We start from the raw sequence: 72089 nt of genomic DNA on the forward strand, positions 1-72089 counted from the left end.
TTTTTCAGAATGAGAGGGAATTCTATTTTTAAAGAAAAAACAAACTTGATATTTTTATGAGCTTCACTTACCCCCACTACCTGCCTGTAACATTAGTCAGTGTCTAAATGTCAAGGAGAAGCAATTAGCAAAATTGTTTCTGCACTCTTTATTTTCAGGTTTATTTTTCTACCTCCAAAGTGTTTTTCGGTATAAAGTGATAGGTCCATCAAACGATCTTTGGGTTTGTTATGTCACATGTGTTGTAAACTTCAAAATATTACCTCTGTTTAACTCAGCAGAGTTTAACCCTTTGTGGTTTAGATGAAAAGAGAATAATATCATTTATTTCATTATGTTTTGAATGTCTGCCATGTACCAAGAGCACTGTGCTAATGCAGGTAAGATTCTTTGATTTCACAGAACTTACAGTTTGTGAATACATATCTCAACAAATACCAATGCTATGCATTGCTGTCCATTGGACAATCGAAGAAGTAAAGAAGACTGTTGGTTCTCAGTCCCCGCCCCCAACACCAATTCCTTTATGCTATGCACCCACCTTACTGTCCCACACCTTCCTGTTTTGAATATTTATACTTGTATATTACATACTAGCAGATTTCAGAAAATGGAGGAGAAATAGTTCTAAAAATAGTTCAGTTCCACCATAAATAACATGTCATTGAAGTGAACACAGGTTAAACATAAAAAGCAGAGTAACACTCAATCAAGAAGGAAACAAAACGACAGCCTGGAGATTATTTCTTGAATGAATTATAACCGGCCATTTGAAGAAGCCTCGAAAGACAGAGTAGTATCTGAGTATCATTCAATTTGATGTGGCTTTAGGGAAATAGAAAAGGAATAAATTTGCTGGTCTCGTCTAATCTGTCCCCGCCTCTTTAAGAGCTCAGATGGAATGGTAGGAATATTTAAATATATACGGGAAAGTATTTCTGAGAAACACATAGGAGGTGATAGTCTGGACAATTTGAAAACTATTCAGTGATTTTTTTTTTTAATGACTCTTCAAAAATGTCTTAAGACACTTAGGGTTTTTTTGTTAAAATGCTAATTCTGATTTAGAAAGTCTGGGGCAGGGCCTGGCGACTTGCATTGCTTATAAATTCTAAGACAATGCTCAGCTGCTGGTCCAGCACATGGGCTTACCTAAAGTAATGCACATACTCCAAAATCGTGAATGAGCATTAGAGAGCTGTCTTGATTAGAATCTGAGACCAAACTGAAGAAGGGTACTTTGAATTGAAAGTCTAAAGTTTTTAATATTGACATATAATCAGTTGCTTTCCCATTAACTTTAATTCAATAAATATTTTTTGAGGTTCTTCTAAATGCCAGGAATTTTTCTAAATGCTAAAGGAATTCTGCTAGGCATGATCATGAAGGTATTCTAGAATCAGTTGCCACTCACGGTAAATTCTGTGTCTAACTCTTCTTTTATTGCACGTTACCCCCTGTCTCAGAGTTATAAACAAATATACAAAACTGAGATACAGCTGCGTGTGACAGCACATGCCTGTAGGCTGAGGCAGGAGTGTTAGGTCTGGTGGAGGGTAAACAGATGGCTAAAAGTGGAGAGCAGGAACCTAATTGTAGCTCGGAACCAAATTGTGGCGAGGAACTATTCCCTAGAGGGAACACACATAGTGAAAAGTTCCTAGTTCTTTAACTGACCTAGAACTCATTACCATCTAATTAACATGGCATGGGTGGAGCTTCATGAAGAATTCTGGGAAGACGCATGGGCAGAGAGGGAAACTGTTATACAACCACCCTTTTATGTAACAGGTTATACAACCTGTTATGTAACCTCCAACTTGTCACTCACTCCAAAAGGTGGGAAACAACCAATTCTGCCAGGAGAAAGGCAGGACGTACTAGTGAGTCTATAAAAGGCAGAGTGTGCTCAGACTTCTGGATCTTTCTCCACTTGTGGAGACTGACCTGTTCCACTCTCTTTGGAATGTATCTTCACTTTGTATAGCCTCTTTCTTTACTTTCACTCTTTCTCCTATGTGATCAACTGTTTGTATAAAATTGCTCTGTATTTGTGATCACTTGGTTATTGGCTCAACGCCTTACCAGTACTCATTCTTGACACTGGGAATCGGGAGACTAGGGAACATCCAGACAGATAAACCTCACAAGGATCACTTGAGCCCTGAAGTTTGAGGCTGTAGTACGCTATGATGGGGCCTGTGAATGGTAACTACACTCCAGCTTGGGCCACATGGTAAGACTCCATCTCTTTAAAAAAAAAAAGAAAAGAAAAGAAAATTAAGTTAGCTTGGAACTTGCCAAGAAATTCAAAACAAGGTGTGCAAACAGGTACTATCTTTCATGTAGAATTTCTATGAATTCATTGGGAAAATGTCATAGATCTGATTGAAAAATATTATGAAGAAGAAAGATAAGTCAGTTCTTCCCAAATCCTCCTTTGTTTTGGATAAGCTTCAGTCTTTATGTATAAATGTCTTACTGTTCTGTTTGTGATTATCAAATCTGGTTAATGAGGAAAATTGTAGTGTTGCCTTGTGTACTGGGATTTTTTCCCCTGTAAAATAGTATTATGAAGTTTTCCCCTAGAGAAAAGAGAGACACAAATCATAGTATGTAAGTGTCAGCATGGCAAAATGTTTTAGGATTCATCATGAGAGGTGAGTTTGTCTTAGTGAGTAGGCTGTGGCCAGAGAAATAGCTCAGCTCAAATGGTTGCTGTCCCTTAGCGGGTTCAAGCAGGTGAGTTGCACACCTTCAGATGCTCTCCCCTTTGTCCCCCGCCTCACCCCGCTCCCTTTTCACACACATTCCTCCAACAAGCTCTTCAGAGGAAAGAAGCCTGGAGGCTTGCGGAATTCCTGTGTGCAGCACTCAGATGATAAGGTCACTTCAAACCTGATGACTGTCCTCAAGGAACAAGCCAAGCAACCAAGACAATGGGGGCAGGAACTGAGACCCAGAGTGACTCTGCTGAGGTTGTTTATTATGAACTCCCTTATTTATTTCCTCAACACATTAGCGCCAGGGGATCTGCCTCAATAAAGGAAAAAGGAAAAGATTCTGTGGGTAATTAATTCTGGCAGTTGCTGCATGGTATGATTTCCACCCCTCTTGGAGATTCATAAACATATCGCTGCATTAAAGGCTCAGGGAAGCCTGTGTGAAAGGAAGCAAACTTTGATTAACCCAACATGTGCCACATTGATTTGAATATTTGTAACCCCTCCTCACCCTGTGAATAATATCTGGAACTTGTTCTGGAGGACACACTCTACTAGCCTAGCCTGACCAGCTTGGGAAAGTTTTCCTAAGAATAGCATTAATAGAAAAATAAGTAGAGCTCTGTGTGTGTGTGTGCATACACACACATGTAAGAGAGAGAGTTTCAGATATTTGATTACTTCACATTGGAGGACATGAATCCAGCACTTCCTGATTTCTAGTGTTTTCGAACACTTACGTCTGTGTTTTGCTTAACTTTGAGACTGATACACCCTGACTAATGTAGTCATTATAGTATAACTAAAATAAAGACTAGGAAATTAATAGCATTGTCAAGACAAAAGAAAATGCTTCTCAAATAACAAACATAAATAGAAAAAACTTTTAAAATTATTTTCTGTGAATTTTCACTTTTTGAAACATACTGTACAGTTCATCAATACCATTGCCCCGGGTCATTTATGATTAAATCACGACATTGTACTTCAAATGGAACCCAAAGACAAATTTGATTTTTTTTTCTAGATGTGTCTTTTAAAATCATTGAAATAGTTTTGCATAATGGTTGCATTTAGGTATTAGTAAGCTGGCACATTAATGAATGCATTGAATTTTTTTTATTTTCAAGAAATGAAACATAATTATGATGAATTCAATGTTTATAGTAATTTAAAAGGTCCCTAATAGCACAGCGTGACCATTTAGTATACTTAATTCATAGGAACTTATATTTCTGGATTTCTTTAGAAATGTAGAAATTGCCTTTAGATTTGGCATCATGTTATGACATATTTATGGAGGATATGTGTGTATGTGTGTGTGTGTAAGAGAGAGAGAGAGAGACAGAGAGAGACAGAGAGAGAGGATAATATTTGAATACTTAATGAAATAATATTTGAGTCCCTGAATCCAGGTATTCATGCGGGAGCGGAATAAGTAACTAAGAGTATCTCTCAAGTAAATAACTATGTATTTGACCCACAGTCATCTCTCAATTAATGTTTTCTTGTGTCATTGTTTTTAAATTTTCAGTTTTATTCAGACCCAGTTAGCTCTCCAAGTGATGATAACTAACAATTCTTTCTGGGAACCATTCCAACAGAATCAGGTTTATGTTATTCTCATATTGATGACCCAGTTCGTAGACATGATTCTGATCTTGTAGAGAACCAAAACTCTAAAACATAAAAATAAAAAATCTAGACATCTGGTAACTAAAAGCAATCCAATTACCTAGTTGTCAGGACTGATTTTCTCTTTTCTCAGCAGCCTATTTTGTAGGTCTGTTTTCAGGAGAGAACAGTGTGCCTCTTGCGGTACATGACATACTCAATCTGGGAAAGTAACACCCTATTCAAAATATATTAAAAGACTTGGATTTTCCTTTATTACAGCCTGTAGAATGCTACACCTCGTTACATCTGCTGTTGAAACCCCAAAGGTTAAGGCGAGCTCAGTGGAAAACCTGCAGCCTTCTCAAAGAATCATTCCCCAGATACTGGCAGAAACCATCTCAAGTATCTTCCTCAGTGATGTCTTGCTCCTTTGGGATTCATTCCAACAACCTGTTCAAAAGAAGAGGTTTAGCGTGTACAGTGCACGGGAATACTGTGCACTACGCATTAGAATATTATAGCCCTGTGGTTTTCTTTGTTTCCTTTTTTTAAATGTTGGTTTTACAGTATTCTGTTTCTTGTGACATTCTTTGCCTAATAAGACACTCGTTGTTTAATGCAAAGCTTACAGTACCTTCTAATTAATTTCTAAAGAATAATTTTATGGAAATTGAATAACTCGTCTACTTAAAGATGCTTGTGCCACAACAAAATGGTAGCTTCAAAATCTTCAACACATATAATATACATATATATGAAAATGTCCTTTCCTTTATTGGAAATGACACTAGTCTACATTCAAACTTCAGTTGAAGAAACAAAGCTATTTTTTTGCATGTTTCCTACTGATATACATTTAGTCTTAAAATAAAAACAGCTGCACCACAATTTTAGTTATGTTCTCACAAAAGCACACCTGTTATTGCCTCCAACAGTATAATTTATTGTTACATATCAGTCAGTTACTTGTATTCTGGGTTGTTAAGTGGGACATCCCAGTTATACCTGCAGGGTAGTATATTTGCATGTCCTCCAGAGGTGACAGTGGTAGTATCGGCTCTTTGCTCCTAGGCTGTGCCCATGAAAACAAGCTAGAGACAGGAACAGCCAGAACCCAGAGGTGACAGCCTTACATATATGAGGGGAAGAGCTATGGATTTAAAGTGCATAATGTAAAGCGCATAATTGTTGGCTTCAGGCACCATTGGAAATAAATTTCCCAAATAGTGATCAAAAGTGAGTGTAATTGAGGGGTGGGGAAAAACATTAGTGGGCAGTGGGACATCATGACCATTGGTGCCTTATTCTTTTTCTGTGTACATTTATGATTATACTGTGAAGGTTTTTTAAAATATCATTTATGAGAATTCAATTCTCTCTCTCTCTCTCTCTCTCTCTCTCTCTCTCTCTCTCTCTGTAAATCTGTGGGTTGTGGGAATGGGTTGATGTGAACCTGTGTCTAGGAAAAGAATATAAAGAAAAGTCAAAAAATGAACGTTCTTCCATCTATATTACACATGACAGAGTCTCACTTTGTTGCCTGGGCTAGAGTGAGTTCCATGGCATCAGCCTAGCTCACAGCAACCTCAATCTCCTGGGCTCAAGGGATCCTACTGCCTTAGCCTCCTGAGTAGCTGGGACTACAGGCATGTGCCACCATGCCTGGCTAATTTTTTGTATATATATTTTTAGTTGGTCAATTCATTTTTTTCTATTTTTAGTAGAGACGGGGTCTTGCTCAGTCTGGTTTTGAACTCCTGACCTTGAGCAATCCGCCCGCCTCAGCTTCCAGAGTGCTAGGATTACAGGCGTGAGCCACTGCGCCTGGCAACACTTATATGTTTTAATGGAAGAGAAAAGGACATTGCAAATTTTTGCCTGCTAATTCACAGTTTGTCTAGTAATACTATGGTCAAAGCCTCAAAAATTGTTACCAGGATGAATATTACTTGTGGCAAAGCAAAATGCAAGAACCCCATACACTCCATTGTCTATGACATGAATATATATTGCCCAATAATATTATAGGCAAAATTAGTATTCCAAATTCTGTTTAAATGGATTTTGGTAAACCTGTGTATAAAGAAATTGGTTTACAAGCTATGTTTCAAAACATGGTTTATTTGGTGAACTTCAGAATAAATGTCCTTAATGCTCAAGGTTGCTTCTGACTTCCTTTCAAGAATCAATACCAAGAAAGGTGTTTGGTAGACGGAGGTCATGAACTCCCCAGGAAGCTTCTGAAGGATGTGAAAGAGGATAAATTGCTTCCCTTTCCTGCTGGCTCCAATGTGCTCCTGTGCCTCAGCTCTGGAAATGCATATGGAAACAATTGCTCCTGGACCACTTCCTCTCCTCTGTAGGTGGGCTGGGCCTCTCCAGTTTGCATTGTAAGCCCTGCTACTCAGCACAGAGGTCAGGGGTTAGCTCAGCCAGACCTGAAAGGACAATGCCCCAACCCTAGCCCTTGCTATGCAAAGGAAAAAAGCATTTCTGAGTTCCATTCATTTAATATATCATCTGATCCAACACCTCATTTTTCAAACAAGAAACTAGCAAAATTAGAAATATTAGCTCAAGGTGAAACTGTTAGCTAGGTAATGAAATGGACAGGATTAAAACTTGGCTGTCCTTACTCCAGTTCTGAGCTGCTTGTTTTTAAGTCCCTCCATGTCTGCATCAGAAGTGGCCTTGCAGTCCCCTGGGAACATAGACCCCCAGATTTAGAGGAGTGAGTCATGAAAGATTTCCATCCAATTCAGTCCATCGGGGGTCTTTTTGAAAGAATATGAAAGGAGGCAGACTGAGTATTTTATTTGAATTAAAAAATGATGACACACTTAGCTCTTATACCCATGCGCCTTGGTAAAAGTTTCTCAACGCAGCACAGAGTTTCGTAGAGCTGTAAGTGACATTATTTTAAAATACATGAAAGATACAACAGGTATAAAGTCTTCTCCCTTTTATTCTTACCTTGTATGCTTTCCAAACAAAAGTCTGATGTTAAAGAAGGCAATGCTTCTATTCACTAGAAGGAAGCACCATTGTTTCCTCTTTAAGTTCCAGTATAACATAATAGACAAATCTGGAAAAAAAGTCTTCAATAAAAAGAATTAAAAATGGTATTTTAGCCATCGAAGAACCCATCAAGCACTTCCCAAATTATGTGTTCCTGTTGATTTTGATTATATATTTTGCTTGTTTGTAGAATTGCAGGAATACCTACATAATTATTTGGAATTCTTCCACATTTGTCGATTAATTCGATCATTTATTTATCTCAATAGGGACTCAGATATTTATTTTATACTTTGGGTTATAATCTAATACTGCTTTCTTATTTTGTTGTTTGAATTGTTCCAGCTTTGGTCACTGGAAACTCTTTCAGTTGGCTCCTGTGTCCCTTTGACATATCCCTATCATTGTAATTATTTATATAATTATTATCATTGTGATTACATTCAGTCATTACATGCTAACCCAGACTCATCTAGGATATTCTCTGCCCCAGCCATGGAATCATCCATTTCTCTTTTGTTGGAAAATAGTATTAAAAACCAAGATCTGGGAACTAGTTGTGTTTGTTACTACTGGGGTGTTCCTTCTAGGCCTTCTCAGGTGGCAGAAAAAGCAAATACTAACCTGTGTACATGCATACTAACCTGTGTACATGCACGTACCTGTATATATTTTTGTATGTATCCACCTATATCTATATCAAAGTAAATATGAGTTCATACCTAATGGGGTTCAGGACATACTGCCCCAGAATATGACACCTTGCCATTTGAGAAAACAGTAGAAGCAGGTCGGAGAAACTCTTATACTTCCCTTCATCATTTTCCTTTGAAGCAGTTCATAAGACCCTCATTGGAGAGGTGCCCTCCCTTTACCAGAAGAAAAGAAACACCCTTATCACTAAAGATACAAGAGCACAGAGGATCTGAACAAACAGGCCTTGCTAAGTTCCTCCCAGTTTATTACCATTAGATCCTACCCCCTCTGTCCAATCATACTTCTCCACAACTGTCTACTTCTCCATCAAACCTAGCATTAATAAATGCACAGGTTTGCCTGTTTCTTTGAATCTGAAGTCTTCCATGTCACTTAGAACTTTCATTAAATAAACTGTATGCTTTTCTCTTGTTAATTTGTCTTTTCTCTTGTTAATCTGTCTATAGGTGCTCAGCCATGAACTTACAATGGGAAGAAAAAATATTTCATTTCCCCTGCATATTAATGCCTTCAATTCTAATCCATTATTGCATGGATCATTTTAGCCTTCTCTTCTTGAATGTCTGTAACTTCCTACCCCAACTGTGAGGCTCCTAGCTTCCACCATTTGACATACATTTACTTAATTGTTCATTTTCAATATACATGTACAGTTCTTTCTGAAATGTCAATTCATACTTCCAAAGGTGGAAAAAACTTTGTCAGTTAGAGTACAGTGCTTATGTACAGTTCCATTTGTCTATAGTTTTACAGTTTCAACCCATTTTCCTAGTTACTTAGGATGTCACCTTTTTACCCACCTCCCTTCAATGAGGTTATTTCATACATTTGTAACACAGATTCTTTTGTCACAGTCTGCATTCTGTCCTGGGACTCTCTGACTTCCTAAATGATTTTTTTAAATTTGCATATTTTAAGATTAATTCATGCTATAAAGTTATGTGGGTTTTGATGAATGCATAGTGTCATGTATCCACCATTATAGTATCATACAGAATAGTGTCTCCATTTAAAAAAAATCCCCTGTGCTTTTCCTAGTCATCAGTCTGAATTCAGGACATTCAGTCAGTCTGAATGTCCAAGCCATTCATGGTTATCCTATTCCCCTGCATCAATGTTCACATGAAAGTAACCCCAGCCTAGTCAAGGCAGTGTAGATAGAAGTATAGTATTAATAGATCACTTGAGGGAAGTGTTTTCTTCCTTCCCAAAAGAGAGGACAACATGAAAAAAAATTTCTTTTGATCACTTCCCTTTCTTCTGCTTTGGACATTTTCATTTAAGAATATGAAACCTAGAACTTTGTCAGCCACCTTACAACCATGAAGTGACAAGTCTGAAGACAAATTTCAACATACTGAGAATTGTGAAATAGAAGAATGAAATGAAATTGGGTCCTTGATGGCATTAGTGAGCCATAGAACCGATTCTGGAAAGCTTCCCTCTAGATGTTTTGCTTTAGGGAAAATTAAGCATCTATTATTGAGCCAGTGCTTTTCAATCTTTACACATATGGCTACATATAAAGTCATATTTGTATGGTGTACTGGAGCAAACGGGTCAGAATCCGCTCAGACAGAAACGAGTTGCTCAGGGACTTCTACTGCCTCCCTCCTGACCACTATAATGGTGCCTAGGTTAGCCACCTGCAACTCATGCAACACTGTTGCACATTGTGAAGAAGTTCTGGTTCCAGACACATCATATAAATGGAGACTGAACATATCCTAATTAGGATACATGCTAAGTACAGATTTAAACCCATGAAAAACATTTCTTGTCATAGACACCAACTAACCAACCTATCAAAAAAGGTCTAATAAAAATCGGCTCATATTTGCACTACTCTGAGCCTAAACTTGAGCAGGTTTTGGAAACTTCTTGGTCTGCTGGAATATCCCTGGGATAGTTGGGTCAGAAAGGGATAAGATATCTTATCTTGTACTTACATTGTGTTTTCAATTTAATTGCTTTGGTGTATTATGATAGGCTAACATATTTAGAGTAAAATAACTTTATAGTAAAATAAAAAACAAAACTAAGGGTGCATCTGAGTTGCACCCTTCTAAGGGTGCATCGCTATTTGAACAGCTGGATCCAATTCTTAATACGGAAATCACATTGAGCCAATGCAAGTAAAAACATAGCTAAAAACAGGTCTAGTAACAAAAATCTCCATGAATGCAAGGAAATCTCACTGTGCTCTCATGACCATCTTTGCAATGCACTAAGGAGCCCCAGAGTTGCTCCATTGCAGAGTTTCCTAATGATGAACCAAGAAGACAGTCTTGTGTTTACGATGGGTAATTTTGAAAGGGCTTACAAGGTCTTGTGTTCCAAATAAGGATTGTGATCCCTAAAGAGGGAACATTCTAAGTGTTTCTTATTCATAATTAAATAGGTTTTCTGGCAGCAGACAATGAAATTCACAGGATTTATATTGACTCCTTCTGTTTGGGTATAAATTGTAGACTCTGGATATCTCTGAATCACATTCTAACCCTCAGATTTTTATTTATTGTTACAAGGGCTGCTGAAGCATAAATTTCTTGGAAATCAAGTACTTTCTTTTGTAAAAAAATGAGGCATACTTCTGGGCTTGTTCATTGTAACAATTTCAATTTATTTAAAGTATATTTCTATATATTATAAATATATGCATACATATACACATTAATTATGCATATACTTAGTATTCATTTTTAACACATAATTTCCATGTATATTTTAGTATAAATACACATTTATATTAAATTTATTAATAATATTTTATTTATCTATTATCACATTTATTTGCTTATTCAGTGAAATTATTTAACTTGCGGCACCGTCATGTGAAAAAGCATCTGTCATTAGGTAAATCTTATGGTTTGGTTGTGACTAAGATTAACATGAACTTTTTCTTCCTTTATTTATTTTTTTGCAAATATGGGATCATGAGCAATGTTTGCAAAGTATTAAACTGCTTAAAACTTTAAATTGGCACTTTTCTTGGTCTTAGTCATTTTTGGCACAGTATGTCCCGTTTTTAATGTATGGATGGGGCAAAGGCCCATAGAAACAAGCAGCCTGCAGTCATGTTCACTGGAAGCACAGCTGCAGTACACCCTTAGAACTGCCGAGGGTGCAAAGCTTTATCTTTTGTGGTTTTCTGACCAGCACCAGTTTTTGTGTATAGCTATTGACTAATTCCCAGAGCAGTTCACAATATGGACTGGTTTTGTGGTGCAATAAAAGTGCTATTTTCTAGCCTTGGATTAAGGGTGGATCTAATAGGGGCAATCATGGGCAGGTTCTCCTAGACTCCCTGCAAAAGATGACAGCTCAGGGATATGGAACCCTTGATTGTGAGCACTGGTCCTGTTAGAATTCAGAAAAGCAATTCAAATACTTTCTGGACTTTTTTTTCCCCCTAAGAGATAGAGTTCATTTCAAACTCTAATGGGAAAATGAGAGATGAAAATAAATGATGTTAAAAAGTAATATGACAATCATTATAGTTCAAAGCATCGAAGTCCACATTCCAGAAGACAGTTGCTCAATTACCTGTTGAAATAGACCTCTCTCAGGTGACTTTACCCAGAGGGAATAAGTATTATATAATTGTTTTACAGAAATACATGATTATATCTGATGATTCCCCCCTGCCCAAAGGACCTCATTTCATACAAAGCCTAGCACTTTTCGATTGAGTTTGGAAGCTAATGTACCTAATCCTCCCTTCCTAAGGCAAGGATTTAAGGAGCCTGAAAAGAAACTGTCAGTGAAATATGACAGAAGAATACAAGGTTCAAACAAACAAAGAGTAGGATGTTTTAAGAGGGTCGTCAAGTGCATTATTAATATGTTAGTGTAAAAAAGGAGTAAAAAGTGCCCACAGGATTGGGTAATTAGGAGGCAATTGTTTATATATTTGAGAGCAGGAAACTGGACAGCACAATTTAAAAGGAAAAACCATAAGTAGACACTACTTTTTTGAGAATTTGGAGAAGACAAGCAAGACAATGTGGTGTATTGACGAGGAACGTATCATGTGCAATCCAAGGGATTTCTTTGTAGGATAAGAGAGGCTTGAACACTTTATAAGCACAAAGAAAGGTGCAAATAGAGTTGGAAAAGGGCAAATTTAGGGGCAAGAGAGGACACAGGGCGGCGTAAGATTCCTAAACAGATGTGAATGGGTGTTATCAAGGGCAAAGGAGGGGTTGGCTTTGGCAAGAAGGCTAACCACTCCCTTATCTGCAGGAAGGGGGCCAGGATGAGAGAGGAAGTGTATGGGGTTGATGGGGATTAAGACGAGGTGATGGAAGGTGGACAGAGTCACACTTGGTAGCTTAATTTTCCTCATGTTAAAGGCAACTTTATTAAAATGGAGAGAGAGGATAAAAATCTTTGAGGGAACCCCTCCTTCCTCAAATAACTGAAATGAACTCAAGTCCCTGATGACCCCCCAGTGATTTAGAGTGTGGCATGAGAGACAAAATGATAGTAACAGAGGACTATGTGCAATATCTGGATATCCAAATGCATCAGCTTTGGGAAACCTTCCATGCTGGAAAACTATATGCAGATCTATATTGCGGGCAGTGCAGACATAGTATTTTAAAATCTAGCTTGTACATACCCATTTATTTTATTCTCTAAGTCCAGAAACCATTTTCAATGCAACTCTTCAGTCCCTTCAGAGCTTCTGGAGGGCTTATCATGAGGCTTAGATACATCCTGTGATAGCCTATCAGTCCATGCCCTCAATATTCTTTAAAACTGCAGTTTAGCATTATAAGAAATTTATTCTACAGTCAAGAAGCAGGGATTCTTTTTTCTACTTTGTGTTTTTCTTGTCCATTTCTTTTTTGCCTTTGACCTATGTTCTCTCGTTGGAAAGTTATAAATATATAATTTTCCTGTAAGTTTGTAAGTGGTTTCTGAATTATAGGCTTATCAATCCTCTTTTATACGCTTTAGGGAAAAACCAGAATTCAGTCTGAAAACATTGCCCTTGGATGCTTCAGTACAATTATGACCTTGGAGAAAATGCAGTAGCTTTTCCCTAGAAATGGTATCTGTCTGTCACTGATATCTTAGAGATATTTTATATGAGAAGGAATAAAGGGTCACTTCAAACTTCGTAAAGTACATCCTAATAGTTACTTAAATGCAAGCCTAGAAGATGACTGGGTTAGTAACCCACTTAGGTTGAGTGATAATAGATTTCCAAAGCTGAAAATGGAGAAAATATCAGGCTAGAAATATTGGGCAGGGCCTAACAGGCAGAAAGAATAATGTGGCCTTGTTGATTTTTATGATCGAGATCATTTATAATAAAAAAAGAATGTAAAGATTTAATGTTCCTTTTATATGGAAAAGGGTAAAAGAAAATAAATGAGATCTTCCCATTTCATGCAAAGTATTTTTGGATTTGGATACCATAGAAATGTCCTGACAGGCATAAGCTGTATTCATAAGGAGCATACAGCAAACAGAGGAAGGACAAGAGTGCAGCAACTGGTATGAGGTAGATCCCAGCAATGATTGTGGAAGAACTGGATTATTTCTATCAAGTAAAAGAGAGTATATTGAATCCTATTAACCCAACTTTGCTGTTGAATCTGTTACTTAGCCCACAATATTAAAACAATATATATTTTATATTAGCACTGATTCTTTAAATTTTTATATATTAAAACAAAATTAAGCTTCTGTTATTATTTCCAAATAACCTCTATTTTTTCAATTTGCCTATTTATTTAGCAAATTATTTCTTTCTTATTGTAAGTATAGCTATTTTCTCTCTTCAGAAATGTCCCATTTTTGGTTATAAAACAAAGGCCTTGTCTAAAATTGTTGAAATGGATTATTCTCAGACAGAAAGCTGAAAGTAGGGTATTTTTCACTTATCTGTGGAAATAATTCATTGTCTGCTCTTGATATTGTAGAAAGTTTATGTTTCGTTTTTATTTTACCATCATATGTTTGTATTTTCTTTGGTAATTTTTAAAGAATTAAATGTTATTTAAAATGCAATCACTCTCTAAGTTCCTAAACTTAGTGTTAAAACTTTAAGCTTAACATTTCTGGTTTTAAAACTAAAACTTAGTTTTAAGTTGTCCACATGAATCTCCATAATTTCATTGTCAAAGTTTAGAATCGTCTATATCATTGTCACTTTTTTCATTATGGAAAGCAGAATATGTTTAGGGATTCCAGGGTTGTTGTTTTTAATCATTGAAAATGCTCCTGTATTTACTAACAAAGAAAAAAGCTACTGGAGATAAGAAAGGACACAGAATAACACAGAATCTATTTTCTAGAACATGTTCTCTTGCAGCAGTGGTGCAAGTGCCTTTACAAATGAAATTGGAATGGAACCAATAACTTTTTCATGGTTCACTGAAAGGCCCTATAAAGAAACTCTAATCCACCAAGAAGTAGTGTTTACCACATCAAAGAGCATCATATCCCACCGTTTAGGATTGTAGTTGTGCACAGCTCTGTGGTACAGCGCTGTGGATCCTGCCAAGGGACTCATAGGACACTGTAGCAGTTTAACTGGGGTGCTAGGATGCTTAGAGGTGAAACCTTCTGTGATCTTTTCCTTAAGTACCTTAGACATTAGGTAGAAAGCTGGACTATTTCAGTCTGTTTTAGTTGTCAGGCATTCCACAAGAAAGAGAGAGTCTTGGAGCTGATTTGTCCGTTGATGTTTTCCATATGTTGTGGTTTTGGTGTTTTGTTGACTGATGAGTTAATTGTTGTTTTCATAAAAACTCTCCACTGCCCTGGCTGCTACAGTCGCATCTGCCTTTCAGTCAGTGTTGCAAAAACTAATACCATGAAATGAAAGCCAAAAAATATCAGCAACAGCTCTTTTCTTTATTTAAAAAAATGTATGATTTATTATTAAATTTTTTATTTCAGGATATTGTTAAGGCACAAACAATTTGGTTACATTTTTATATCATTGTCTCTAATGTCAATACTACCTAAAGTGACCTACAGAATTAATGCAATCCCCATCAAAGTACCAGCATCATTCTTCATAGATATAGAAAAAATAATTCTACACTTTGTATGGAACCAGAAAAGACCTCGTATAGCCAAAGCAATCTTAAGTAAAAAAAAAAACAAACAAACTGGGAGATATCAGTCTACCATACTTCAAGCTGTACTACACAGCAATAATAATTAAAACAGCTTGGTATTGGCACAAGAACAGAGACATAGATCTTTGGAACAGGACTGAAAATCCAGAGAAGAAAACAGCTCTTTTCTTAAAAAGAAAAATAAAAAAGCTACACATTTTACTGTGAAATAAAACATATATAAAGTGGACAAAATAAAGATATACAGCTCATTGAATTATTATATAGCAAACACCCAGGCTAAGGCATTGACTTCTAGAACACCATTTCCTCTGAGTACTCCTGTCCCATCCAAATGTCATTCTCCTCAAAAATAAAATGTTCCGCTGCCTTTAATAGTATACTTTCCCTTGCTTTTCTTCCAAATACCTCCTAAATAGGAATCATTAAGGACTACAGTTTAATTCAGTCTGCTTTTATGAAAAGAATCCCACAGTATTTGCTTACATTCTGACTTCTTTTGCTGATCATTGTGATTGCAAGATGCCTCCATGTTGTTTGTAGGTGCAGTTCGTTCATTTTCATTCCTATGTAGTGTTCCATTGCACCCAAATTTATTAAATCCACTGTTGATGGATATGTAGGTTGATTTGAATTTTTGGTTATTATGAATGATATTGCTATAAATACCCTTGTATTTTCTATGAATATTCTTATAAACATCTGGCGCACATGTGTTGCTGTATATAGGAGTGGAACTACTGGGCCAGAGAAAATGCAGAATCTCAACTTTAGAACTTCTCCTAAAAAGTTTCCTAAAGTTATGCCAATTTACTCTGCCAATAGCAAAGTACCGAAGTTCCTTTTGGCTTCACATCCTCATCAACTCCCAGAATTGTCAGTTCTTTTAATTTTATCAATACTGGTAGGATTCTCATTGTGAATGTAAGTTGCATTGATTTGATAAAGTTATTGACAATTTGGATCCCCTTTTAAAGTCGCTGTTCAAGTCTTTCATCAATTTTCTTTGTGAGTTATTATTTTCCTATTGATTTTTAGGAGGCTCCTATTATTCTGACTATAACCATCTTATCAGCTGTTCCTGTGGTAAATATCTTTTCTCAGTCCATGTCTTACATTTTCACTGTCAAAAAAGTATCTTTAGAAAGAGAAGTTCTTATTGATTTCACGAAATTGTCAACTTTTTACTCAGTGTATTTGACACCTACAGTGGATAATTTTTAACAATCCCTCCTTCCTCTTACTTTCAGTAAGTATCAAGAATTCAAATGAACTAATGCTTGCCATAAAAGTAGTGCAGACAGTGAAAATTTTCTTTAATTTTCATATGTAATTATGCTAGTAAAAAATTAAAGTAAAATGAAAAGTAAAAGTAAAAGAGATATTACTGAGGAGGTGGAGCAAGATGGCAGACGAATAACACCACCAGACAGAGTGTCTCTGCAGAAAAGACAGATTCTAGCAGAAATTAGAGGAAAGAAGCAAGAAGACGAGCATACAGCGGACAAGGGCCGGAAGGAGGGGTACCTGAGACCCCGGGAGACTCCACGGGAGGAGGCTGCGGAGGAGAACTGGAGGCTGAGACCACCGGAGCAGCCCGGAGACCAGCGGCAAGGGTAGGTGGATTTGCTGTTTCCCCTCCCCTGCATTTGGGACTGCTGGTGGGCTCCCCAGCGGGTGGAGAGACCTGCGGACACCAGCCCAGAGACCGCCGCCGCCGCCAGCCAGCGGTAAGCCTGTAGCAGACGTGGCACCAGGTTCCCAACTTCCTCCGGGAACCTCCGTGTGCACAGACCCAAGCCTCGAGGCAGGAGCCATATTGCCTCCTCCTCCCCTCCGCCGACCCTACCCGTGGCTGCCCAGAGAGACAATACAGCCACCAGCCGGAGGCACCTCCAGGGAACGGGAACTTCTCGTTTGGGACCCTACACCTGACTCAGGGGAACTCAGACTGTGAGCTCCCTACCCGCCTGCCCTCCCAGGTGCTGCTGGCACGGTGTTCCCAGGAGAACGGTGCCGACTCAGAGGCTGAGAGACATAGACCCAGCTTGGGCTCCCTGTGGGTGAATTGGGACTGGAAATCCTCTCCCTGGTGGGGATGCAGTTTGAACTCTAGGACCCAGAGGTCGGACCTGCAGACCAGATCCCCTGCACCAAGGGCTAGCATTGCCCGGGGCACAGAAGGGTTATACATGAACAGCCTACTGAGGTGTGTGTGCCTCCAGGGGTGGATCGGCATCCTAGAGGGCAACCCTCCTCCCAAGAGGAGGCCGTGCGCCCAACCCATGTGGCGTTCCTGTACAGGGAACCTCCTCACCGGCATCACAGTCCCGGGAGGCCTGGTGGCTTGTGGTCTGGCCTGCTGGCAGAGGCCCAGGAGTAGCTGGGGAGTTGGGGAGGGTGGAAAGAAGCGAGGCCCGCTCCAGACTGCGGGTCTCAGACAGCCCCACGCCCACACGCAGACTTTCTGGCTGAGCGGGACCATTCCAGCCCCGCCCTGACAGCTTTTGCTGGAAGCAGAGAACAGAACTTTGACCCCTGCTAACGGCCTGAGGGCAGGCTTACACAACCCAGCTCCGCCCAGAATGAGAGCAGATAACAGGACACAAAATCAAGAGCATAGCCTGTTCCTCCAAGCAAACGCCACCTACTGACAGGGACGGCATCTTGCACAGCCTTTCCACGGCACCCACTGACTCAATATACAGGGAGTGGTCCAATCTCACCCATAGACACCACCTAACGCCTAAGAAACTAAACAAGGTGTGTGAATATCCAAACAATAACTTAAGGAAAGAAACAACAACTGATCAACATGGGAAGAAATCAGCGAAAGAACTCAGGAAATATGAAAACACACCCCCAAAGAGGAGCACCAGCCCCCTAGAAACGGACACCGACCAAAATCAGGCAACCAATATGACAGAAGAGGAATTTCGTATGTGGATCATAAGAACACTCACCCAGCTGCAACAACAACTCAATAACCACCACAAAGAAACCACAAAAAGCCTCCAGGATATGGGAAAAGAAATAGACACAATGAAGAAAAGTGTAACCGAACTCCTGGAAATGAAGAATCAATTCAAGGAACTACAAAATACAGTGGAAAGCCTCAAGAACAGGGTAGATCAAACAGAAGACAGAATCTCATAGCTTGAAGGTAACACCCTCCAATTAAATAAATCAGTCACAGAAATAGAGCAGAGAAACAAGAGAAAAGAGCAAAGCCTACAAGAGCTGTGGGATTATGTGAAGAAACCTAATGTGAGGGTCATAGGGTTACCAGAAGGGGAAGAAGACAACACTCAAGGGTTGGACAAGCTGTTTGAAGATATAATAGAGGAAAATTTCCCAGGCCTTGCTCAAAATCTCGATATACAAGTTCAAGAAGCTCAGAGGACCCCTGGGAGATTCAATGCAAACAGGAAGACGTCACGACATGCAGTCATCAGACTGACCAAAGTATCAACTAAAGAGGCCCTTCTAAGAGCTGTAAGACAAAAGAAGCAAGTAACATACAAGGGAAAGCCAATTCGAATAACATCAGACTTCTCTAATGAGACTTTACAAGCAAGGAGAGACTGGGGCCCCATTCTCACTCTTTTGAAACAAAACAATGCCCAGCCTAGAATCTTATTCCCTGAAAAACTAAGCTTCGTATATGAAGGAGAAATAAAAACATTCTCAGACAAGCAAAGGCTCAGAGAATTCACCAAGACAAGACCAGCCCTACAAGAAGTACTTAAAACAGCGTTACGCACGGAACATCATAATAATAACTCACGAATATAAAAACAACCAAAACTCAAAGATATTAAAGGCCAGATATTACAATGGCTCAAGACAGAAATCATAGCAACAACATCCAACTCAACAGAATGATCAGTAATCTACCTTACCTATCAGTTCCCTCAATAAATGTGAATGGCTTAAACTCTCCACTCAAGAGACATAGGCTGGCTGAATGGATAAGAAAACACAGGCCAAATATGCTGCCTTCAGGAAACACATCTAACCTGCAAGGATGCATATAGACTAAAAATAAAAGGGTGGAGATCAATATTCCAAGCAAATAGAAGCCAAAAGAAGGCTGGTGTGGCAGTTCTAATTTCAGACGATTTAGTTTTTAAACCAACAAAAGTAGTGAAAGACAAAGAGGGTCATTATATAATGGTGAAGGGCAGAGTCCAACAAGAAGAGATAACAATTTTAAATATATATGCACCCAACTTAGGTGCACCCAGTTTCATAAAGCAAACCTTACTGGAGCTAAGCAAATGGATTAATAGCAACTCCATAATCGCCAGAGATTTCAACACCCCACTGACGGCACGAGACAGATCCTCCAAACAGAAAATTAATAAAGAAATAATGGACTTAAACAAAACTCTAGAACAATTGGGTCTGACAGACATCTACAGAATATTCTACCCAAATTCCACTGAATATACGTTCTTCTCATCAGCTCACGGGACATTCTGTAAGATTGACCATATCCTAGGACACAAAGAAAATCTCAACAAATTTAAAAAAATAGAAATCATACCATGTACCTTCTCAGATCACAGTGGAATAAAACTAGAAATCAACCCTAACAGAAACTCACATTTCTACACAAAAACGTGGAAATTAAACAACCTCCTACTAAATGATTACTTCGTAAATGAAGAAATCAAGACGGAAATAAAGAACTTCTATGAAGAAAACGACAATGGAGAGACAAGTTATCAACTCCTCTGGGACACAGCTAAAGCAGTTCTGAGAGGAAAGTTTATCTCCTTAAATGCCTATAACCAAAAGACAAGAAGATCACAAATAGACAATCTAATGAAACGACTCAAAGAGCTGGAAATAGAAGAACAAACCAACCCCAAACCCAGCAGAAGAAGTGAAATCAACAAGATCAAATCAGAACTAAATGAAATTGAAAACAGGGAAGCTATTCAGGAGATTAATAAAACAAAAAGTTGGTTCTTTGAAAAAATAAACAAAATTGACACACCATTGGCTAAGCTAACGAAAAGCAGAAAAGAGAAATCTCTAATAAGCTCCATCAGGAATAAAAAAGGAGATATCACAACTGATCCCAAAGAGATACAAGATACAATTTATGAATACTACAAAAATCTTTATGCACACAAACTGGAAAATGTGGAGGAAATGGACAAATTTCTAGAAACACACAGCCTCCCTAGGCTCAACCAGGAAGAAATAGATTCCCTGAACAGACCAATCTCAACAGCTGAAATAGAAACAGCAATTAAAAATCTCCCTAAAAAGAAAAGTCCCGGTCCAGATGACTTCACACCTGAATTTTACCACACTTACAAAGAAGAACTAGTACCCATCTTGCAGAAACTATTCCACAACATCGAGAAGAATGGAAACCTCCCCAACACCTTTTATGAAGCAAATATTACTCTGATACCAAAACCAGGAAAGGATGCAACAAAAAAAGAAAACTACAGACCAATATCCCTAATGAGTATAGATGCAAAAATTTTCAACAAAATCTTAGCTAACCGAATCCAGACACTTATCAAAAAAATAATCCACCACGACCAAGTGGGCTTCATCCCAGGGATGCAGGGATGGTTCAACATATGTAAATCTATAAATGCAATTCACCACATAAACAGAAGCAAAAACAAAGACCACATGATTCTTTCAATAGATGCAGAAAAAGCTTTGGACAAAATTGAACACCCTTTCATGATACGAACACTTAAGAAAATAGGCATAGAAGGGACATACCTAAAAATGATACAAGCCATATATGACAGACCCATAGCCAACATCATTCTGAATGGGGAAAAATTGAAATAATTCCCACTTAGAACTGGAACCAGACAAGGCTGCCCACTATCTCCACTTCTGTTCAACATAGTGCTGGAAGTCTTGGCTACAGCAATCAGACAGGAAAATGGAATCAAAGGTATCCCAATAGGGGCAGAAGAGATCAAACTTTCACTGTTGGCTGATGATATGATATTGTATCTAGAAAACCCCAAGGATTCAACCAAGAAACTCCTGGAACCGATCAATGAATTTAGTAAAGTCTCAGGATACAAAATCAACACACAGAAATCAGAGGCATTCATATACGCCAACAACAATCTAATTGAGAACCAAATCAAAGACTCAATTCCCTTCACAATAGCAACAAAGAAATTAAAGTACCTAGGAATATACTTAACCAGGGATCTGAAAGACCTCTACAGGGAGAACTATGAAACACTGAGGAAGGAAATAGCAGAGGATGTAAACAGATGGAAATCCATACCATGCTCGTGGATCGGCAGACTCAATATCATCAAAATGTCTATACTACCCAAACTGATCTACAGATTCAATGCAATACCTATTAAAATCCCATCAGCATTCTTCACAGATATAGAAAAAGTAATTTTACGCTTCGTATGGAACCAAAGAAGACCCCGAATATCAAGAGCAATTCTAGGCAACAAAAACAAAATGGGAGGCATTAATATGCCAGATATCAAACTATACTACAAAGCTGTAGTAATTAAAACAATATGGTATTGGCACAAAAACAGGAATATTGACCAGTGGAACAGATGTGAGAATCCTGATATAAAACCATCCTCATATAGCCATCTCATCTTTGACAAAGCAGACAAAAACATACGCTGGGGAAAAGAATCCCTCTTCAATAAATGGTGCTGGGAAAACTGGATAGCCACCTGTAGAAGGCTAAAACAGGACCCACACCTTTCACCTCTCACAAAAACCAACTCACGCTGGATAACAGACTTAAACCTAAGATATGAAACTATTAGAACTCTAGAGGAAAAAGTTGGAAACACTCTCCTAGACATTGGTCTGGGCAAAGAGTTTATGAAGAAGTCCCCAAAGGTAATCACAGCAGCAACAAAAATAAATAAATGGGACATGATCAAACTACAAAGCTTCTGCACAGCCAAAGAAATAGTCATGAAAGTAAACAGACAACCTACAGAATGGGAGAAAATTTTTGCATCCTATGCATCTGATAAGGGACTGATAACTAGAATATACTTAGAACTCACGAAAATCAGGAAGAAAAAGTCAAATAACCCTATTAAAAAGTGGGCAAAGGACTTGAACAGAAACTTTTCTAAAGAAGACAGAAGAATGGCCAACAAACATATGAAAAAATGCTCAACATCTCTAATCATCAGGGAAATGCAAATCAAAACTACAATGAGATATCACTTAACCCCAGTGAGAATGGCCTTTATCAAAAAATCTTCAAACAATAAATGTTGGCGTGGTTGCGGAGAGAGAGGAACACTCCTACACTGCTGGTGGGACTGCAAATTAGTTCAACCTCTGTGGAAAGCAATATGGAGATACCTTAAAGCGATACAAGTGAATCTACCATTTGATCCAGCAATCCCATTGCTGGGCATCTACCCAAAAGATCCAATGACACTCTACAAAAAAGACACCTGCACTCGAATGTTTATAGCAGCACAATTCATAATTGCAAGGCTGTGGAAACAGCCCAAGTGCCCATCGATCCAAGAATGGATTAATAAAATGTGGTATATGTATACCATGGAGTACTATTCAGGTCTAAGAAACAATGGTGATATAGCACATCTTATATTTTCCTGGTTAGAGCTGGAACCCATACTACTAAGTGAAGTATCCCAATAATGGAAAAACAAGCACCAGATATATTCTCCAGCAAACTGGTATTAACTGAGTAGCACCTAAGTGGACACATAGGTACTACAGTAATAGGGTATTGGGCAGGTGGGAGGGGGGAGGGGGGCGGGTATATACATATATAATGAGTGAGATGTGCACTATCTGGGGGATGGTCATGATGGAGACTCAGACTTTTGGGGGGAAGGGGGAAATGGGCATTTATTCAAACCTTAAAATCTGTACCCCCATAATATGCCGAAATAAAAAAAAAGAGATATTACTATTAAAAGGAAAAAGAATAATATACAAATATTTTCATTTAAATTATTTTATTTGGGGGATTATTTTTGTTGCTGTTGTTACACTACACTGAGTCAATATTGTTTTAAAATAATAAATAACTTTCTTTACAAATTTCCTTACAAAATTACTGGGTTTTCAACAAAAGTACAAATAATTTCAGGACTAAAAATACCACAACTATTTTTTCAATAGCTTTAATATCTATGCAACTGTTTGAACTTTGTTTTATTTGGTTTTTGTTACACACTTGTATACCATTCTGTGTAAATAATTGCATAGTACTAAGTAAACTTTCATAAAACTGAGCAAAATCAAGAAAATAAAATGTTATGTCGATAACATGATTTAATTGTAGGTTTTATAGGCATTTGTTTTTTAAAAAGGTCCTGGACAATTACCTCTAGAAAATTATTTGCCTATAATACTATTACATTAGGCTATTATTAAAAGATCAATCCCAATTTCAAACTATAAAGTTTTTTAACAAACAATAACTTAAAATAATATATTAGTATTTCAATTTATATATATGATTTTTCTAAAAATTCTCAAGTTATAATACCACTTGTTAATATCAATTAGGGTTACCACTTAGTTCCTTTAATCAACACAAAATCCCTTTGAGCTATCATTATCTGACTTTCAGATGAGGATTAGAATCCAGGGAATGTAAATAAACTGCTGAAGACCACACAGTTTATAAGAAACAGAGCCATCATTAAAGCATGGGCCTTTTTAAATCTAAAATTCACACACTTTACACTATTATGTTCTTTTAAGAACTATCTCATTTATGTCAAAGGAAGCACTATGACCAAAAACAATGTAAAAGAAAAAATATTCTAAGAGCACTATGAAGTCCAATATTAAGAAATGTCTAAATAGCTATAAAATGCTGGAAAAAAGCAAGGATATAGCATGACAGATTCTCTTGGCAAGCAATTCTGAGGTCATCCAGATGCAAAACTAATTAGAAAAGGCCAGAGATCAAAGAGCAATACTGTGGACAGAGGTCTATGAATAACATAGACACAAGGTCTGTTTGTCATCATCTTTGATAATTTCTAAAATAGACTCCATTATTATAGATCATATGCAGGTATTGAAGTGTTTTATCTAAAGTACAGCAATGTCTGTGAATAGGAAATGTGATGCATATAGATGTATTCCAAAGAAATCCTGATCCATGAAAATCTGACCTGTCTATAGATGAAATAAAAAGTGATGACTAACATTATAAAAAGATTCCTACTGAGAAAAATGATGCTGTGGGATTCCTTTAAAATCCAAGCTCTTTTTATGCTTTTAGAACACAATTGCATTTATAATAGTTGGATTTGCACAAGATTTCTCAGGAATATATATGCTGCACAAAGTACCATGAGCCATATATATACTTAGATGAATGTACTATTTAGAGAGGACTAAAGAATAAATAACTTGGAATAATAAAATTATATGCACAACCCAATTCATCCAAATATTTAGTTTACTCAATTATTTATGATGTGGAATAAGGACAAATATATTGATGTAATCACGATTTATAAACTCAAATGCATACTCAGCTATCTGAAATTCCAGTTTGAGCTCATTCTGATGTGAAAATCCATGTCAGAGTTAGTTTGTAAATTAAACATATCCACCACTGTAAGGAATACACGTGTCAAAAGCATCAACTTAAAGACATGACCAAAATTGAATGGGTTAAGGTTTTATTTTCAAATCAGAATCTCATTGCTTGAGTAGTCTGAATATATCAGAATGACTTCAAGGAAGAGAAGAGGATTTCTGCAATCCCTCAGTACTAAGAACATGATAATTCTACTCTATTATGAGCTAAGATACAACCAGGTGCATGTATTAACATACTATTAAACACTCACAGGTGGCTTAAATTTACAAAGTGCAAAGTGAATAAATTAGTTAAGCCCATTTGTATTCACCACACAACAGTAACTGCATAAAGGCAAGTAATAATACTGTAATAGTAACAGCAATCGTAATAATCTAGAGAAATACTTTTTTCATTTAAGGAAATTAAATGTATTTATAAAAAATTAAGGATGGTTCTCATCATTGAATATGACTTAACTTCTCATTGCTCTTGTATATAGGTATTTCTGAAACAAATTCATTATTCTATGTTTGCATGCACAGTTCCTTCCTGGAGGAAGATCTTGCTGTTCCTAGAATGGATATCTCCTAGTCCCAATCTCAGCTCAAATGTTACCTCCTCAGACCAGTAATCTATAATTTCCTGGCTAAAGTAGCTTTTTCTTCCCATTACTCCTATCAACAACCTATCACATCATGATCTTTTATTGTACATAGCGCTCATCACTATATGCAATTATCTTTCTATTTATTAGCTTATTTATTCATTTTTAGTCTCCCTCTCCCTAAACAGAAGCTTCATGAGAAAAAGAACTTTATACATATTGCTAAAAGCACTGCATTCCCAGCCTTTAGAAGAGCTGCTAGCACATACATGGCTTCTAAATATGTACTGAGGAATGAATGAAGAAAGAAAGGGGCTTCAGTTGGCATTTTAACTGGCTAAATGTTTTGATATTTTATTGTCTAATTACATATCCCTGGAATATAGTTATGGCTAATTATAATGATCACATATTAAAACAATGTTGGTAATAGTCTTTCATCCATTTATTCAAACATAGTTCTAAACATAGTTCTTGCTTTTGTAGAAGTTGCCTTCTAGAGAGGAAGGGAATGTTGAATAAATGTCATGTAAGAAAATGTTCAAGATATAAGGGGAGTGTGTAAAGAGGAGAATTTATTGATTCTGGGGTGGGTTCAGAGAAAACTCTAGAAGGAAATGCTTTGTAACCTAAGACTAGGGTGATTATGAAAATTATTGTCTGAACTGAGACATATTTGAGAATAAAAAGTGATAATAAACAATTAAATAAGTTATTTGATTATTTTATTATATAGTTGGATTTATAAAATAGGTCTCTAAAACACTATTTTTAAAAAAATAAACCTTTTTATTAAAATTGAAAAAAGAGACATGACATGTGTGGTAGCCACCCTTCAAGATGACATTTAATCCTCCTGGCATCCACACCCTGTAGAGTCACCCCAGCATTGGCAAAAGTGGTGGTGTGAGATTTTGAGACTAGATAATAAAAGGCATTGCCACTTCTGTATTGCTCTCTTGGATTGCTCACTCTGGAGGAAGCCAGTGACCAACTCCATCAGACTGAGGAGATGTCTATATGGGGAAGAACTGAGGCCTTCTGACAACAACCAGTGCCAATCTGCCAACCGTGGTTGCCACATTGGATCAGATCTTCCAGCCCCAGGCAAGCCTTCAGATGATTGTAGCTCTATCGATACCTTATCTGGAACCACAAAAGAGACTCAGCCAACCTGCTTCCAAATTTGTGACATACAGAAACTGTAGATAATAAACAGTTATTGTTTTAAGCCACCCAGTTTTGGGGTAACTTGTTATGCAGCAAGAGAAAATAATTACAATAAATAATGCAATATCTGATCCTAGACTAAATCCTCAAGATTATCCTGAAGCAAAAATAATGCTATAAAGAATATCATTAGGTCAATTGACAAAATTATTATATGGTAGTTAGATTAGAAAAGGCAGCATATGGTTATTAAATTTACTGGTGGTGGTAACTGTGCTGTGGTTTTTGTAAAAAGATATTCTTACTCTCAGGGAATACATGCTTAAGTATTTAGGAATAAAAGCCATAAAATATAGAACACATGTAACTTATTCTCAAAAGTTTCAGGAGTTAGGGGAGGAGAGAGAGAGAGAGAGAGAGAGAGAGAGAGAGAGAGAGAGAGAGAGAGAGAGAGAGAGAGAGAGAGAGAGAGAGAGGGAGGGAGGGAGGGAGGGAGGAGAGGACGCAAATTACTAAAGCAAATGGACAACATATTAACAATAAATTAATGTGGTTGAAGGATATATGGCTATTCTATGTACAATTTTTATTCTTCCAACTTTTCTATATGTTTGACATTATTTCTTAATAAAAAGTTTTAATTTTTTTCTAAAAAATTAAAATATATAACCTTGTACATCCAAGAAAAATTTTAAATCTTTAAATTAATCATATGAACATTTAAAGTGACATAAGCAATTAAACACTCTTGGTACATATTCATGTATTTCAAAGTCTATTTTATCTGATCTGAGAATGGCTATACCTTCTCTGTTTTGGTTTCTGTTAGCAAGAAATATTTTTTCCCATCCAGTCACCTTGAGTCTGTGTGAGTCCTTACGGGTTAGATGTGTTTCTTGGAGACAGCAGATATTTGGGTTGTGTTTTTTAATCCATTCACCCAGCCAGTGTCTTTTGAGCAGGGCATTCAGGCCATTCATGTTGAGTGTTAGTATTGATATGTGTGATGCTATTCTGTTCATTATGTTGGGTGGTACCTTATTGCTTTGTTTTCCCTCTTTTGCTATTATAAGGGCTGTGAAATTTAACATTTGGGTGATTTTACACTGGAGGGTATCTATTTTGTTCATCCATGTATAATGCATTTCTGAGTACTTCCCATAGGACAGGTCTAGTAGTGACAAATTCCCTTAGCTTTTGCTTGTCTGAAAAGGTCTTTATGTCTCCATCATTTATAAAACTTAGTTTTGCAGGATACAAGATTCTTGACTGGCAGTTGTTCTGTTTAAGGAGACTGGAGATGGTCTCCCAATCCTTTCTGGCTTGTAAGGTTTCTGCTGAGAAGTCTGCTGTTAGCCTGATGGGTTTTCATTTGTAGGCTAGTTGTTACTTTCATCTTGCTGCTTATAGAATTTTCTTCAAAGATTAAAACATTTCTAACAACAAATAATGCCTAGCAGTAAGGGAAAAAGTATGTGTAGCTCTGGTGAAGGTTTTTCTATTTAATTCAATATCTGCTTCATCACAATAATTGTATTGTTCCGTTAGCTTATTTGTACATAAATATAACAATATCATAAAATTTGACATCTATAGGTTCTATTTCAATTAGAAGGTATTGTTACTTGTTTGAATGTAATTATTACTTGTATGTACACTAGAGCAGATAGAGGGAAATTTCTGCACCATAAGTTCCTTAATTTAGTAAGAATATTGTTTTTACCAAAATGCTGTGCTCCACCACGCATATATCATGCTCCTATTATCATCACAAATACATAACTTTTTCTTTAATTTTGAACTTAATCAAGTTTACAACAACATTCACAATAACATCAGTTGTTTCACTTTCAGCAAAATGAACTCTACAAGCTTTTCTTTGATTCCATGAATTTTATGAAAAAACTCTGTTATTGGAATTTACTTATTTTCTACCTTAAGTATTTAATGACCCTGCTGTTATCCTGGTATCACTTAACTGTCTGTAATGGTCCTTTGTTCATAAAGCCACTACATTAACCACTATCACTTCAGGTTTCAAATATGTTCAAGAAAACTTAGAATCAATATAAATATCACTAATTTAGAAAAACGAGCAATTTGATTAAATGAAAAGATGTGTTTCATGGATTGATATGTAAACACATCTTCTGTAGTTGTTTCTGCATTGTCCAGCATAGTGAACAGTAAATGTCAACAATTTTTTGCAAATTACACATTCATCATCAATTATCTTGAGAAATGGAAAGTCAGTATTTAATTTTTCATTAAACATGCACTTGGCATTGCTGCTAAAAGAATTTATTGCATAATAAAAAGCATTATAAAACAATAAAAAATAGTAATTGTTGATTTATTATTTACAACCAATAAAGGACAAAACAACTCCAGCAAGAACTTCCAGATTCTTCCATGTATGTGCCATGGTAGTACTATTTATCCTCTATTTCTTTCATGTCTTAGTCTGCTCAGGCTGCCATAACAAAATACCATAAGCTAGGTAACTTAAACAATGGAAATTAATTTTCTCACAGTTCTAGAGTCTGGAAGTCTAAGTCATATATGCCAGCATGATCAGCTGACAGAGGCTCTCTTCCTGGTTTGTAAGTGGCCATATTCTTGCTGGAGAGAGAGAGAGAGAGAGAGAGAGAGAGAGAGAGAGAGAGAGAGAGAGAGAGAGAGAGAGAGATCCTTCTCTTTTCCTTTTCTTATAAGGCCACAGTCCTATGGCCTTATTTAACTTTAATTACTCCCTAAAGATCCTATCTCCAGATATTGTCACATTGGAGGTTAAAGCTCCAACATATGAATGGGGGGGGGTGGATAATTCAGTCACAGCATTTCTTCTCTGATCCCTAAAAACTCATGTCTTCATCACATGCAAATACATTAATTCTAACCTAACAGTCTCAAAAGTTTTAACTCATTTCATCATCAAGTCTAAAGTCTAAAAGTCTCATCTAAATATCCAGATCAGACATGGGTGAGGCTCTAGGTATAATTCATCTGATGCAAAATTTGTCTGTAGCTGTGAACATGTGTAACCAGATTATGTGCTTCCTGGTGGGGCAGGCATGGGACAGATATTCTTATTCCAAAAAGGAGAAATCGGAAAGAAGAAAGGGGTGATGGATCCCAACCAAGTCCAAAACCTAGCAAGACAAATTACATTCAATCTTAAGGTTCCAAAATAATCCTCTGTGGTTCAATGCTTTGTCCTCCAGGTCCACTAGGGTGGCAGCATCACCCCCATGGCTCTACAAGGTGGCCCCACCCCTATGGCTCTCCATAAGGACAGACACACAGAGTTCTCAGCAAGAGCTCCACCCTCTAACTCCTTGAGAATGCCCTGCCTACACAGCTTTCTATAAGGGCAGCCCCCCGCTCCCCTTGAGGCACTAGCCAGTGTCATAGTAGTGGGCTGAACCCAGAGAAGCAGCTCTACCCTTTGAAACCAAGGAGGAAACAGCTTTGTCCCCTGGAACTGTGGTGGGTGCGCAGCCCTGATGATCTCCTGATTGCCTTCCCTTTCCTTGCATAGCTCTCTGTTCTGGTCCTATAGAAACTAAGAAATTTAACAGACTTGCTTCATTCATCCTGCTTTCTCTGTTCTCTTTAGTTCAGGCTCTGTCATTGCTGGTACAATCCCCTCTCAACCCTGGCTTTTACTGCCAAGGCTGATTAAGTCTTGAATAGCACTCATGATTTCTTTATCAAATGATTGCTCAGCTACAATCTTAGTGTTCTCTTCAAAGAAAGCTTTCTCACTTTTCGTAATGTGAATAGGTTGACAGTTTTCCAATCTTTCAAATTCTGGTTGTTTGTTGTTTGACAATTCCTTTTTTAATTCATCTCTCTCCTTTTGTATTTTCCTAGAAGCAGTCAGGAGGAATCAAGCCACTCCTTCAATACTTTTTTTTTACAAATCTCCTCAGCTAAATATCCAATTTAATCAATTGCACAAAACACTAGAAAACCATTCAGCCAAGACATTTGCCACTTTATAATAAAAAATTACCTTTTCCCCAGTTTCCAATAACATGTTCCTCATTTCTATCTGGGACCTCACCATAATTTCCCTTAACATCCGTATTTCATGCATGAACTTCAAATTCTTCCAGGCTCTACCCATTACCCAGTTCCAAAGCTACTTCCACATGTTTAGGGACATGTCACAGCAGCACCTTATTCTCAGTACCAAAATATGTTTTAGTCAGGGCTCTCCAAGAAACAGAACCAGCAAAATAGAGAAAGAGAGAGAGACAGACAGACAGACAGACATGACAGAGAGAAAGAGAAAGAAAGAAGTTTATTCCAAGATCTGTAGTTAGCAGGCCCAGGAGAGCCAATAGTACAGTTCTGGTCCAAGTATGAAAGCCAGAGAACCAGGAGAGCCAGTGGTTTAAGTTTCAATCTGAAAGTCTGAGACCCAAGAAGATCCAAAGTTTCAGTTCAAGTCTGAAGGCAAGAAAAGACTAACATCCCAGCTCATAGAGTTAGGCAGAAGGAGCTCCCTCTTATCCAGTCTTTTTGTTCCATTCTGGTATTCAGTTGATTGGACAAGGGCCACCCACATTAGGGAAGGCAATCTGCTTTACTCAGTCAACTTTACCAATTCAAATGTAATCTCATCTGGAAACACCTTTACAGACACACCCAGAATAATGTTTGGTCAAATGTTCGAATGCCCCATGGCCAAGTCAGGTTGGCACACAAAATTAATCATTAGCTGCATATATTTCACATACACCCAGTTTGTAATTTCCCATGACCACAATACTTGGTAGCTTGAAAATTTTGTGAATCCACTAACCTCACCATGGTTCGAGGCTCAAATATTAGGTATTCCACAAGCCTAGCTGATATTTAATCATCAGTTCCTCGTATGCAATTACTCTCTTACCACAAGGATTTTACATATAATGTTCTTTCTAGCTGAAAACACTCTTTTCCTGCACTTTACTATTATTTTTAATCATGTATATTAAATAAGCACACATAAATCAAAAGTGAAAGAAGAGCCCAACATGATAGGTGTATCATGTTGAGAATTTAAGGTGTCTTAAGGACATTGGGACATCACTGAAAGACTTTATGAATGGGAGCCACATCATCAGATTTGGCATTTTAAAGTTCAAATTGGTAGTATTGTGAAGAATGGGTTCGAGGGGAGTAAAAGTTGATACAGAGGGACTGTGAAAATGCCGAGACGGTCCAGGTAGGAGGATATATTAACTCCTATTGGTGTGATAGAAGTGGAGAGGGAGAGAAATAGATTGGTGAAGGGCATTCAGAATGTGGACTTGATGGAGTTTTTTGGGTCCTCACGAGGGGAGTATGTGATACATACACACACACACATATATGTGTGTGTGTGTATACATATATATATATAAATTTGGATAGAGGAGGTGTCAGCTAAGGAGGCTATGAAGGAGTAGACAAGGTAAGAGGAAAACTAGAAGAGTGTCGTGTTCCAGAAGGCAAAGGATGTGAGGATTTCAAGGGGAAGATGGGAAGGCTCAAATGGGAGGAGGGAGGGGAGAACTGCTAATAATAAAATCAAGCAAGTAGGGAGCAGAGAATGTTATGAATAGGTCATTAGTCACTTTAACAAAAGAGTTTTTGATAGTGTGATGGGGGCAAAAATCATATTGGAGTGGATTGAGGATGGAAATGGAGATGAAAAAAATGCAAATAGCAAATGAAGAAATTTTTTTTAAGTTTGGTTGTAAATGATTTTGGACATAGTCAGTGACTAAAAAAGAGGTAGAAATATGAATGTTGAGTTGAAATTTACACATACAAATAGACTCTGATGTTTTCCTACCACCTTCCCCCAAATTATTTATGGTGATTATAATTTAGAAAATAAAATACAAATTGCTGATAAGAGACTTTTTAAAGTTACTTATTAATATTTAGATAGTATCATTTATAGGAGTAGTCCAGAGGATTTTAAGATAGGAGAGAAATATTGCACTGATGTTTGGGGTTATGGGAATTTGGATGAGAGATCTTTATGATTTCCTTCAACAACAAACAGGTGAGTAGCTCAAAACTAGAGCTGGGCCATCTTCACAGGTGTGGAGTTGGTGCAGATTTTAAGTTCTTAGTGTCCTAGTCCTTTGCTAATTGTAGGAACAGTAAGTTTGTGTATCAGGACTCCTTGATGCCAATTTGTTCATTGGATCTGATACCCAATTTGTTCATTGGCTCTATTATTTGTTGATCTATATTTTTCCTCACTGTTCTATTTGGGGAATGTTGTACTGCAGCTCTTTGTATAACTGTAGAGAGTATCACATATGTGGTTTGTTGATAAGTTTAGGTTAAGTATAGGCCTCATAGGGCTAAGCCATGCCAGATAAACAGCTATATTAAATCAAATTAAATAAATTAAATTAATTAAATCACATTGATGAGGAGAGACCGCCATATTAAGTTTTGTTAAAAACTCATGCTAACTATTGAGGTAGTTGTTTCCATTTAAACGAGAACTAGTGTTGCCTTAGCAACAATGGGTATCAATTTTGGGTTTCAAAATGCAAAAATATTTTTCCACATTGAAACTAATATTAATTATACCTGAGCATTAAAGGAATTCAGCCTTCAATTATTGTTTTCCATAAACAAATTCACCCTGTAGGCAAGAAAAAACTGTTCTAAGTTACTATGTAGGGGAAATAAGAGTTTGTATCAGATTCAAGTATTTTTTAAAGTGAAATATTCCTTTTATTATAGAATACACAGAGGTGAATAAATAATGTGTTCTAGTGCAGAAACAATAACAAACTGCTTCTTGTGAGGAACTGCTCATTTTATAATGAAGAACATTTTTTATATGGACACATACTGTTTGGTATAATATACTCTCTCTAGAGTATTAAATGTTCTTCAGGCGGGCCGGGCGCGGTGGCTCACGCCTGTAATCCTAGCACTCTGGGAGGCTGAGGCGGGCGGATTGCTCAAGGTCAGGAGTTCAAAACCAGCCTGAGCGAGACCCCGTCTCTACCATAAAAATAGAAAGAAATTAATTGGCCAACTAATATATATAATATAAAAATCAGCCGGGCATGGTGGCTCGTGCCTGTAGTCCCAGCTACTCGGGAGGCTGAGGCAGGAGGATCGCTTGAGCCCAGGAGATTGAGGTTGCTGTGAGCTAGGATGACGCCACGGCACTCACTCTAGCCTGGGCAAGAAAGCGAGACTCTGTCTCAAAAAAAAAAAAAAAAAAAAATGTTCTTCAGGCAAATGAATGTAGTCATTCAGCAAATGTTACAGAATCTTTCAAGAGTCCAGTTGAATGTTTTAAAACTTCATATTTTACTCATCCTAAACTTAGTGGAACTTGAGGACAGTTGATGTTTGGGTCCAGATGATAAACATCTCAGATTTTTATTAGAAATCCAATAATAAAAGACCAGAGAATGATTTCATAATATGTCCATTTGGGAAATTTATAGGTTTTCTGTCAAAATTCACCAGTCACGATATTTAATTTCTGGATCAAACATGCATTTAAGTATTCATTTGTAACAAGTCAATAAGACATTTACTACCAGGTAATATTAAATAATAGAAAATTGCTATAGATAAATATATTCTAAAATTTTCTCCTTTTCAGTACCCTACAAAGGTACTACAAGATCAGAAATCTAATTGATATTTTGAATTAGAGATATAAATTAGTATTAGTGTTAATTTATAGGTAAAATCACCATCTTCTACTCAGAAAAACTTTGCTTCAGATTTTATAATGATTTCTAATATTCTTTTCCTAATAATGAAATAGACCCTCCAAAAAAGAGATGTTCAGTTAATTACCTTATTTTACAATAGATTTACTTTTAATTCTTCTATATTTTTCATTTAAAAGTTAAGACTTTAATAGGTTTTAGTTGTAAAATGAGTGTGTTTTTATATGTGTGTGTATATATATATGTATGTATATATACACACACACATCTCTTTTATCCCCCAAACCTTACAGTATTCTATAAACCTCATGTTAAAGACTGTTCTTTATTTCAGGAGATAAACTCAGATAACCACTCTTGGAAGTTAATATAATGAATGGTAGGAGGATAACGCATCCCCTAAAGTGACTTTCTCTGTAGACATCCTTGCTTTCCCTGACTCACTCTTACCTCCTTCACTCCGCAAGTGAATGCATATAATTGATTCCCAAATCCAAATCTTAAGGCATCCAATTCAGGTAAATCACATCTCATGAAGATACCTTCAGGTATCTGTACTACCGAAGTGACAAGGGAAAATCTATTCCTCATGAAAGGGGGAGCAGTTTAATGGGTCAGAATCTCTCTGTAGATACTTGCAGCACCTCTGCTTAAAATGTGTCCTTTTATGTTTAGCAGGCAAATATTTTTTGCTTCACTCAGCTGTAAACAAGCTAATTTTCAAAATATAGGGGAAGAAATCCAGAAGAAGAGAGAGTGAGATTTCATTGTGAGCAAGTTCTTTTAATTATCTGCATTCAACCCAGCAGCTATCAGAATATGTCTTTTGAGGAGACGAATCTATTTACTACTGTACCTTCAACATCCAGCACAACAAAAAATCTATTTGTTAAATGAACGATTTCTCTTCACAGCCCTTATTATAGATATAATATATAGATACAAGGTTTTTCAAGGGGTTTTTAGACTAACTTTATTCAAAGTGACCACAATGCTCAAGAGTAATCATTCTATCAACTGTGATTTTATCTAAAGAGTTGCCAGGGAAGATATCATAACACTCATGGGGTAGTTATTATCCTTGCTGAACCAAGAGGCAGCAAGTGTGACAGTTAAGAGCAAAGTACTTAACACTGGAGTGACTGTTTCTAATTCTGCTTCTGGGTTTTATTAAGCTATGTGACCTTGAATAGAATCAATAAATTTCTTGGACCTCAGGTTTCTCATCTTTCCATTAAGCATAATAATCACGACTTTCCAAGGTTGTCATAAGGATTAAAACAGAGAATGTATGGAAAACTGAGCGTGTGGTGAGAAGAGTGTCATTTAGTTAGCACTCAATAATGGCACCTATTTTGAGCTGATGAATATGGTCCCAGGAAGTAATTAGAAAAGGAATTTCTGAATTTAGGATGATTCTAGATTTGGCATAAATGATCAAGTGGTGTTGAAAGAACAGAGAATCTTAACTTCAAAATGTTGGTTAACTTTTACAAGAATCTGCAATATATCTCCAGTGATTACTTTTCTGATCATTATTAAAAGTCTGTAACAAGCACACATGACTTGTATGCACATTTGTTTGTCGTCTTCCGGAAATCAAGGGAAAACATGATAAATTCCACATCGGAGAGGGTGTGTTCATTTTCTGTTGCTGCATAACAAATTATGGTAAATTTAACAGCTTAAAACAACATCATTTTATTAGTTCACAGTTCCATATAAGAAGATCAACTTGTATGATAATGTTCATTTATTAGCTCACAGTTCTATATGGTGGAATTCCAGGAAGGTTTGATGAAGTTCTCTGTTTGGAGTTTTCCAAGGTTGAAATCAAATTGCCAGCTGGGCTAGGTTCTCACCTGGAAGCTCTGGAGAAGAATTCACTTCTAAGCTCTGGTGGATTGCTGGCAGCATTCAGCTGATTGCAATAGTAGGACTTAGGCCTTCTTTGCAGGCTCTCAGCCAGGTGTTACTCTCAGCAATTAGAAGCTACTTTCTTTCCAGTGTTTGCACATGGCCCCTTCATCTTTGAGGCCAGCCATGCCTCATTGACTCCTTCTCAGGCTTCAGATCTCTGTCCTGCTATCTCCTGGAGAAAATTTTGTCTTAAAGGGCTCATGAGTTGTGCCCACCCAGATAATATTCCTTTTGATTATCTTGAAGTCAACTGACTGGTAGCCATAATGACACCTGCAACATTCCTTTTCCTAGGTAATGTAACATAATCACAGGAGAGACACTAACGACAAGATCAGGGGAGCATTTGAAAATTCTAGTTACAACAGAGAAATGGGAACAGGCTTGGGAGCTGAGACCTAAGAGAGATCAGGAGTTTTGCCTAAATGCAAAATAGAAATAATCATGAAGACACAGACCCCAGAAGGACCCAGCAGAGGGTCTGGGCTGACATCTGCCTTGCATAGCCTTTCTACAGACTATTTCAAGGCACTAGGCGCCCTGACAAAAAATATATTTCCCAGCCAAGCCCATCGGTTGTAAGAAGGATATTCAGAACTCCTTAATAGCAGGCAGCTCTTACTGAATGTTTCACATGGCCACTGGCAAGTCATGTTTCCATCAGGCTGGGATGCCATGGACATAAATATGTTGTTAATAAAATTGGAGAAATATGTTGCTGGGAACACAAAATTGAGAAACTCACTGTGAATTGAGGAAAATAAACCTTAAGATGCTTCTTTCAAGATACTGTAAAAATGTTGTGGCTCTTGAATGTGATTTTTATAACAGAGTAAGAAGATGACTATCTAAAGCTGTCACAAAGAGCACTTTGAAAATAACTGAATTCAGAGCATGACTATTGCATGCCGATAAAATCTCAAGGATCTAGATCAAAAGCGAGACCGAGAAAAATATCATCTTTCAGCCACCATCCTGGAGGGTCGCTTGTTCTTGGTTGGGGGACAGGGGAAAGGGGGACAATAGTTTAAATAAATAATCTTTGTTAATGACGCATAACCTACATTGAGAATAGTACACAGATAATAAGCGTCCAACTTAGTTAATTATCACAAAATGAACACACGCAGCAGGCTCCCGAATCAATAAACAGGCCATTGCCTGTACCACAGAAGCCTCCCTGCTCTGCCCACCCACAATGCCCACTTCTCTCCCCTTGGTAACTCTTACCCTGATTTCTAATATTCTAGATTAGTTTTGCTTGGTTTTCAATGCTATACAAATGGAGTTATGTAGTATATATTTATTTGTGCATGGCTCTTTTGTTCAACATTATGTTGTCAAGGAAGTATAGATGTAGCAACAGTTCTCACTGTTGCATAGTATTCACTCAGATGAAGTCAGCACAATTTATTTATCTATTCTACTGTGGTACATTTGAGTTATTTCCAGAGTTTGGCTATTAAGGTTAGTGATATTATACATATCCTCATAAAAGTCTATACCTGCTCATGCACAATTCTGTTTGTTGTATGCCTAGGAGAGAAACTGTTGGATCATAGTGAATACGTATGTTCAGCATTAGTAGATGATGTCAAACTCTTTTCCAAAGTGGCTGCACCAATATATGCCAACCCCCCAATAGCAGTTGTGTATCTGCTCAACACTTGGTATTGCCATTCTTCATAATTCTAGCAATTTTGCATGTAGCAATATCTTGTGGTTTTCTTTTGCATTTCCCTGATGACGAATAAGCTTGCACACCTTTGATATGGGTTATTTGGATATCTTCGTTTGTAAGGTGCTTATTTACTCTTACTTGTATTTCTTTTGGGTTGTCTGTCTTTTTCTTATTAATCGGTGAGATTTCCATATTTTGGATCTGAACTCATTATTGATTATAGACAATGTGGGAAATGTCATCTCCCACTCTTTGGCTTGCTTATTCATGCTGTTCATGGTGTCTGTCAACAAATAAACCTTTTTAATTATAAAGTCCAGTTTATCATTTTATTCTTCTTCCTAGTTATTGTTATTTGTGATTGTGACATATTTCCTGAGGTGTTCTACTTCCACCTAGGGACTAGACAGCTACAAGATAACACTGCCCCCATTCTAACAAAAAGGAAAAGCTGAATAATTTACAAAATCATAAATTTTCCTGAACACATCAGGGATCTGAGGTTGCAAGACAACCAAGAGAACTTAATGCCAGAGTGACAAGCCTCTTTAAGGACAACCAGGAAACTTAAATTGTTTCAGGTTTGGCATAGCACAGGAAGAAGAAGAAGCAAGAAAGAAGAAAGAATTTCAAATGTTAACACAGTCCTAAGGGTTGTGTTGAGTGTGCGCTCATATATCACTTTAGAGTATCTGACAGCCCAGCCAGAAGAGGAGTTTGCACTCATTCCTGGGCTGATTTCAGTGGGTCTGCACCAAAGGCTTACCGGGCAGATTGGAGTCAGGGCAGTAGACTCAGTGAGTGGCACAAGCATGCAGGAGGTGATCTGCTGCTTCTGGGGGACGAATATAAAACATCACCCACTTCCCTGGATCATTCACTCATGGGAAGCAAATGCCTTAACAGAGTAGGGACAGCAATACCTGTTTGTTCCAGGTAAAAGTAGAAATCAGTCTGAGTCTGGTAAAAGCATAGGAAGAGCCTAGGGGAGAGACAGAGAGGAGAGAGACTCTGTAGCACAGAGGTGCAGAAATTGCTGAAAACTAAGCCAGAGGAAGGAATACTGAGACAAGCCCTCTAGCACTGCAGGCCCTGGCACTGAACACAAAGAAAGGGCAGTCCACTGCTTGAGGAGTTTGAAGCCTGCAGAGTTCGGAGGCTAACAATAATGACAACAAAACCCCAAATCAGCTCAACCGTAAAATAGAGCAGGGGTCAGCAAGCTACAGTGCAGCCTGCCATCTATTTTTGTATTTTAGGGTATGCCAATTTCATTTTTCATTATTTTCAATCTTCATTACATCCTTATCTATTATATTTTTAGATGGAAGATATAATTTTGTTTTTAATCCAGTCTCAATTTTTATCTTATCATCTTACTATTTGAATTCTATTCATTCCACCTGTACTTTGGTCCTTTCTCTTCCTTTTTATGCTGTCTCTTGGATTAATTGAGTCTAATTTATAATGGAATTTTCACCATCTTTAGTTTTCTAGGTACACGTTATTTTTATATTCTTTTACTGATTATCCTAGAAACTGTTACCTGAATACATGTCATATCAAATTATAATGTTACTTGATCCTTAACACTTTTTTGGGGGGCAAAACACTTATTTGGGGGGCAAAAATAATTTAATTTTTAAATTAAGTTAAAAAAATTAATTCCATTTAGAACCTCTTCTGACATATCTGATTGTCATAAATTTTAATACTATATATTTTTAATTTTAAAATACCTCATGTCTTACACAGTCACTATTCTTTTTAAAATTGCCCACGTATTTACAATTTTTGATGCTTTTGTTACTTTCCATATCTCTCGAGCTTCCATCTGAAATCATTTTCCTTCTGCTTAAAGAATTCTCTTTAGAATTTCTTTAAGTTCAGGACTGCTGGTGACAAATTTTTTCCACTTTTCTTTGTCTGAAAATGTCTTGATTTTACCTGCCATCTTGAAGGATATTTAATAATTGGACATAGAATATTTACTAGGTTGGCATTTATTTTCTTTCAGCATTTTGAAGCAAGAAATCTGCAAAAATAAAAACCCTACAACTAAGGGATTTAAATAAGATTGCAGAACATAAGATAAATATGAAAAAATCAATCATATTCCTACATTGTAGCAATAAACATGTGGATACCAGGAAAAAAAAGAAATGCTTAGGTATAAACTGAACAAATCAACACATACAGTATTTGTATGCTGAAAGCTACAAAATGCTGATGAAAGAAAGCAAAGCACTGTATAAATGGATAGGTATGTCATGTTCATAGTTTATTTTATTTTTTATTTTTTCCCCTCCCCTCCCTAGTGTCCATGTTCATGGTTTAGAAGATTCAGCATAGTGACAACTCTTTTCTCCAAAACAGACATACATACTTAACACAATTCCTATCAAAACTGTAGTAAGAATTTTTATAAATATAAACAAGATTATGCTAAAATTAGTATGAAATGGCAAAGTAAATAGAATAGCTGAAACATTTTGAAAAAGATTAAAATAGGAGGAATCAGGTTACCCTATTTTAAGACTTATTATATGGCTATAGTAATAAAGGCAAGGTATAGACATATAGATTAATGGAATAGAAATGAGAACCCAGAAATAGACACACACAAATATGCCCAACTAATATGGGATAAAGATGGAAACGAAATTCAATGGAGGAAAGACTGTCTTTCTAACAAACGGTTCTGGAGCAATGAGCTACCCATAGATATCCAACTAGGTATCCAAAAAATAAAAACGATTTGCAACCTAAACCTTACACACAAATTTAAAACAGAAAATGATAAAAACTTTTAGAAAAATAATAGGAGGAGATATAATGGATTTAGGACTAGGCCAAGAGCTATTAGATTTGATACCAAAAGCACTATCTATAAAATGAAAAACTGATAAATTAAACTTCATCAAAATTAAAAAGATCTTTCTTATGTGAAAGATTTTGTTAAAGGGATGAAAAGACAGGCTAGATGTTGGGAGAAAAATATTTGCAAATTACAAATCTCAATTTCACAAAAGTCTAGTATCTAGAACAAATGAAAACACTCAACAATAAAAATAAACAATCCAATTAGAAAATAGGTAAAAGATATGAAAAGAGATTTTGCCAAAGAGGATGTAGAGATGGCAAATAAGCTCATGAAAATAGGTTCAACATCATTAACCATTAGAGGAAACAAGATTAAAACCACAATGAGATATCACTACACATGTTTTATCTTTTTTTTTTTTTAATATGGGAGGGGGTTGTAAGGAGGGGTGCTCAGTTTCCTTGTGTTTTTTGTTGTTGTTGAGACAGAGTCTCACTCTGTCACCCTGAGTAGAGGGCAGTGGTGTCATTGTAGCTCAGTGCAACCTCCAATTCTTGAGCTGTAAGAGATCCTTTTGCCTCAGCCTCCTCAGTAGCTGGGCCTACAGGTACACGCCACAATACCCTCTGGTTTCTTTTTTTCTTTGTAGTAGAGATGGGGTCTCACTCTTGCTCAAGCTAGTCTTACTCCTGAGCACAAGCTATCCTTCCTTCTTGGCCTCTGAGAGTGCTAAGATTATGGGTATGAGCAACTGCAGCAGCCACCACACACGTTTTAGAGCAGCTAAAAAAAAGAGAAAAAAAAATAGTGACATAACCAAATCCTGGTAAGGATGCAGAGAAACTGAATCACTCATGCACTGCCGGCAGGAATATAAAATGGTAGTTGCCACCTGCAACTAAATATGCAACTACCATGCAACACAACAATTATACTCCTAAACATTTGTCCCAGTGAAAAGAAAACATATGTTTACACAAAAACCTGTGCACTAATTTTTATGACAGTTTTATATATACTAAAAACTTAGATGCCCTTCAATGGGTGAATGGTTAAATAAACTGTAGTATATCCATACTATAAAGTACTACTTAGCAATAATAGAGGTGACTTTATTGATTTATGCAACAACCTGGATGAATCTCCAAGGAATTTTGCTAAGCATAAAAAGCCAATCCTGAAAGATTACATGCTGTAAAACTCCATTTACATAACATTCTTGTAATAACAAAATTATAGAAATGGAGAATAGTTTAATTATTGCCAGAGATTAAAAATGGGTTGAGGGCAGGAGGGAACCTGAAGTGCTATGAAAAGGCAACAGGAGGGATCCTTAGCATGATGGAAATGTTCTATATCCACATTGTATTAATAATGTCAATATTCTGGCTGTGATATAGTAAATTGTTACCATTCGAGGAAGCTGGGTAAAACATACTTACAATCTCACTGTATTATTTCTTACAACTGCATGTGAGTCTACAAATCTATCTATATTATTTCTTCCAACTGCATGGAGACCACAATTATCTTAAAATAAAAAGTTTAATTAAGGAAAGTATATGGGGAGAGAGCAAGACATGACCTATCAACAGCATTTGAAAAACGCAGAGATTTCAAATAACATTTTGCATTTTGCACTGTCTGGAGAAATGGTATTATGTTACAAAAAACATTAAAATAAAACCCATGTAATTTTAGGCTTCATTCAATGCCTAGAATATAGAAACTGGTGGCTTCTATTTTGAGCTGGCCATGTTAAGTGGTATGTTGCTAAGTTCTGGGTATTGCACTTTAAGAGGGATTCAAACAAAATTCAAACCCAAGATATAGGGTGAAGACCACATTGGAAACCATGCCATACATGAAATAATTGGAGAAATTACAGAGTTGATACACAAGAGAGGAGTTGGTGGGCACAGCACTGTTCTCTTTCATTATCGGAAGAATTACCATATTACCAAAGTAAACTTTCTCTGCAAGATCCTAAAAAACAAAAATAGGACCAATTGGTAGAAGGCAGATGAAGAGAGATTCAACTGACACAAGAAATTGTGGCCCTTATCTGGAATGAGCGGGAATCCTCCCAACATATAGTCCTTATTACAGTGGTAGCTGTGAGACTACAAACAGGAAGACGTGGGTTGGGCGATTGCAACAGGAGTGTGGGTGTGAGGCTTCTTGAATAACACCGCCCTAACCTAGGGTAGTGCCACCACCATTGTCTCCCTACAGGATGTTCATTGGTGGGCTGGTCAGCTTGGCCATGTAGCCAGCAGTTCAGCTTGAGGTCATGTCACTCAAATTCCAGGACAACAAGATAGGTTCAGTGCAGCTTGAGTAGAGCTTACAGGTTTACAAGTAGCAGCTTATGTCTCTAAGGAAAGTGGGTCTGCACCAGATACCTGACCCAACGGATGTGGTAAAATATACTCCCCTGGTCTTTCACTGAATTTAGGGCTGGTCAAAGATAGAATTGGCCTATTTCATAGGTAGGAACCCCTTTCCAAAAGTGGTGTTCACACATCCTAGGAGAATCTTGATGAAGTGCAAAGATTATTGGCTTTGGGGCATTCTAGGCTTGATGTCAAATCAGGGCCCTTACACTTTACTGGTTGTATGAACTTGATTTATAACCTCTCTGAGATTCAGCATCCTGAATCTATCATTTGGAATGATAATAATACCTACCTCCAAAGGTTCACATGATGGACTAGATGATGTATGTAAAGTACAAGACAGAATGTCTACAGTCATAGCAAGCATGCAATAGATAGTATTACTTTTTTTTTTTGCCATGTCCTTTGTTGATAAAGTGTTATGTATATTAAGAAGGGAGTTTGGCCAGCTAATGGAGTTTAGGACTAAATGAGTGGCCTCTAAGACCCCTCTATTTGAAAATGATTTTGCTAAAGAAAATATTTGTGTGTGTGTGTGTGTGTGTGTGTGTGAGAGAGAGAGAGAGAGAGAGAGAGAGAGAGAGAGAGAGAGAGAACTAGTAAGCTTAAGCTTTTCTTGGGAAGATCAAAATGTTAATAGGATCAGTAGTTAGCTATCATTATTTGCATATGAACGATCCCTTAAAATCAAATCTTCCAGTGGTCCAAGTGGTGAGGGGTTTTGTGCATGGCCTGGAAAGATGACCTCATCCCCAACCCTGTGTCACACCATAACCAAGTCCTTGAAGGAGCCCAGCTTTTGCCCACAAGCACACAAAGCCCCGTTAGAAGAATACCATTAGCTTCTATCTTGTCTCTCTCCCTGCCTGGTGGACATAATTCCACCCCTCCATTCCCTTTGTCTTCCTTTCTGACTTTTCCTGTCATCCAATGTTTCTCTTCTCCCAGAAGTTTTAATGGAAATGATTGCAGACAAGCAGATATTTGTGTAGACAGGGTGAGATTAAATGTCTAACAATAGTGTGGGGGGGGGGCATTAGAGGATCACAATAATGCAAACAACATAAACACTCCAGGAAGTCCTGGAGTTTCCCTTCCATGAGGCATTAACCCTTTAACTGCCGGATCATGGAGCAACATTGTAGAGGGACCACGCAGGATTAAATGGCACGTGAGGCCTCAGGGAAGAAGCTCTATAACAACCAGTGTGAATTATTAACAATTGGTGTGGCCATCCTGATGCATACATGCTGAATATCAGCCCCAGTGTGAGGGAAAGGGAGGATGTGTATGGAGTATGGGTGTATGGGGGGAAAGAGAGCAACAAAGGTAGGATATGTTCAACAGAAGCCTTGCAAAGGTGCAGTACTTTGTGTGTGTGTGTGTGTGTGTGTGTGTGTGTATACTTATGTATCTATATTTGCCTATGGCTGACTCATGGCAAATCTATGATCTTGTTGAAAGGCCTTTCCCCAAAATTGTGCGGGCTTCCAGACAAGAATCCTCTCTATCTGTATTTCCTTTCACAACCACTCACCCAATTCATGTGTACTTTAAGAATGTAACCTTAATGCTTGTACCCCCATAATGCGCTAAAATAAAAAAATAAATAAAATAATAAGTAAGTTGAATTTAAAAAAAAAGAATGCAAACTTACTTAAGTTTTAGCCTACAAAAATATAATTAGGAACCTCCCTTGCAACTCTGGTGGAGGGGAAAAAAAGCATTAAACACATTCAGTTTTCAATAGATAACTGTGTATTTTCCTCTGCACGATATGGCCAAAAAACTGTGCTGCCATGCACAGAGAACAAATAGAATCCTGTTCTGTTTCTCATCATCCTGCTAACCATTTGCATCCTCTGTAAAGTGAATGAGTGAGGCTAAGACGACAAATGCATAATAAGTGTTTAAAAACAAAAAAAAGAGACAGAAGTAAGAAGTAAGATGACAAATGATATATCGAATTGTAGGTAAAATTACGGTGAAGGAAAACATTGTTGAATATAGGTCATGACTTAGTTTTGTAACTTGTGAGAAATCATAGCTCATATTTATATTTATTATACTGAATATATGTCATGGCTAAAGTCCATCATTACTCATTGGGATAGCAGGTTGAAACTAAATTAACTCTTATAGCTAAATGGTTTATTTTACTGATGTTTGGTATTCTCATTAGAAACAATTAACATTCAAAGGTAAGGTTAAGAGAAAAGTCAATAAGCCTTAGGATAAATGAAAGTCAAAGCACAGTCTATCATTTATAACCTTCAGATAGAAATTCACAGCTTAAAAAATCAGTTAAAATCTTTGCTAACATTGGGTATTCCTTGGTACTAAGCTTGAGGACATTTTGCTCCTTTATTCTCTTTGAACTTTTCCTACATAGAGTATGCATTAATCTTATGATTAGAATAATAAAGAATTAATTAAAAACAATTAGAATACCAGTAAGTAAAAGAAGAATAAGAATAATCTAGTAATCTGATGGTCTTTGATGAATATTAGCCAGTTGGTGGCCTTAGGTCTTTGTTGGAGTGTAATACCTTGAACTGATATAACAAAACATACAAGGAATCAAAGCTATTTGAACTTTAAATATGCATGTATATATTTTATAATGAGTATAATATGATGATATGATATGACATAATATATAAATGGGAAAGCAGGCTTTTAGATAAGTTAAATACTTTATGTAAACTCTCCCTAGATAGTATAACTAGGAAAGATACCTTTATGTAACACATCTTATTCCTGCCTGGGCAAATTCAGTCTTATAAAGGTGAGTAGAGTCAGCACAAAGACAGACAGGTTCTTTAGACTGTCTTGATTTGTAAAGACTTCCTTTGGATTACAAATGATGAGAGAAACAGTCTCTCACTCTTTTTGGCATAATGGAAATTAAAAAGCAGCCTAGACCAGGCGACCCTGGGAATATACTTCCAGGAAGCAAACCAAATGAAGATCTTTAAAAAAAAATTCTAAAAGTCCAAAATGACTGGAAATAGAAATTTATTGTATTACTCTCTCGGGAAAGAAAGACAACAACAGGGCCTATTAAAAAAAGAACAGGAGTTTTTGTGTGTTTGTTCAAATTTATCTTTATCACCTTATTATTCAAATCATCTCATGTCAGAAGGGGAGCTCAGGACTTGGGTCCACTGTAGCTTGGAGACTACATGTACCACTAAACATGAATGATACAATGGTTTTGGACCATGAGGAGATGTCATTTACATGGTCAAGAGTTGGAAACCATACTACTAAGTGAAGTATCCCAAGAATGGAAAAACAAGCACCACATATACTCACCAGAAAACTGATATTAACTGAGCACCACCTAAGTGGACGCGTAGGAACTACAGTAATTGGGTATTGGGTGGGTGGGAGGGGGAATGGGGGTGGGTATATACATACATAATGAGTGAGATGTGCACCGTCTGGGGGATGGTCATGCTTGAAACTCAGACTTGTGGGGGGAAGGGGGCAAGGGCATTATTTGAAACCTTAAAATTTGTGCCCCCATAATATGCTGAAATAATTTTTTAAAAAGAGCAGGCATGTGTGTGCATGCTGAGGCAAAAGCAGGGGATTTTGGTGAGACAAACTGTGAAAATTTGGGAAGGATTTTTCAACAGCTGCTAGTGGACCCTACCCTGGGGCTGAACTCCAGTTTTGGTATTAGAGGAATTAAAAGGGATTGCAAGATCAAGATAAATTCTCAGTTTAAGAAAACTGGGTTACTACAGAAGAAATCAGACTCAATACAGTAAGATGGATTCTTGCAAGCAGGCAGAAAGCCACCTTTAGGACAGCTCACCTTTTCCCAAGGGTTCTTAGACACTAACTCAGGTGGCAAAGAGGAAGTTATAGTTATGCTTCTTATAATTATAGTTGTCATGGATAAGTTGTATAAAAAATCTACTAAACCCAAGATATTGTACCTTATCTTTTTATGCAAATCATTTAATCCCTTCAATAGTCTTCCAAAAATGTATTAAATAACACAAAAATATTATTAAATATTAAAACAGGCCAGGTACAGTGGCTCATACCTATAATCCCAACACTTTGGGCAGGAGGATCACTTGAAACCAGGTGTTTGAGGCCAGCTTGAGGTATTTATTGAGACTTCGTCTCTACAAAACTAGGAAAAATTGACCCACCTGTAGTCCCAGCTACCCAGGAGGTTGAGGCAGGAGGATCACTTGAGACCAGGAGTTTGAAGTTGCAGTGAGCTATGTTGATGTCACTGCTCTCTAGTCTGGGCAATAAAGTGAGAGCCTGTCTCAAAAACAAAACAAAACAAAAGCTCTTGTCTTCATTTTGTGCTTCTGATATTCTATATTTATCTGGTTTCTAAAGAAATGACTCAACATTCTAAAAAATTCTCAGTCATTCAGAATTGATTACAAATACAAACGATATCTCAAGGATAAGTATCTCATTCAATTTCCACTGGGTATGAGCAAATCTTCATAAAATTCAGCATATTTGAGAGAAAATGAAGGGCTGGTGAGTAAGCATGAACTGACCATAGGAGATCTGTCCCATTCTTTCCAAAGCTCAAAACTATTTTACATATAAGATGACTTCATCTTTAAATTCTTGACCATTGCATTTTGTCTTGTTTGCAATAGAGATTCCAAGAAAAAATACTTTTATTTTGAGATGTCAGCTCTCTCTGTTGATCTGCATAGCCATCTTCTCACGTCTTTCACAGTATCACCATCTGGTCCTTTCCTACTGCCACAATAAGAATTTTCTACTATCCTTTAATTTCTCACTACTCTCACTCCATCCTAAGAAAAACACACATACTGATGCACATACGCACACGTATGCAACTTTACTGACATCTGCAAGTATCTTCTCCTTTACTATGAAGATCTTAACTTTTAGGTTAACTCCTCTTCACCCTATTAATATCCATTCCCTGTAAAAGAGCTGGAGGAATACCTCCCTATTTCTGCTTGATAAAAGTAAACATAAAATATATATTCTAATTTTGGTAGTCGGATATGTATATACTGACCTATAGTTACGTTGAAACAAATAATATCAAGCTTGACAATTTCCAGAGGAAAAAATTTTAATACATCATAAGTAATCCAATCATTTCATAGTTGAAAATATTCTGAAAATACACTACACATTCTTTCCTAATTTAACACACAAAATTGAATGCATAGTCCAGTTTGGAGTTATTGCTTTTGAAACTGGAATTAATTTAATACTATATGGAAAAGTTCCCTTATATTATTATATTTTGGAATATAACCATATTGTAGATAAATTGATAAAGTATTTTTATAGGACTTTCCTGCACTTGGGATGATTTAAGTGGGTGCATAATAACAACCTGAGCTTCCTTCTAATGTAAACTGTTGAGGAAAGCTTTTATTGCTTCTCCTCAGGTTCTCTATGTTATTAGTAGCACTGAGAGTTAAAAATGACTGAAGTTCCCATCATTATAGCCAAATAGATATTTTCAAATTGATTTACCCACATATAAATGATTCATAACCATCTCCCTGGTGAGCTATTTTTTATCATCCTCATCATAAGAAATAAATATAAACCACCATTTTATGGATTAGTAAGCAGGCCACCCTTGAAATTAGTAATTTAAATGCCAAAATGAGCTCTCTCCATTCTGAGGTGTTATCAATATCTCTTAAGCTTTTAAAATACTTTTAACTGATTTGGCAACTTAACTATGAATGAACATGAGAAGTTGATCCAATCTGTAAGTTGATGGGGAAGGCTGTAAATCACATGCGAGTATAGTCCTCGTCTGTTGTATTCACTACAGTGTCTTTCTCACCAGGACTTGTTGCTGGCACAGAGCAAGAACTCAAATATAATGCATGTGAAGTAAAATAATAAACCTGAATGCTGAATTATTCACATTATTTTAAAGTTTTTCTTTTTATGAGAATAACGAAAGGATTACTAGCAGGAATAAATAACCAATGTCCAAAACACTTTAAATCAAAGATTTGTTACTTCCCTGTCCTAAGACACAGATCTAAAACACCTGGCTGGATATTTAACAACTCAAACGTAAAAAATGTCTTCAGATACAGTCAGACCAGTTGGATTTACTGGCAGAGAACAGAATTCACTCTACCAAGGTTAAGCAGAAGGGATTTATCGTAATATATTAAACAGCAAAAGAATTGTTAGGAGGGCTGAAGAACTTGGGACTGAACTTCTAGGAAGCACATTAACAAACTGGGCTGCCATGAAAATTGTGCCTTGATTAGGAAACTGTAGAATCAGGAAGTTGCCAAAGAGTTTGGGAAATTGGTCATTGTTGTTGTCATATTCTGCATAAACAAAATTGATATCTCTGATCCTGCCCATTTCCCAGACTAATTTGGTTCTATAGTCAAGACTCACAGAAATACATCTGATGGATGGAATCTAAATTACGGCAAGCATGCTAGCTGCAAAGGATTCTGGGAAAATTTTAGCATTCCAGCGTCAGCATTTATATAAAGGCACACAGTCTACTCTAAGTAGCATAAAAACATGGTGCTCCACTGAATTTGGTTTTCCAACTCTTTCCTAAGAAGCTAGGCATTCAAGCAATATGACATCATGCATTAGACCAATCCAAAGTTATTGGAGTTTTCCTCATCATCTGTTAGTCATCCCCCAAACAAAATGACACAATATAGTTAGAAAGGCATATTTAATGCAACACCACTCTCAGATTAGACATTTAGCTCAATTAATGGTTACAACGCATAGAAAACAGTAGAGTACTCTAGCTGAAATAGAAATGTAGACATATCAGTAGAAAATAATGCTTTAAGAAAGAATAATTTCAGATATAGCCCAGCTTTAATACAATGGAAACTGCAGCAGCCTGCCATCCAGACAGTACTCAGTATATGACCTTGGGTAAATCTCTTAACCTTTCTGTGCCTCAGTTTCTTCATCATGAAGATGGGATAAATAAAAGTATGTCACTTACAGAGTTTGCTGAGGGTTAATTGAGTTAGAATTGTACCTGAAACATAGTACACAATAAATGTTAGTTCTTATAATTAGTTAACTAATAAATCACATTTTTATTTAATATCTAATCTCTGCAGTAGGGCCTGAGATGGATGCATGACAAAATAAGACCCAATCCTGATTGTCAGTGCTTAGAATCTAATTTAGAAGAACCAGAAATACAAGGCATTAGAAATGTTGTATGTGACTAGCAAATGCAGTGGAGAGTTTTTGTTCTTTAGAAAAGGCCTTAAGAAGGCCGAAAAGTGGAATCCTCAGACAGCATCAGCCTTGACCAGTGGAAACTGTCAGTATAAGACAAAGGATAAATAGGAGCAGCGTGGAAAACACTGCTAGACTTATGTGGACCCTTCCAGCCAAAGTAATTCTACAAGCAAAAAACATCACAGGACATAACATCAGCTAGGATTAAGAGGAGATATGGGTAGAGAGAAAATGGATCAAGTGTTTTGGTTTTTTGTTTTGATGCTTTTTCTCTGTAAACAAATAACATAAGTAATCAGGCATCCATGCAACTGTTCTTATTCAGCATTTGTATGATAAAGAAGGAATCAGATAAACACTGAAAACCAAAAATATATCCAAGCAAGTGTCTTCCAAAAGTACATCCAAATTATACCTACATGGGATAGTATTACAGGTGGCTGTAGGAAATGTGACCAAAGGTACATTCAAAGATACATAACTATGGGAACCTGAATCTGGCAAGAAAGAGTCCAACTTATGAAGAATTTCATATTTCTATAAAGGTGTTAAAAGAATATTCATTTTAATAATTCAACATTTTGAAAGATTTTTAAAGAGGATATGTAAGGCACATCTTCCCAAATTCTGTTAGAATGAATGAGCTTATTTCTTTTCATATAGCCAGTTGCTTTGCAGAAAGGAACACTCTCTTATGATTATTTAATAGTCTAACAGAATTTCTTTTTCTGGAGTTGCATTAGATATAGGATTCCCAAAATTCAAGAGAAATCGTATGTATGTTCGACCTATATTTATTGAGCTTCTATTCTAAGCTTGTCACTTACCAGGTGCTGTAAGAATACAAAGTTTAAGATGAGATTCCTGCCTGTAGAGATCTTTCACTCTAATTGGTAAGTCAAATTATACTTGGATGAAAAGGTGAATAATCAAAATTAAGTAAATAAGACAAAATGTAAGAGATATTGTTAGGTAATGCATGTATATATAAATACTCTGTATATATAGATATATACACACATACATACACATAAGTTTTACAGGTTAAATGTTACTATTCAATGACATGAGATTACTAAGGCCTGACATAGACCTAAAAAAGAATTAATTATGGTGGTGAGAGGATGACAAGAGTTGAACAGAAGTAGTAGAAAGGAAGAAAGGGAGGTGGCAATCCCAGTGTGGGAAAGAGAATGACCTAAATGCATTTGAAAGTATCTGTAAAGCTAATATTGCTCAAGTAAAAAATATTCAGAGGGGACCAATGGAAATAAGAACAAGAATGCAGTTTGGGGACAGATTGTAGAGGTCTTTGGATGCCAGGATAACGAATTAGTAAATAAGTGAATGCCACTACAGTGTTTTCAGTAGGAGAGTAAAAAGATGAAATGAGTCTTTCAACATGTGTGGGATAATATGGATGGAGGGAGACAAGCTGGATAAGAATTTAACAGAAAGCTGGGCATGATGTGTTGAGTGTCTAAACTAGACTGAGAGCTGTGAGTAGAGAGAGGGGAGTACAGAGGTGGGAGACATTCTTAAAGAAAGGGGGGCTTGGTGCTTATTAGGAAATAATTGGTATCATTGTAGAAATGATGAAAATATTTTTTATTCCTGATGAAATAGAAAGAGAAAGATGGGGAAAGAGACAGAGAGAGATAGGGAGACAAAGACAGAGATTTGAACTCTTTTCAGATTGCATTCTTAGGGGAAAAGTATAAAAAATTGTAGGCAAGATTTTTGGATCTTAATTCTCTAAAAGAATAAGTTAGGGTAAATGCAAGTTTTTATTTTCTAAATAGAAACCAACTAAGAGGAGCTTTGTGATATTATTAAGTATGTCATGAAGGCCCTCGGATTAACATTCTGCAGAAGTCTACTAATAGTGCTTTTGTTAAAAGAATTAATTGAAGATGAGTAAGTAATTGTTACATGATGGTTATCCAAAGTGTTCATCCATTACTGACTCAAGGGATGACCCACTGGGTTGGCAATCACAGCACCAATGGCTTTATAAAATACCTGGCTGGAGCTCACTCTCTTACCTAAGATTCTTCTGGATCATGTACCAGCAAATAGCAATTTTCCATCACCTCAGCCCACAATAAACATTATTAGAAAAAGAAATAGAATGTTTGCAATAAAGAGGATTTCAGAGTGGGAAGAATGTGAAGAACTGTGCATTGGCAATAAGAAGTCTTTAGGAAAAGGCTTACTTCATTTTCTTGGACTGCAATCTTTCGTGAGCAATAGCAGAAACGTCAGGAATTAAAATTTCTATGCATTCTCCATTTAAAAGTGTTTAATTCAGCATGAGAATTAACTTACAGAAGTGGCATTATCAAACACATGCTCTGAATTATTTGAAAGATATATTCTCATGGGTTAAAGTTTCGCTTATGACTATGATTACTATGAAAACTAGCCCTAACTGCTGCGTCTCTCCAAAAGCCAAGTGAAATATTAAATAAGTCACTACCAACATGGGAGGGTCCAATTTTGGTTTCTCTATTAGAAGCTGTTCACTGGAATCTATCAAAAGAGTTAAATGGTAAAAGGAAGATGCACTTGCAAGAATGCATCTTGCATTCTTGCATTCTTCATAATGAATGAATGACTGAATGAATTTTTCTTGCTGTAAATTCTGGGCAATGTGGAATCTGTACAGGTTTACATTGTCACTGGGTACTGCGAGCTCACTCTCGAAGCAGCACCCTTCAGTTCTGATACAAATCACTGTAAAGGCAAATGCAGTGCCCAGCTGGGAAAGCAGGTGTAAAATGGCCCAACTAATCACCACCATGTCAAGTAATAGCTACAAGGCAACCAGTGACTGCCATGTTAGGGAATTTTGGGTGATTTCAACCAATCAGATTAAGAAATAACACAAAGGGAAAAGCATATAAGTTACTAAGGAAGCTGAGACCAAGATTGTAATGTTCTTTGTTCTGAAGAGACAAAGCAGAAATTTTTAGGAAATGGTCTGTTAAGTCAAACATGGAAAGAAGAAGATGGATAGCTTGTTTCAGGGCAAGCTTGAGATTTCTCACTCTAGTTTATTTGCTGGAACCACTGAGTTAGACTTGATCAAAAAAGGACACCCCAGATGGGCGACACTGCTTTCCCATTCACAATGCACACTGGTAGATTTAACAGGCTTCCCAACAGTATTTTATGAAGCTATAACTATGAAAACTCCTCTGGATGACAACCAGAAAATAAAGAATCTCTAGTATCCTACAACATTCAACAGCAAACAAAGCCTGAGTGTCTGGGACAACAGCCACATTTCAATTCCCATACCCTGGGCTTTTTCTCTAAAATCTTTACAAAATGCAAACAGGCTCTAAATCCCAAAGGGAAAGGAAAGTTATTACCAGGATCTATAAGGCTGTCTACTCCCCCCACCACTCTTTGCCTGGAGGCCAGGAATACAGCATTTTAGCAGAAAGCCCTGCTCAGTGAAGTGGGGGACACGGTCCAGATGGAGGAGTCACCTGCTTCCAGGCAATGCATAGAAGCAATTATTGTTGTTTGGCTTCTATCCAGAACCAAAGAAAGAGTTTAATACATTATATCCCATAACTCTATTCCAGTTGATCCAGGAAGTTTTAGAGAAAATAATATGATATTTTCAGGAAGGAGTTTCATTTTGAACTATGATGGTAAAAAAAATACTGTTATACTTTTAATAATAATTATACTGCATTATTATGTTGAAGACCAAATAATTCTCTTAGAAAACCTCCAAATCAGTTTTCCCTAATTATGTTTTAGAGCGTTTTTATTTGTGTCAATGAAGGTGTCAACTACAACAAAAGAGACTGACCTACCAGACAATAAACGACTGTAAACATAGGTATGTTCACATTTGGAAATGGGTAATTTCAACTATAGCCAGAGTTACTTGAGAATAATTCAACATCTGTGCAACTATAATCCATGTCTTACTAAGTTAAATAAAGATATGTGAACTAAAGTTCTTGTAACAGAAAATTATTTTTTCTATTAAACTCATGACCATAAATTGCTTATTGCTTCCTATATGATATATAATTCTCTAACATAATTAATTTTTTTAAATAAAGAGGAAAAGTGGCCCTCTTCCTATATTGCTCCAAAAATATTTAAGGAGGTATATAAATATATGGACAAGATTTTTAAAAATAGAGAAATTGAAAAGGTTGGCAATAGAAATTTCCAGATTGTGCTTCAGAAATGGTGAGTCATACTTTGCTCCTCCCCCAATTCCATATTCTCCATCTATGACACCTCCCTTAAAAAAAAAGTGTCTAAAACATTATGTTTGTACCTACTATCCCCAGAAATCTTGTGTCTATGAGAAACGTATGATATGCCATAATAAACGTCAGCCAACTGTATTCCAATATTCTCAAGGGCATGAACATCTATCCTCAGGCCCAATTCACCAACATTTAGAGTGAAAGTATACTTAACACCATGTTACTGGTAAAGTCTTAACAAATAAAGTTTCTTTATATTTTCAAGTGAATTCTAGGACAGTGTTTTGAAAATGTACAAAAGACTAGCCCAAATTATTTTAGTAAAATTCTTTCTTCTTCTTCTTCTTCTCATTTATTTAAATTGCAATCCCTATTGACCCCAACTTCTGCTCCAAGAATCAAGCATGTATTTAGCTCTTCAACAAATGACTACTATTTCGTATGCGCTAGATACTACACTAGGGTCTGTGTTGGCCCCAGCATTGTGACACAGAGAAGCAGCCAACAGACAACTACAGGGTGTTCCAAAAGTCACTATACATAGGGAAAATAGGAATTATAGCTAAATGTACCTTTATTTACAAAATATTCATTACAAAATTTTACAAAATATTTTGTTTGTATGGAGAGTTTGGTGATACCCTGTAGCTATCTATTGATTCCTCCATTGCATTTGTTGGCTCAATCCATATTTGTGACTTCCCTTCATAATGCTTAGTACAGAAATTGAGAGACAAGAAGTACTGGTAATAAATCAGAGGCTACAGCAATGGAAAGTAGAGAGGCAATTGAGGGTACTAAGAAGGTAGGAAACACCATGTTTGCTTCTTGTTTGCCTGAGGAGTCATAGAAAGGGAGTTATCAGGATTTATTTACAGCTTTCTGACTTGTACAACTCAGAAAATGATGATGCCATTTGCTAAGAGGATACAGACAAGGAGAACTTAGAGGCCACAAGGTTGGCAAATATTAGCTTGGTTCCTTTAATGTTACATTTACCCTGTAAATCAAAATGTCTGATCGAGTGTGGGATGTAGTTGTATGAGTCAGAAGAAGGAAGTGGACAGGAGGAACAGATTGGGAGTTTTCAACAATTAGATCATGGGTGATAATGAGAGCATATGAGATGAAACAGGAAAGTGAATGGAGAAGAAATAGGCCAAGGTTGGAACCCTGGGGCATACCAGCATTTACAGGACAACCAAAAAAAGAGGAATACATGCAGGGAGCTGAGAATAAAATGCAAGAGAGATCCATTTTAGGCTAGCTTCTCCCAAAACCAGATCCTAAGACAATGCCTCGGTGCAGGTAGTTTATTTTGGTGAGTGGTTCCAAAGAATAGGAATGGGGGGCTAAGAAGAGTAAAACAAGGAAGGAGAGAAAGCCGATCCAAGATGTCTCACTAGCTCATCATCATTATGGGCAACAGGGACTCAGTCCTGCTATAGAACTCTACGGAGCCACGTAGAATGCACTTCAAAAGTGCCCATGTCTTGGGACAGAAAGGGAGGGCATTTGTCCATGGGCTCCTGTCCCCAGTGGTCAAGGTATGCCCCTTGATTGCTAACTCCTTTGCACTTCCAAATTTGTGATTGTGTCAGAATGACAGAAAGGGTTCCCATGGATATTTCATGTGCTGGTAGCAGGGAAGGCCTTGGATAGAGAGATATGTGAGGAGAGATGCTTTCAGCTTAACCATGTGTGCAGCTGGCTGCCATAGTCACAGCTAGAGTAAAAAGAAGTGCCAAAAAGATAAAAGGTGGGGCACAAAAAGATTTCATGGGATCTATTACTTGCTCACACCCCATCTATCAGACATACTTTGATTTAGCAGCTGTCTGCAATTGCTAAAAAAATACCTTATATACAGGGTAAGTGGTACAAGATATAGTCCTGGCTAATGTCATCCTACTGCCTTCAGAAATATTCATCATATGTTTCTTCTACCACCCATTCTAGATCTCTCATCCTTAAACAGCTCTTACGTGAGTTTTTCTTGCTCGCTTGCTGATGGGCTGACTTCTTCCACAAAGAGATAGAGCTTACAGCTGTTGATCTTTTGTTGCATTGTGATTGCTGCAATTTCTCAGTTATAGTTGGCACTGGGCAGGAGCTTAGGTATGCTCCTTGGGCTCTGATGGCAATCAACTTGCCACCAAGTGGCTGGCTGGAATCTTTAAGGATGGCGTCACAACAGTATCTCAGGCAATGCCAGTAGCATTTACAGGTGTTAGTGAAAAGGAACTCATTCAGTTGGGCTGTGTATGTGTGTCTTCTTTCTCTGCTACCATGATGTGTTAGCCTAAACCCAATCAGTGCAGAAAAACCATACTATAATTTGAATAGGGAAAGTTTAATATAAAGAGTTATAAATGAATATTTGAGTAATAGGGTACTGGCTAGTAAGAAAATCATACAGAATACAGGAATAACAGATACAAGGAATAGCCACTACCCCTAAGGCTGAGACATAGAACCCAAGAAGAGGCCTCCCAACCCCAGGGCTGAGATCAAGACCTATTAGGGAAGACATGCCTGTGGCTCACTGGTAAAGTCGCTGTGGTATCACACTAGTAGAACTTGCTAGAAATCTTCTCTCTAGGGTGCTGGAGAAAGTAGTTCATGGAGAAATGTACGCTGTAGGCACTGGGCTACCAACCCACCAGAGAGAGGGGAAGCTGATGCCTGCTGGGCACTGCTGGCAGCCTGCCCTGCTGGGGCCAGAGCTGGAGAAGCCAGCAAGCTACAGGAGTCTACCGAGCAAGTACGATGGGACCAAGAAGGAACACTATTTCCTCCTGCAACATGTCTCCTATCCCCTCTGCTCACAAGCTCAACATTATGTCATCTAGCAAAGGGAAAATATTTAAAGGAACCATATCTATTTTTACAAAGTAGGTAAAAAGGGTGAATTCAGAGCTGAGAGGCAATAGCTAGAAAACCAGCATGCATAGCCACACTGCTTGCAGGCCCATTGTACAAGCCCCGGGTCTCAACAGAGTGAGGCAGACTGACATTCACAGGGCAAGTCTACCTGTCTGTCTGGTTTTTGAGTGGTCTTCTATGGAGGACAGTCTTGGACAGGTAGACATTAATGCAAAATATAAACATCCACACGCTTTGGGCCCATTCCCATCCCCATTCCCATTGTCCATTCATATGCCTTTTTCCAAACTTCCTGTTTCCAGTCTTCCAATATTGCTCCTTCCTATCCCTGGGTCAACCAGCTAAGCCATTCATCCCTGTGTATGTCTGTCCCTCAGGCCACATCCACCTCCACAAAACAGAATGAACGACCAACTCCACAGCTTTCGGTTCTGCCTACCGAGAGGCTTTCCCTTCACTACTGTCCTTCAGGGTCACCTCTGAGTCAGGTTATAATGTGGTAACAGGGCCACAATATTAGGAATGACCCAGCTGCGAATCAGACTCATGTTTTTCCTTTTCTATGAGTTGGTCATAGGGACACCCACCGTGAAGCCACAGGTGTGAGTCAAGAGAGAAGAATCAGCGAAGCTGTAGGAGCTGCCATCGGAATCTGGGCCACGTGCTCCTGAAACTTCCGTGTGCTCCCAGGCTTGCTTGTTCAGGCCCATTTCCAAAAGAATCATCTCCACTGTATGGCAGATTGCTACTGCAATAGCCCCGCCTTATGAGTTGGACCTGATAACACCCAGCTCATGCTGTTGTCTCTGGTCTCAAGTCACTTAATGTCCCATGGTAAGGCACTCGGTCTTACTCATCCCAGGGGCATGCCAAGAGCTGCTTCTCAATACAACACGAATAGTCGTCTGCAACAGAAAGCATGCCCTGCTTTAGAACCTAGGCATCTGTGCTGAAACTCTGCTACGGGGGCTTACCAAAGAGGCACACAGAATTTTTTCCCACCATGAGGGCCTCTAGCACCATAAGACTCTCTGCATCCCATGGTATGAGGCTTCAACTGATTACTTCAGCAATTGCCGGGGTAAAAGCAAGCCAAGACAACGTGACGTGGTGCACAAAATGTCTTCAATAAGAGGCAGAAAGGGAAGGAAGGAATAGGATCACAGAATGAGAGGGACAGAAGACTTTGCAGGAAGGAGTGGCCAATAACGTCGAGGTTGCTGTAAATTAAAATGCTTATTTTGCATAAAATAAGGACAGCAGAAGAGTGTATTGTGTTGAATAGCAAATCCTAAATGACCTGGAGTGGAAATGAGCTGAGTTTGTGATGGAGGCAGAGTGAAGGTTGGTAAAAGCTGAATCAAGCAGAGCTTCCTCGATTGTACCTCAGTGCAGCAGCAAGCCCTGGTGGGTTCCAGGCACACAGTTGTCATTGATCCTCTCAGCACTTCGGAATAATCAGGAGAGGCCTGGGGCAGCTGGATCCTCTGGGACAGTCCCCACAGCCATTGACAGCTTTAGCCATTTATCATCTACTACATATGCCATGACAGGGAAAAAAATGTGAAACACTGGGAAGTATTAACAGAAAGCAAATAAAGTGTATCTGGAAAAATCTTTTTAAAAAGTTATTAGAGATGGGCAGAAGAGAATACAGCGATAACAAGCAGAAACTCAGAATTTAAAGGGACTTATTTGAATAATTAGTATGGAGATATTTCTAGTATGTTCATGTGCTTGCAAAAAAAAGAAAAAGAAAATAAATAGCTGTTAGAAAGGAGAGGTGGAAGATCCAGGAACAAAATCAGGTATAGGGAAAGTTCTTTGGGAATCCCTTCAGTACACTGGTAGATAGAGTATCCCCACATAAAACAAAAGATGCTTTTACTAAGTGGAAGTTTTCCAAATAAGATTTTAGAGCACACTTTTTGAATTTGAATTGTATTCTTCATGTAGCATCCAAACAAGGTGTCAGTCTCCAGTATTTTCCTAAATATGACTTGACTGGGTGAAACAAAATGCTCTCCATTTCTAAACTGGTTCCTGGATATTAATGAGAAGTTCATGAATATAGAATTTAAGGTGTAAGCCACTAGTGAATCATTGAGTTGGATAAAGCTTGAAATAGCTACTACAAACCCAACAATATCCAGGAAAGACAAAAGGCCTAAAAACTAGCAGCAATATTTGGAAGAGGTAAAGTCATGGTAACCACATATAAGATCTTTCTGGCAAGTCCCGAAAAACTGCTGTGATTAGCCCCAGCTGACATTGAATTGTGATTGAAAGATTATTTGTTATCTGAAAATGTATTTGCTATTTCTATCATCACATCAGTTTTACTTGGCTTGATTTTCTGAATTGATTGATATCACTGGGGACTTATAGGACAAAATGCTATTGATACCTGGATTTTTTCTTTTATTGTGGCTACATTTGCTTCTGAAGGAGTCGTTTTTCAGAAGTTTTTAAAAAACATACTAATTAATAGCTCTATAAATGTCTTCTCGGGTCTGTCTCTGCATAATTTTTGTAGTGTTTTTAAAAAATTAGTATGTATCTACTTTCATTAGCTAGAAAAGAGTATATGTAATATACAATATTAGTATGTTAATTATTACTATATTAACTTTGATATTAATATATTAATATAATAGCCAGAATAGAATATGTGTATGCATATTTATATATTATCCTATTATATTATATATTCATGTATCATACACTGTTCCAAGCTTTTATTTTTGAATAGTCAGAGCTGACAAAAGTTCTAAAGATAGAACAATTTCCCATTTGGATTATAGTCAGATTCTGCTTTCATTATCTTTGTTGATAGGTTCTGTTTTTAATCTCATTCTGTTGATTCTATTTTTCTCTTTCGCACACTGACACTTTATTTGATTCTGGAAAATGCATCTTTTTGTTGTTTGTTTGTATGTCTTGGTATTAGTATCTGTATCCTGTTCAGAGCTCATGAGAATCCCTCACTATTTGCTGGATTAGATGCACAAGTCTCTATGCCCCAGGCAGCTCAACTAGAAAGAATCAGGTTACCGTAATATAATAAATACAGTGTATTTGTAAATATGTAGAACAATGTGAGCAAAATGACAGTCATGGTGAAATCCTAGTATAAAAAAATAATTCACAAAGAAATGAAAGAAAAATGAGGTTAATTTTGACACAATGATAAAGGCATTAAAGGGGAACAGTTGGGGCAGAATGACAGGGGAGAGTGGGTGAATAGCCAAAACCTCATTCACAGGGAACAAATTAGTTAGAATTGTAGAATATTAGGACTGCAAGAAACATAGAGATTATTTGGTCTGCCCCCATAAATGCACATAAGAGGAAAGGAGTGAAGATGGAGGTTAGCTATATTGTTTCTGATATTAATCAAATAATCTGATTTTAATACAGTAGTTCCCCCTTGTGCATAGGAGATATGTTCCAAGACCCCCAGTGGATCTCTGAAACGGGATAGTATGAATACTATATTTACTATGTTTTTTCCTATACATACATACATGCCTATGATAATACTTAATTTATAAATTAGGGACAGTAAGAGATTAACAACAATAGCTAATAATAGAATAGGACAACTATAACAATGTACTGTGAAAAAAGTTGTGTGGCTGTGGGTCTCTCTCTCTCTCTCTCAAAATATATTATTGTATGTAATATTTTCAGACCGAGGTTGGCTGTGGATAACCAAAACCGTGGAAAGCAAAATCAAGGCTAAGGGGTGACTATGGCAGTGTGTTTCAAAGCACTTTCAAAACCACAGAAGCATCTTAAAATCACAATATTTAGTAACCTATGCAGCATTCTTTCATCTTCTGAAAGTGTTTTATACCTGTCCTGAATGACTGTAAGTCTGAGAAGTCTGAGCAAAGATTTTTTAATATACACAAACCATTTATGAAATTGATGTTTTATCAACTGTGAAACAAAAAGTGTTAGCACTCATGCTTTCACCATATAGATGTAGTTCTCCCTCTATAGATGTGATCTATAGATATAGAACATTTGCTCTCTACCTCCAGAGACTGAATAATATCAGGGAATTTAAATAAATTTTTTTTCTTTTTCTTATGCTTGCTATGTTTTCAAAACTCCAGAGCCCAATCATGGAGATTATAGGTATGATTTTAGCAAAAGGATAGTACAGATGGTTAAAGACAGAGGAAAGGCAGAATACAGAATACAGACCTAGAATCTAAATTATTACTAGTGATGTAACCTTATCCAAGTTATATTGCCAAGGTTCAGTTTTATCTTCTACAAAATAATAATAACAACAGCAACAATAATAGTAATAGAACCTACTTAGAGAGGTTCAGTATATATATGATGATTTAATTAAGTCATAATTATAATTTTATAATTACTTGCACAATAAGCATTTGACAGATGATAACTATTATAATTTTCTTATTGTAGAGATAATACACATGAATATACATCTGTATTCATGTATATTGATGCATAATGAGTTATAATGAAATAAATATGTACATACTGATAAACCTTTTTTGAACAAAAATGCAGCCATATATTCACATACATTTTTAATATGGGATAACTATTTTTTTTTTGAGACAAAGTCTCATTATCGTCTGGTCTAGAGTACAGGGGTGTCATCATAACTCACTGCAATCTCAAACTCCTGGGGTCAAGTGATCCTCTTGCCTCCGTCTTCCAGAGTGCTGGGATTATAGGCGTGAGCCACTGCGCCCAGTCAAGGATAAGTATTTCAAATGAAAAAATAGTTTTAGGAGTAAAGTGTTAACTATGTTGTGTTAGAACCAAATATTTTTAAATTATATTAATGAGTAGACTCTATCTGACATGACTCCTGATAATTTATTGATCATAAATGTAAAATATTAGTCTTTAAATTTTATCCATCATTTTAAATTGTGTCAGCCAAGGTCTGTGTGCTATTAAATCCATAACATTTAAAAATATTTCCTCATTAGTGACACTGCTGTAGTTATTGCTTTCATTCATGATCTTGGTTTATATTAATAAATGTTACATAAAGTTCAATATCTGTTGCTGCTCATTATTTTTTAATCATGTGGTGGTGAGCAACATGATTTGTTGAAATATGAGGACCAGAGCTCAGCTTAAAAAAAAGGTTGTGCCTTAAGACACTTGAAAATAAGGACAGTTCTCACAGTAACTATATAGTATATAAGATCCACATTGATTTAAGTACACATACATGCATACATATGCTTTATATCATTATTGTTATTTATTATTACTAGGCATAAAGGGAATAGTAAGAATGTTATTTCCTACATAGGTTATAATACATAGGTCTTGACCCCTAAAAACTCAACCATCATTGCCTAACATTCGCTTGTTGTTCCCTGAATTGTTAGTATAGAAATTCCTACTAAACCTTGAAGTTGAAAATCTTTAAGGTTTGATTTTGTTGAATTTTCCATTGCAAAAAGTGATAATAGTTTTGGTTTTTCCTAGGGCAGGAAACCAGTCAAATATTTCCTTTTCCCAACACCCAATAAATATCTCTGTATGAAATCGACATATATGTTGAAATGTCGTTATTGCTACTATTGTGTTTTAATGGACTCACTCCTTTTCATTTAAGAATCATGAATCTTTCACAGTGATATTAAGTTCTCATAATCTTTCATTTTAAAATAAAGATATTCAGATTTACATAAATTATATTTTGCATACTATGATTGATTTGTTCTTTGTTGATAATATTTTTCAAACTGCTTATATACTTATAAAAGTTGACTAAAACAAAAGTTGGTAACTGAATTCATACAATAAAAATTTTAGTTAAGTGCAAATATAATGGCCTGGCTACAAAAACAGGCTTAAAATGCTAATATGTATTTTAAGTTGACAGAAACATTCTTATATCTACTTGAGTTTACAATTCCTGCCCATGAAAAATACACTTCAAATTAGAGGTAGTAGTGCCCTCACCTGTGTTCACTGACATGCGAGTAAGAGAATCAAACTGAAACATGCTCATTGAAGACAGCATTCTGCCAAAGGGGACTCTTATTTTGTTTTGGTGGGTGTTACTCAATATCAAGCCCTTCATGCTTATAAAATAAATACTAGCTCTAGAGTAGCGGCCAGAGTTCTTGCAACCTTTTTCATGTATTTTAAAATTGCTTCCTCCACAAATATAATAGTTACTGGAGTTTTGTTTTTTTTTTTAAGATTTTCCATAGAGTTTCTATCATACCAATTTTTGGTGTTGTATGAAGGTAAAGCTTAATGTTGCCTGTACACAGCATATTAGCATTTTAAGTCTGGTAGAAAGGGAATATGTTTATCAGAAAAATGTTTTCATTTGGTTCTCAAATTAAGTTCTGAAAACAATTGAAGGTGTCCCTCCAAACTGGGAGGGGAAATATAATAGTCAAAGAGGAAAATGTCTCAGCCAAGACCTGTGATGGGAGTTTTATGTCCTCCTTCGGGCATTCAATAAACATGATAAACTACTTTATGAATCAAACTTCTGAGACAGTACAAAAAGAGCTGGGCTTTCTGATGTTGAAATAGACTTTGTGTTAAAGTCATGTGGCTCAGACTTTGCATAAACATCGTTGATAAGTTTGAATTACATATAGTAAGGAGGTTTATGGCCTTATTTTGGGGGTTTGTACATCTCACTACAGACCAATGTGTCTAGATTACTATCTGGAACTGGTAGTGGTTCACAGTTCATGTGTATTCAGCTTTTGTTCTTCCACATATAAGCAGTGCATTTTAAAATACAAAGTAAATTATATCACCATATTTTAAAAGCCTGATTATAGTGTCTTGCATATTTGTATGTCAGCTTAGTTTCTGTTATGAAAATCTTCAATCTATATCTTGTATAATTATTTCTTCAATTTATATTTGTGGACATAAAGTCATAAGTTAAAGAACTATAAAAGTTAAAGAACTATAAATGACTAGCAACAGCAAGACTATGCATCCGATAAAAAATTTTGGTGTTTTCCTATTTGCTTTTTTGTTTTTGTTTTGTTTCTGTTTATTTTCTTACAAGACATATTGTTTATATTCTCACTTAGCCTTTAAGACGTGTTTAGTCCAAGTAACATATTTGCAAGTCAGTAAAATTTTTCCTATAAAAAAATCCATTGGGTTCATGATTACATTTTAGCCCATGACTGTCAATCATTAAAATTCATGTTATTACAGTTATTTCTAAATTCACAAAAAGATCCCTTTGTGTGCAACGGGCTGGAGAAGTATGTAATGTAATATGTAATTATGGTCCTTCTGAAAGCTCTAATTATAGGAGGAAGCTAAATATCTTCTCTACCCTGACTGGAATAGCCGCATGATTTCCCCGTATCTCATAACTAATCAGGGACACCTACTTTTGGCTTTCAGCAATGGACCTCATGTAAATCAACTGATTTGAATGCCTTGATATAGATTCAAACATGTGCTGGATGTGACAGCCCAATTATATATTTTCAGTTTCTCATATGCAGTTCTCAAAAACTAATTTCCCAAATAAAATTGAAGTAGTGTACAATAAAAAAAAATGTAAAGAAGAATTCTTAGAACAAAGATCAAAACATAACAGTTAAGTAATGAAGGAAGGAACATATTTGAAAATCTAGGCTAAAATAAATAATCCATTTGATCATCAAGCACTTCCCAAGCAAAAGGAAACTATCAAAGAAAGCAGGCAAATTCATCAGGAGAAATCACTTTTTCTCAGGATTACACTGCCCAAGGCATAGTCTATTCCCACACTATTTCCTGTATTAGAACAGATGAATATGTTTGTAGGATTTATAATTCCTACAGGATTTGATAAATTACAATTATGCAAACATTCTTTCTTTACTAAAATAGCCATTAGTTCCAGGTAAATATGTACAACAACACTTAGTAGAATACTGTCAATCAAGTAATAGCTGCTCTGTTAATGAAAGAGAATAAGATTTACCTTTGAATCACATTCTTCATGGCTAGCCTAAAAATTATGATTTTTAAATTCATGGTTTGGTTTCTGCAATACCAAACACATCATCTCTGATCACTTGGAAAAAGTGGGAAGAAGAGGACTTTTGTTATAAGATTTCAATCTTGTGTTTCCAATTCTTGAAGCTTCTATGTGGTCCCAATCAGACAGAATCAACACAAGACAAATGAGTGAATTAATTAATCGGAGGTATTTGTTAATCAAGTACTGTGTGCAGGGTACATATCAGCACTTGAGAGAGGAATAGGTCAGATATTCTAAAGCGGGGCTTATAAATCCTGTAAAGAGACAAATATATTTTCAGCTCTGTGGGCTAGGCTACTCATCTCTTCTGTTTTAGCACAAAAGTAGCCATAGACAATATGTGAACAAATGGGTGTGGTGGTGTTCAAATAAAACCTTATTTACAAAAATAGATAGTGGTGGGTTGCCTACCTCTTATAGTTTGCTGTCTCCTAATCTAAGTAAATATAACAGATATTCACCTTCAAAGTGCTATAAACAAGAGGATTTTTTCCTGCCTTGGACTTACTTTCAAAGTATATTAACCACCTGTGCTACACTGGAGTATACTCTAATTTCATACAGGGTTGAGAGGACTGTCAAGAGAAGTACAGTTGAAGAGGTATTTAAGAAAGACTCCTCCAAATCCCAGTCCTTGGTGACATTTTTTTCCTGATGTGATTACAGAAATACAATCTCCAATGAAATTTTTTTATCTGCTGTGAACTTTGGAAAGAATACAAAAGATGTCTGACGTTTTCCCACACAACCTTTTTGTTTCTCATAATCACTCAACTTATCTAATTTTATGACTAAGCGCTATCAGTCAAGTATTATACCAATTTTTTTAAAATCATGTGATACTTAAAGAGGTTTTAGTATCACCAGAGCATCAATACATAGATACAAAAATATTTCAAGAGAATACAGTGAAGAAAACAATGATATAAATTACCACAAGGAAGTTGACAATCCTGCACTGAAAGCCACATCACTGAAGCCTCTAAGTTTGTCAATCAAACTGACAATATTGTATTTGTTCAATAAAAATCTGCTGATACTACATGCAAATTTACAGAAAAGCTAATATTAAAGACTATAAGAACTGATCTTATTTTGGCAGATTCTTCCCATAAGTTGTTTTTAGTCACTATGATTCTGTCAAAGAAGGGGAAAGGTGTTAAAAGGAAGAAGAGATTCTATTGTAATTGTAGGGATTTCTTCCTTTTCTTGTGGATATGAAGTTGTATTACTATCTAATTTTTTTTTACTATTTCATGTTATAGTCTCTGCCAACTACTAATTTTAGAATCAAAAAGGATGAAATTTGGTAAATGCACCAAAATTTCAGATGGTATAGTAGAACCCATGTATATTTAATATGAAATGAGAAAATAGAAAATCTACTTTGAATTAAAAATAAATCTTTACTCATGGAAAATATTTGGAATTTTCTGTTTTGCAAGAAACAGAAAAAAGGCTTTGTACACGTTGAGCATCCCTAATCTGAAAATCAGAAATCAGAAATGCTCCAAATCTGAAACTTTTTGAGCATCAGTGTGATGCCAGAGGAGAAAATTTCACACCTGATTCATGTAACAAGCCACAGTCAAACACAGCTAAAATGTTGTTTCATGCACAAAATTATTAAAAATATTTAGAAAGTTACCTTTATACTATATATACAGTATATATGAGAAATAAATGAATTTTGTTTTTAGACTTGGGTCCCATTCCCAAGATATTTCATGTATATGCAAATATTCCAAAATGTGAAAAAAAAATTCAAAATCTGAAACACTTCTGGTCCCAAGCATTTTGGATAAGGGATAGTCAACCTGTATCACCAAGCCTGGATGAAAAACTCAGCTTTTGGTCTTTCCTAATTTCTGATCCAACATTAAAAATGTGTGTCAAACATTATACAAGTTTTCATAGGAGATTGTATCAGTCAGGGTTCTCCAGAAAAGCAGAAGGAATAGGAAATAGATGTATTGTGAGAAGTTGACTCACGTGATTATGTAGGCGGAGATGCCCCACAATCTGCTGTCTGCCAGCTAGAGACCCAGGAAATGTGGCGGCATGATCCAGTCTGAATCTGAGGGCCTGGTAGCCATATGAGCTGATAGTGGAAATCGCAGTTTGAGGGCAGGAGAGGATGAGCTGAGATGTTCTGCTCAGTGAAGCAGAGAAAAAAAGAGGGAGGCGAGGCAAGGATTTCCCTTCCTTCACTTCTGTTCTATTCAGGCTCTCAACAGATTGGTTGATGCTCAAAAGCATTGGCAAGGGCAGTTAACTTTACCGAGTTCACTAATTCAAATACTAACCTTATCCAGAAACACTCTCACAGACACCCAGAAACAACATTTCATCTCGGCACCCCTTGGCCCAGTCACGTTGACACATGGAATTACCCATCACAGAGACTTCAAAAGTAAGAACAAGACAGTGAGAGAGTGTATTTACTCTCTACAAGCTTATGCTTGCTTCATTGAAACAAAGCAGACATACAAAAGAAATCGAATATAAGCCTGTGTTTAATCACTGAGATGTTGTGTTCGAATATATGCTTTAATTCAGAGAGGAGAGGAATGATATGATCTGGATGAATAAAAAAGAGAAGACTTCGTGAGAGTGAGAGAGCTGAAGTAAACCTTCAATGACTGGTAGAACACAGGTATGGAAAATGTACAGGTGCATGAAAGTATAAAGAGCAGTTTGAACTTGATATTTAGAAAATTGGGATATATTTCAGTGTCCTGAATGGAGGAGTGATGAAACAATTTCATATTAATTTACTGATGTCATCTCCAAGCAAAAAAATAATTAATGAAAAAAATATATTTATGTATATATTAAGTTCTTAGCATATAACAGAGCTGTGTAACACTTGGCTTTTAACACTATCATTTAATATAATAAGATAAGAACACACCAGGTCCCTCAATGGTATACAGTGATTTGTACCAGTCAAGATAGTCACTTACAGGGCAAGTCTCTTTCTACTAAACCATGATTAGGAGAGATAAGCCTAGAATATTCTGAATGTCTTTCCTGGAGTTCTGCAATCTGGCGGTCTAGGCTTTATAGACTATCTAGTGGCCTTGCATATTAACAGCTTAAAAATAGGTATAGAATTTAAATGGAGAAGGGAAAGAAAACAATCTGGCTTCTACTTGGGCCAATTCCTAACCCTAAAACTCCTATCCCCAAAATAGCTTTCAGTTTGTTTCTATTTCAAGTGGAAAGCAGCTTGGGTTTGAATTCCAGCTCTACCATTTAGAGGCTGTGGGGCTCTCTGTCTCAATTTCCTCATCTTTAAAATAGAACATATCTCATATAGATGTGAGGATTGAATTATTTTAAATCTATAAAGAGATTAAGACAGAGTCTGGCATACAGTAAGCACTCAGTAAATGATAGCTGTAATGATTATTTGCCTTTATTAATCTCAGTGTCTATCTTAGACTTTGCTCATTGGATACAGCATTACATTGCTTTAATGAATCACACCCAACTCAGTATCATAGGTTCTCAGGGACTTACAAATGCTATGGGAGGAATTCAGTGGAATAAGGTAGGTAAGATATAGTTGTTTTTCTGTGCTATATCTTGAAACTCCAGTATTATGAAATTAAAAGAATAAATAAGATTTAAAAGTATAAACATTTTAAAACAGGGACAATGATACAAGAAGAGATAAAAACAGACAAAAATTGTTAACACAATTTTGAAAAATGAAAGCAAATGGTTAAATCTTAACTATTAGCAGAGCAGCAATATTGAAGCATAACTTCCTACAGTGAAAGTCAATTTTCATCACAGGATCCTAGATGGAGTAGAAATTGGAAGCACCAGTTACCTGTGGGGAATAAGGAGTGGGATTGGAAATAGGATGATTTTCTGAAAGTTTATCTTAGAAACAGCTAAAATCCCACTTTCCTCGACCCCATGCTGTTGGGCAACCCCAATACTCCTGCTGCCACGACAGACTTGAAGAACTCTCTGCATAAGAGCTCCAAGCACACACAGCAGAGTCTAAAAATAAAGACATCGTGAAATTCCTGGTTTCCATCAGCTGACCAACCAAATTCACCTTTTATGGATGCAATTGATTGAAGATTTGTACAGTCCATCACCATCTAATGGTCAGAATTAAGGATTCTATAAATATATGTCAACTTTAAATAACATTCAATTAAAAGTTATGGCCAATGACATCCTTTCAAAATTTATTCATCGTCTTTATTATCTTGGATTGAAGTTAGTATTTTACATTAGTAATTATTATAGTACTGGGTAAGCAAATAGGACTTAAATGTGAAGCAATTCTTGAGCAGAAGAAATTTATGTCTACTTGTTTTGTGATACCTCGTTGGCTATACCCTGAATAAGTTTGCTATACAAATATGGCGGGGATACAAATGACTGCTGTGTGTGCTACTTCTCAGAGAGAGCCTAAGGCAACCTCAGAGATAATCCCTCAAAACTGGAGGCATCTGTTTACTAGAATACAGAAGAAGTTAGTTGAGAGAGGGCGGGCAGAACTGGTAGTAATCTGGCGGTCAGGTAAAAGGAGTCTGGCATCTCATAAGGAACAGAAGTCTCATCATCTCCTACATGGATGGATGGGTGAACCCTATTTGAAATGCACACGAATAAATAGAAACAGTTATAGCTAAGTCCATTCTGATCACAAAGGACCAGGTGCTCCCTCCCTACTAATGCCATGATACCACATGTGCCTTCAAGGACTAAGGTGCCTCCCAAGGGTCAGACACAAATACAGAGAAATCCTGAAGTAACTGTAGATGGAACCTGAAATAACTGAAAAAAATCTGGAATTTATTAGCTAGAGTAAGGTTTCAATCACACACACACACACACACACACAAATGGGTGTTTAAGATGTTTATTAAGTTTTATTATGAAAAAGTAATTATCTTTTTTTTTTTTCAAATTTAGGTGTTTTTTTAACTGAAAAATTTATATCCTCTAGCTTTCTTACTCTTTCTCTACTCAATTTTTACTGGAACCCATTCTGCCAATAACACATCATACATCATTTTCTCCATCTCTACATTTTCCCTTGGGTAACATCATCTTTTCCATGGTATGAACCTCACCTCTATGAAGATGAATCCAGACTCTCTCCATTTTTAGCCTCTACCTTTCCCTGAATTTCAAATCAAATTTCCAGCAGTTTGTCTATTTAAGCACCTCAAGTTCCCTCATAAGATACAAAGTTGCTTTTCCTATTTTGGTCCTTGAAGCTGGGTTGTATTCTCCCTGGCCAGGTGAGACTCAAAGGCAGCGTTTCCCCAGAACTTCTGCCCTTTTGGTCTTGGTCACATATACTTGCTTTCTCTCTTAGGATCTAGAATTCCAACTTCATATTCTGGATTTGGCGCCTTCAGCCAGCACCTTGACCCCTGCACCTCAGTGTTGTAAGCTGACTGCCTGTATAATCCCCCCTTTTATACACCATTGCCTTAAGCAATAGTCTTCCTTTCCCACTGCTATCCCAAGTACCAAATAAGAGCTGGAAAATTCTGACAATCATGGCCTCTATGTGTGCAATTCTCACGTCCCCATCTTAGAATTCTCTTCAGAAACTCTCTTGAGAAACATCTGGGGCTCCTCCTTCCCTGTGAGTCTTCATACTCACTTGGTGGCTAAGTGTTCTTAATTCTGTGTTCACACCATCTTTAACACAGATTTCCTCCTTTATATCCTCACTGCCACTGCCTTCAGGCTCTCATTTGGATAACTGAAATGGCATCCTCACTGGCTGCCCTACTATCAAGTCTCCACCACGAAATATGACGCATTGCTGTCAGGATAGTCTTCCTGACACTTCTTTTTTTATTCTTAATCTTATTCTACAAAAGACTTATGTGGAAAATAAAAATAAAAGAACATTACTTCTACCCACCAGTTTTTAATGGCCTCCCATTCTCCACAGAACAAAATCCAGACACTACTGTTTTTATAATTATTCTCTCACCATACATTGTTAAATCCAATTTTCCAGGCCTACCATACCCCTTCCCATATACAACCCAACATATACTATGTTTCTCAGCATTTGCTCCTAATTTTCCATCTGCTAAGAAGCCTTTCCTCCCAGGTCTGCCTGCCTAAATTTCCCCTTCCTTCAAAGTAAAATATGAGCGTTCTTTCCTTAAAGTTGTTATCTGAGCTGCATCTCTTATCCACCCAAAACTTTGTGTATACCTCTACCGAGCATGGATCACACTTCAGAGGTAGAGGACTTATTTATGTACATCTTCATCACTGGATTATTGCTGCCCTTTATAACTCTCATGTTTCCCCCATGGGATTTAAGACAGAGTCTTGCACATAACAGGAGCTTAATATATGTAAGTTGAATTGAATGTACTAGAAGTCAGAGAGAGTACCTATAGAAAAATCTATCCTTGTTTAAATACAACTGCTCATCTTCTTTATTCTTCCCCACTCCCTTCTGCCTCCACAACTGCATAAAGCTAGAGCAAAGGGTACACATATGCTCGGAGTTCTTGCCTTTGTGACATATCCCAAATAGCACCCTACAGCTTTCATCCAGTCAAAATGAGGTAGGTATCATTAACATAGAGGCTAAAGAAGTGGCATTTGATTTATAGGAG

The sequence above is a fragment of the Microcebus murinus genome, chromosome 13 (genome assembly GCF_040939455.1).
Source record: "Microcebus murinus isolate Inina chromosome 13, M.murinus_Inina_mat1.0, whole genome shotgun sequence".
In the NCBI taxonomy this organism is placed as follows: domain Eukaryota; kingdom Metazoa; phylum Chordata; class Mammalia; order Primates; family Cheirogaleidae; genus Microcebus; species Microcebus murinus.